We start from the raw sequence: 72089 nt of genomic DNA, 5'->3' as shown, positions 1-72089 counted from the left end.
TCTCTGAATTAACTGTTTCATTCTCTATCCTAATGTAGAATTCCACCATATTATGGTCACTCTTCCCCAAGGGGCCTCGCACAACGAGATTGCAAATTAATCCTCTTTCATTACACAACACCCTGTCTAAGATGACCTCCCCCCTAGTTGGTTCCTCGACATATTGGTCTAGAAAACCATCCCTATGCACTCCAGGAAATCCTCCTCCGCTGTATTGTTTCCAGTTTGGTTAGCCCAATCTATATGCATATTAAAGTCGCCCATGATAACTGCTGCACCTTTATTGCATGCACCCCTAATTTCCTGTTTGATGCCCTCCCCAACATCACTACTACTGTTTGGAGGTCTGTACACTAGCGATTTCTGCCCTTTGGTATTCCGTAGCTCCATCCATACCGATTCCACTTCATCCAAGCTAATGTCTTTCCTTACAATTGCATTAATTTCCTCTTTAACCAGCAACGCCACCCCACCTCCTTTTCCTTTCTGTCTATCCTTCCTAAATGTTGAATACCCTTGGATGTTGAGTTCCCAGCCTTGGTCCCCCTGGAGCCATGTCTCCATGATGCCAACCACATCGTATCCGTTAACTGCTATCTGCACAGTTAATTCGTCCATCTTATTCGGAATACTCCTCGCATTGAGACACAGAGCCTTCAGGCTTGCCTTTTTCACACACTTTGACCCTTTAGAATTTTGCTGCAAAGTGGCCCTTTTTGTTTTTTGCCTTGGGTTTCTCTGCCCTCCACTTTTACTCATCTCCTTTCTGTCTTTTGCTTCTGTTATGTTCGAAAATTTAAACATGTAAAATGAGGATGATGGGAGTTTGCAGTGGTGAGAATAATTTAACTGCCAGTGATAAAAAATAAAAGATTAGAGAGTGGTTAAAAAAACAAAATCACTACACAAAATCTTCATGGCTTGTTTTGCTCTATAAATTGGGCTTACATAAATTTTAAGGAAAAATGTCTGACATATCTGAAAACTGAACAATCTTGCCCTCTGCTGGACCAAGTTTATTCAGCATTATATACATTGAAAAGTACAAATGGTCGCAGTGACTAGTTACAAACACCACACCCTGAAATTCTCAAATCGAATTGGCTTGTGAAGTTGCTATGGATTTTAACTGGAGAGGTCAGTCCGTCACTGTCCAGAGTCACACAAGAAGTTTAACTATTTGAGTGAGATAACAGGTCTGCTGCTGTTTATGGAACAATAACTCAATATGAGCTTCTATCTTCAAGAGAGAAAGGGAGAAAATGAGTACAGAAAACTTGAAGGAAAAAGAAGGGGAGGGGAGATGAGGAGGAAAGAAAAAGGGGAAAGGAGGAAGAAAAAAGGATTGAGGGAGCGAGGAGGGGGATGGGAACAGGATAGGGGAGGAGGGTGAGGAAGGAGAGGGAGAGAAAGCGAGTGAGTGGGAGGGGAGATGGGGTGAAAAAGGGAGGGGAGGAGAAAGGGAAGGGAAAAAAGTGGGGGGGAGAAGGGGAGAGCAAGAGGGAGGATGGAGGGAGATATAGGAAGGGGATGAGGTTGGGGAGAGGAGAGGAGGAAGTGGGTGAGGGGAAGAGAGGGTGGGAAGATGAGGAACTGGAAAGAGAGGAGGGAGGGAAGATGAGGAATTGTTGAGAAAAGAGGGAGGGGAAGATGAGGAAGCAGAGGACAGGAAAGTAGGACAGGATGGTAGGTTCTAATGGACTAGGTGGGAGCTTAAGGGCTGGATTTTTGGCTTTTTGTGTTTTCGCCTGTTTCCAGGTGCAAATTGTGGTGGATCCAAAAATTTAGCAGTGGGTTAACGTTAGTTCCAGAGCGAGCAACTTTCACCAAATGAAAGTTCACGAGGAGCGTTAGCGTTAACTCTGGCGTTGCACCACACAGTTTGTGCGTACGGAGGTAGGGTCGCAGATTGTCAGTGCGAGCTGTGATACCAGCGAGACCATACTTGCCCACGTGAGGCTGGTGGCCTGCAGCAGTGACAGTGGAGTTCCAGAGAGTGTGGCGCGAACCCTTGCAGAATGTGGCAAATCAGAGGCACAAGCTCTGCTTCAGCTTGGGCAGGTGATGCAGTCCATGCCTGCCGCCATACTCTCTGCGTTCCCCAGTGTCACACCCAAACCCAAACCACCTGTGACTGGCGACGCCAATGAAGAGACTAGCCGGGCCTTCCATGCCAGGAGCTGTTTCAGTGCGTTCCCAGACGGCATCTCCATTGTCTCTCCCCCCAAAATAGCAGCGCTCTGGCAGTCTTGCTGCACGCCATCTTGTTGTCTCTTTGGGTGGGGGTAGCAGGTAAGGGAGGATGATAAGGGGAAGGAGGGCAAAAGCTGGTGGGAAAAAATAGTGGGGCAGGATATGATGTTGCTGCATTATGTTGTTGATACTAGATGCATCGTATGTTTAATGTTACAGTATTATGTTACAGATTGTTATGTTGTTGATAATGTTGAATGATCACATTGCATGATTGCAGTGAAGGTTACAAAGTTTACAATGTTACAATGTTTAATAAAAAAGTGTTCACTGTAACTATTCCTGTGTAGTGTCTCATTTTCAGAATAAGAGGGGGAATAATCAACATGCTGGGATAGAGTGGCCAGGCAACGTTCAAACATGCCGTTCACTCTTCAAGCAAAGCGTCCAATTATGGGCTGCCGACGTGACGCTTCTGCAGCGGCGAAATCTTCAAGATGCCTCCCCTGTGGTGGTGGTAGTGGTGGCATGGGTTCCTCGCCAGGCTCCTCTTCCTCCTCCTCCTCCTCCCTCCCTTTCTCCTGAGATGGTCCTGCAATCCCCATTGGCAATTCCTGTCCCCTCATGATGGCTAAGTTGTGTAGCATGCAGCACACTACAATGAACTCAGAGACCTGCTGAGGGGAGTATTGCAGGCAACCTCCAGAGTGGTCCAGGCATCGGAAGCACTGCTTGAGCACTCCAATTATCTTTTCGACGATGTTGCGTGTGGTTGCATGGCTCTTATTATAGCGATGTTCGGCTTCTGTCTCGAGGGTTCCAGAGGAGGGTCATGAGCCAGGTGGCAAGTCCGTAACCTTTGTCCCCAAGCATCCAGCTCTGGCCTTGTGATTGATGCTGCAACATGCGTGAGACACTGCTCTCACGCAAGATGAAAGCATCATGGATGCTCCTTGGATATTGGGCATTGACTGCCATGATGCAGTATGGTCGCAGACGATCTGTACGTTCATGGAGTGGAATCCCTTTCGGTTTGGAAAACCTCTGCATTCTGTAAAGGTGCTCACAGGGTGATGTGTGTACAGTCAAGGGCCTTGGGGAAGCCAGCAAATCGTCCAAAACTTACAGCCTTCTCATTTTGGGTCTCCCTGGTCATTGGGAAGTTTATGAAGTCCATCCTGCATGCGTAAGGTGCAGTAGTCACCTGGCGAATGCAGCAATGTGTAGCGTACTGCGAGATGGAACATATGTCCCCCACTGATGCCTGAAAGGAGCCGGAGGCATAGAAGGCAAGTGCCACAGTCACCTTCACCTCAACAAGCAGTGCAGTCCTGTTGCTGCTGGTAGGCTGTAGGTCTGCCTGTGACCACCTCTTTTCGGAAGCACAGCCTTCTAATGCACTGTGCCACAGAGAGCTGGAGGTATGAGAGATATTCTCTATAAACCTAATATTTCAGTGGCTGGGGATGGTTGATTGGCTTCAGATGTGATCTTAGAGATTATGGTAATTTTCTGTAAAGGGGCATGGGAGTGGCACCTGCCTTTCTGTTAGGAAGTATCATCAGAGTTCTCCGGCAAACCAGGGCATAACATTAGTGCTTGTAGCTTCCCTTTCATCACCAGCACCAAATCACAGCATTGGAAAGGAGCGTGATTTTTGCTAAGTGTATGTGTAGTTTTATGTTGCAAATTTGGCTCTGAACAAAATGTTAATTCTCAATTTTTAAAAACATGTTCCACAACACACAGTGGTGTGCGTTGTTTATGCCGGTTTCTGCAAGGCCGCAATCATTTTTTTAAGAAGACACGCGTTAATTAAGGATAGCTATCATGTAACACCCATTGTTTTCTATGCCATGTATCATGAGAACATTTACCATGAGAACTACTGCTACACTCTTTGGAATCTTGAGACCCCTCAGCATTTTTAACATATAATTATTAATATAGGTTTTGCTACAGTTTTAATAATTTTTTCACTAATATTTACAAGAATTAAGAAGACAAAGCAGTTACATTTCAAACAAAACTCTACGTATTAGTTACCACAGATTTCTCCGAGAACATGTGTCAGGAATAAGGGAAAAAAAACAATTCATCCACAAAAGCCCACCCCTCTGGTACACTAACTCTCAAATCAGAGCAGCTAATTGGATTTTGGATAATCCTAACTTGTTTGCCTCTATTAATTTTGTTGACAAATTATTCCAAACCTTTACCAAAGAATTGGTTTTATACTGATACCTGTCCTTTGTTTCTCAAAAGGTTCCATTTATGTCCCTGAACCTACATTTGATACATGTCCCGGAACAAATGGCATATTGAAGATGTTAATGAGGGAGAGGGGCAAACCATGACTTTTCAATATTCACTGGAGATAGAAAATTTGCAGAAGGATTGGAAGATGGAAAATGCTACACAACTGTTCAAATATAAATACTTAGAATGGCCTGGATAGACCCAAAATAGACCATATGGATTTTAAAATGTAGTCATTGATGGGATGTGGGCGTCACTGACAAGGCCAACATTTATTGCCCAGATGGCTGCAGTCAGTGTGGTGAAAGTACTCCGTGTTGTTAGGGAGTTCCAGAATTTTGACCCAGCGACGATGAAGGAACGGCAATATACTTCCATCAGGATGGTGTGTGACGGAGGGGAACATGGAGATGGAGGCGTTCCCATGTGCCTGCTGCTTTTGTCCTTTTAGATGGTAGAGGTCGCGGGTTTTGGAGCTGCTGTCGAAGAAGCCTTGGCGAGTTGCTGCAGTGCATCTTGTAGGGTACCAACTGCAGCCACGCTACATCGGTGATGGAGGAAGTGAATGTTTAAGGTGGTGGATGGGGTGCCAATCAAGCGGGCTGCTTTGTCCTGGATGGTGTCGAGCTTCTTGAGTGTTGTTGGAGCTGCACTCATCCAGGCAAGTGGAGAGCATTCCATCACACTCCCAAATTGTAGATGGTGGAAAGGCTTTGTGGAGTCAGGAGATGAGACACTTGTCGCAGAATACCCAGCCTCTGACCTGCTCTTGTTGCCTCAGTATTTATGTGGCTGGTCTAGTTAAGTTTCTGGTCAATGGTGACCCCCAGGATGTTGATGGCAGGGGATTCGACAGGTCATGGTTAACTAATCTAACAGAATCTTTGAGAACTGTTGGGGGAGAGAGGGAAGGCTTCTTTTCCCACGAGCGGGCCCACTGATATAGAGGGTCGACGCTCGCCCCAGCCCACGTAGCAATTCTCGAAGTTAGCAGACAGAGACGGATGGCAAAGTATAACGATCTTTATTACGAACGTCCGGGAACAACCCGCATCACAGCCGCCTGTGAGTGGGGATGCTCCCCGAACAGCACAATCATACAACTTTTATACATTTCAAAAACCCCTCTGTTCCCGGACAAGACCTCCCTAGATCTCTAATTGGACGACCTTATCAGCGCTACTTCCCTAATTGGACTACCTTATCAGTACTACTCCGGATTGACAGGTCATGAGCTCTGACTGACAGGCCATGATCTCGTGACCATCTTAGACCGTTCCCAGAATGTTATCATTACGTTGGGATTTGTTATACATTTCCTTTGGTGCCATGAAGTCTCTCTGGTCTCTTCTCACCGCCTTATCAGCGGTCTGTTTAGGTTCTCTCCTATTGACATTCCATGTTGGAATACTATCTGGTAATCCGACCCATAACAGTACCTTCTGGAGCCTTGGAGCTGGAATGTACAAGGCGTGAGAAGAGATACAAGGCGTGAGAAGAAAAGCCTTTACCTCCTTATGCAGGAACCAGCACTTTAACCCTTGTCCCGCTGGTACCCCTAATGCCAAATTTCTCTTACAATTTCCCCCCTTTTGGCCCTTGGCTATATGCCAAGCTGGCCATAATTCCCGACAACTATCTCCCTGTAGGCGAGTTCCAGATAGGTTCGTTCACCTGGGTGGCCATCTCCCAAGCTTCGGGACCCCCTGAAACCTTCCCACAGAGTTATATAAGGTAAGTCCTTCCAGTCGGACTGCTTAAATTTTCATCCCTTATGGCCTTAATCATAGTGCGTGCCCTGACGTGTAGTTTGGCCTGTTTTATTCTTGCACATGTTAATCCAATCATGACCAACAGAACAAGGCCCTGTATTACTACAAGTACGTGTGATATTATTCTTATCCATGAGTGAATTTGAATATTAAGTCCAATGTCCCACAGCTTTGAGTACCAGGGCTGATCAGCCAGCATTGCGTTCGTGTCTCTCTGTAAATTGTCTATTTCTTCCATCAGCCGGATATACTGTCGTCTTTGATTTTGGATTCCTTGCACCAGACGTAATTGTTCCTCATTTAATTCCGGTATCTGTTTGCCTTGCGGTTCCCATACCGCCTCTTCGTACCCTTCTTGGAGGGTATCCGTGATTGTTCCGTGGATGATTTCCGTTGCCTCGGGATGAATATGATATCCGTCTATGTCTATTTCACCCTTCGGTCTGAAGCAGAAGTTAGGACTAATGAGGACACAGGGGGTGACTCCTCCCCTGGTCTTAATGGTTAGGTTGGCTGCCCACGTGCTCACGCACCACTCTCCGTTCCCTTGCGGGGCAGCGATGGTCTCCAGGTCGTGTTCAAGAGGAGTGATACTCAGCATACATCCGTTTATCTAGTGGAATCCGCAATCATCATTCGTCATTCGTGGCATACCTCGACATAAAACCACTTGGTTATTTTTATAGCAGTCGGTTATGGCAATGCCTCTGGTACTATTGTTAACTTTAATCGCCCATCTGGCAGGCTGATGGTAACGCAACCGAGTTTGGTTTCTCACTTCACCGATATTATCAATCTGGTATAAGTGGTCTCCCTTTGTTATATCATACTGTGGTATGGACAACACAAATCCAATCATATTCACTCGCCCAGTAATACATCTGAATTTTGGCACCCATGCGTGGCTATTCTTTCGTACCTCGCATGTGTTATTCACCTTTTTATCTAGAGTCCAATTGTTAAGTATACTGTTTGGGATCCAATCTGGTATGTCCCCATTTTGGAGTTGCTCCAAGTTATGTTGTACCTCACTTAATATCCAGGCCCCATTCCCGGAGCAAACTATCTCAGCTTGTAATCGTTTACTTATAGCGTTTCCCATTGCATGGATCAAATTTATTGTCTTGGCATGTTTCTGCAAGCTATGGGCCACCTGTAACAGTTCCCCTTCCGCGCCATCTCCCAACCACGCTTGTAGGACTTGGTTATCCATGTCCCTCCCCAGCACACCCCTCAAGATTTGCGTCAAGGTATTGATCCTATCGTCTATTGCATACAGGTCTATGGTATTCACTGTTGCAAGTCCCACAGCGTAACCCGTGCCCAGCATTTCCAGTATATCCCTCTTCGTTCGACCTCGTTCTATCCCTTTTCTGGTATTGAATCTCATGGTTGTGGATTTCGGGCCTTCAAGGATTCTCTGAGTTAGATTCTGGTACAGACTTATAGTCTCATTCCCACAGAAGCTAGGAAGGATGATATCCGTGAGGTTTAGGACCACCGTAAGTAGCCGTTGCCGCACCCCAAAATGTATCTTCTTCTTAGATTTCCTTATTACTAATCCCCCTGTGACTCCCGTCTTTATGGACGGGCATGTGGGAGGGGGATGTGTGGTGGTACTATAAAGAGCTGTTGTTCCCAGAGTGGTTGTTGGAGCAACGGTGGTGGATGTATTCCGGACTCGAATGTCCCAACACCACTGATCTGTACCCACACACGGGGAGGCCGGGCATATTCTCCAACTGGTATCCCCTGGTTGAGGTCTCCCTGAGAATTGGGCAAAGACAGGCGTGCACCTTATTTGTGCCGCCTCCCTGTGAGTACAACTTCCCCGTTTCTTCTCTAGCACGAAGCATACTGCGGTCTCGTTTACTACTACTTTATGCCCTGGTTATTGGTCCACCCCCAATGTCGATTGTCATCCGGGTTGAATTGAGTTATGCCCGTTAGTCCAATGCTACAATTTAAATCTACTGTTGTACCGGCTACCACCACTAAGGCTCTCGAATCACAGTTAATAGTTTCAGATGTTCTATAGTATAGGCCTTGGGGTCTGTAGCTTCCTTCGTTGGATGATGTCCCGGCTCCAAGGAGGAATAGGATCCTGTAAAACACAACGTTTCCGGTGTTCACCGGTCGGTTAAGATCCAAATCGTTTCAACTGGGTCCAGTGCTTCCAGCTACCAATACCCCCCATATCTATGCAAGTGCATGTGTCGCTGATCATGATCACTTGGTGGGGACCGGTCCATTTTGGTGAGAGTCCGGGTCTCTCGGGATTCAACCTCACCATGACCTGGCTCCCTATGGTGGGTACCTGAACCCTTTGTTCCTTCGTATCCCTTTCTAAATCTTTAATGGCTTGTTGGTCCCTAGCTTGTGCTCGTAATCCACGCAGCTGTTTACATAGCTCCATGACGAACCTCCGTATCTTGTCCTTGTAGGGTCCCACGTCCTCACTCCCAGATACTAATACTTCTGGCAATCTCATAGCTCTGCCTGTCATTAGCTCAAAGGGGGTCAGTCCGGTGGTTCGGTTCGGGGTGGCTCTTAATTTCATTAGAATTCGTGGAAGTAACTCCACCCACCCCTTCCCGGTCTCCTCAATTGCCTTGGCTAATGCAGTTTTTAGGGTCCTATTCATCCGCTCTACTAATCCGGATAATTCCGGATGGTACGGGATATGGAATTTTTGTTTAATCCCTAGCAGGGCACAGGCTTGTTTCATGACTTTCCCCGTAAAATGTGTACCTTGATCTGAGTCCAACTGCAGTGGCATCCCCCACCTGGGTATTATTTCCTCAGCCAAGACTTTAGCCACTGTATCGGCGGTGCAATTCCTGGTAGCAAAGGCTTCTACCCACTTTGTAAATTGATCTATTACTACCAGGCAGTACAATTTTCCCCTCTGGCTGGGAAGTGGCCCGGTAAAATCTATTTGTAGGGCTTCCCAGGGTCCCTTTGGGCGAGGTTGGTGTCCCAGTCGGACCTTTATCCTTTGGGTTGTGTTTTGCGCATGTTATACACCTCCTACAATAGTTTTCTACGTCTCTCCCCATTTCTTCCCACCACCAACATCGTGACATGGAGTTTATCATGCCAGTCCTACCAGTGTGGGTGTACCCATGGTAGAGACCCAATAGATTCTGTCGGGGACATTCCGGGGCCACCACGTTGTCATCTCTCCTCCACACTCCATCCCCCCTCTTTCTTGCTCCGTTCTGTTCCCATCCTTTTATTTCTTGCGGGGTGGATTTTCCCTGTACCTTGAGTATGTTTATTTCTTCTGTTTGGGTGACACATGAGCCAATCGGGGTCCTGTCTGCCTCAGGTACCTGTCTGGCAGCTTCGGCTGCCCAGGCATTTCCCTGCTGGTGCCTGTCTGTGATTTTTGTGTGCGCTTTAATTTTTATTACTGCACATTCCTGAGGGAGGAGGGAAGCTTCTACCAATCCCTTGACTATCTCTTCATGCCTAATGGGTCCCCCTCCCGAAGTCACGTATCCCCGCCTCCTCCAAGCAGTTATGTAATCGTGCACCACTCCGAAGGCGTACCGGCTATCAGCGTATATGTTGACCCTTTTTCCTGCTGCTAGTTTCAATGCCTTGGGAAGGGCTACCAATTCCGCTACCCGAGCCGATAGATTTCCCTCTAGGGCACCCTTTCCCCTGTCTTGCCCATTGCTGTCCACGACTGCCCACCCTGTCCGGGGAGTTCCGTTTATGTATCGACGGGATCCATCTACATAAAGATCCATATCTGCCCTTTCGAGCGGGGTTTCCCTAATCTGGCTCCCTTCTTCCTCGCTCCCCGTGGGGTCACGCTGTGCTCCTTGCCTTCGGTGATTATCCAGCCTGCGGGATTATTCCCGCTATCCTTTATGATAGTCAAGGTGCCATTTGGGGGCAAAAGCATTGCTTCCCAATTGGCGCGTCGTGCGTCTGATATCGTCCTTAGTCTCCCAGTGTTAAGCAGTTCCACAAGGGTATGTGGTGTATGCAGGATAATCTGCCCGGTCATTATGATAGGCTTGCTAGCCCTCACAGCCCATGCCGCATAATCAAGGGCTGCGACACATCGAAATAGGCCCGCGGCTACCACTCCTTGTTTCGTGGAGTAGTATGCGATGGGTCTTTGTCTATCCCCGTGTTCCTGGGTTACCACTGCATTGTAGTAGGTCTCACTATTGTACATATACAGGTGGAAGGGCCTATTCTGATCCGGCAACCCCAAGGCGGGTGCGCTCATAAGGGCGTGTTTAAGCTGTGTGAATGCCGCCTCCTGGGGGCGGCCCCAGTCTACAGGCTCCTGGGAGGGTTTACCTCCTTTCACTCGATCCTGTATCGGCTGTGCCATTTCTGCATTTTCTGGGATAAAGTTCCGGCAATAATTAAATAGCCCCAATATCTGTCGAACCCCTCTCACTGTCCCTGGTCTAGGCATAGTTCTAATAGCCTCCTTCCTATCAGCGGGCATCTGCCTGTTCCCTTGGGATACTACGTATCCCAAGTACGTAACCTCCCTTCTTCCGACCTGGGCTTTCCTAGGGTTAGCCTTCAACCCCGAGCGCTGTAAGGCCCCTAGTAATGTAGTTAGGGCCACCAGATGTTGTGCCTCAGTACCTGAGGCGATAAGAATATCGTCCACGTACTGTAGTACAGTGCTTCCTTCCCCTACATCCAGGGGTTCCAAGATCCCTGACAATGCCCGGTGAAATATTCCCGGGCTATTGTAAAACCCCTGGGGCACCCTTGTCCACGTATATTGTCTCTCCTTTATAGTGAAGGCAAACTTCTTCTGTGACTCCTCCTCCAGAGATATGGCCCAGAACCTGTTTGCTATGTCAAGTACCGTGAAGATTTTATGTTCTGGGTTCAGGCCGTTGAACACAGTCGAAGGGCTCGCCACAATCGGGTATTCCCTTGGGGTGACTTTGTTCAGGGCGGTATAATCAACGGTGAACCTATAAGTCCCATCTGGTTTCTTCACAGGCCACACCGGTGAATTAGTGGTGGCTGTTACTGGCTTCACCACCCCTTGCGCTTCTAACTCTTGGACTATTTGGTGGACTGCTGCATCAGCCTCGGGTTTTAAGGGGTATTGTTTATGGGCCTTATGCTCCGGCCCGGGAACATTGACCGGGTTCATCCGGGCCAGCCCACAATCCTGTTTGTGTCATGCCCAGAGTGTCGGGTATAGTCGGCAGACACTGCCCCACACTCCCTTCGTTTCCCATTTGGGCTGTATTGGGACTATCCTTGCCACTCGCTTTTGCGGATGTCTCGGGCAATTGAACTTCTGTTCGGTTTGATGTTTCCCTCCCCATATAATCCGATTCTGCTGGGGGTCTATAAGTGCCCCTACCTCCCTCAAAGTGTCTATCCCTAGTATGGTGCCTTCTGGGTTAGGGCAGCACCAGAATTGGGCGGGTATCATTATGCCCTGTATCTCTAGAGATACTACTTCACTCAATGTTGCTTTTTTAAATACCCCCCTATACCCTGAATATTGACCGTGGTCTGGGTAAGGGGGAGGTCTAGGTTGGTTATGGATACCGACGCTCCAGTGTCTACTAGCATGTTGCACTGCCGGCCCCCTAACACCGCACTAATGAACATACGGGAATCTAGCGTTGGCCGTTCCAACCGTCCTTCGGGGGCCGGTAACCCCTAGCAGCCACCACTAGCCAGTTTGAGCAGGTTAAGGAGCTCTTCATTAGAGGGTGGCTCCGGCGGGGGCAATACCTTTTGCTGGAGGATCTCCACCAGTTCCTCACGGGTAATGGGCGTCCCAGTTTGTTTCCCGGTTTGCTGGGGGCCCTTCCCCGCCTCCCCCCCTTTCTGTGTTCGGCAGTTTCTTGCCATGTGTCCCGGTTTATTGCAATTATAGCACCTAAACATCCCCTTTCTGCCATCCTTTCGTGGGCATTCTTTGCTAGTGTGTCCGCCCTGATGGCACGTGTAACATGTCAAGGGGGTGGCGCGGAGGTCCGCATCCCCTTCCTTTCCTTCTGTTGCTAATGCTGTTGCCACCATCTTTGACACTTTCTCCTTCTGCTCAGCCTTTAGCTCCTCTACATTCTGTGCCCACACTAAGATCTCATCATAGTCATCCCCTATCTTAAATCCTAGTTTAATTACCTTTTGATGCGCCTCCCCCAGCCCATCCTTAAACATTTCTAGAAATGCCTCGTCATCCTTCTCGGGGTCATTTACACCGGAGTGGTCCTTGTACTCGAGCCATTTCCGCTCCCCATACTCGCCTGCAGTTTCGTTTGGCTTCTGGGTTATCTTTAATATTCTGCTCCAGTTAGTTCTTATAGGTCCCCAACATCCATCCATCCCGTGTTTTAGGTCTAGCAACCGCTGTGGCTTGGTCCGGTTCCCTATCGTAATCCAGCCACCATTTTGCACGTTTAGGGTAGCCCTCTGCCAATTTACACTACCGGTTTTGGCCTTTACCAAACTGTGTATGTCGCCTAAGGTTAAGTTATGCGCATCGAACATTTCCTCAACCTTTTGCCAGAAGTCTGTATTTCTGCTATTGGGTTTGGGTGTGGGTAGATCCTTTAATACTGTCTGTCTCTCATGCGGGGTGAGGGGAACTTCTTGTATAGTGACGTGAGCAGGTTGCTGTCCGTGTGCAGGGGTGGTAGTCGTGCGTACGGGAGCTGCCTGTGTGTATTCATTATATGCCGGGGGCTCTCTCTGTGTTCCACCATCTGGAGGCTTTCCTACTAGTATTTCCTCCAGGGAGGGGTACAGTGGAGCGGCTATCGGGGCTGCCTTTGGGTTGGATATTGCTGGTGCACATGGTAGGGGCTTACCGTTCTCCTTTACGCCCCTTTCTAAGGTTGCTATTTTCGTGTTTAATTTCTGAATCAGCTCAACATGGGTATCTATTTCCATTACTAGTTCCCGGTAGGTGAGGATAATTGCCTGGGCCATTCTAACCTTGTTTTTGGTTTGACTATCCCACCATTTTTTCTGCCTATCGGGGGCATCTGTGGGCTGCCACCCTCTCCGTTTCATCCCTCCCATTAAGGTTGCATATTTGTTACCTAGTAATTCTAATAGAGACCCTTCGGGTCCCTGGTTACCTTCTCCCCTTTTCCCTTGTTTAATGGCCTGGATCCCCATTCCCTCACCAGTTCCATTTGTTCCTTTACTTGTCGAGTTACCCATCTTCTTCGGGCTATGAGGGTCGTAGGTACTCCCTTAAATTCGTGTCAGGTATGCAGGACGCTATTTATATGTCTTCCCTTGCGCCATACACTCGTACCACTGCACGCTTTGGGTCAATATATCCCGTCACTGCTCAGGGACGTTGTCTCTATTCCCTCTCTTTCTTCCCAGCACCGTGCGCTCGTACCGCTTCGGGTCAATAGACCTCTCTCTCTCCCTCTATATCTTCCCTTGCGTCGTACCCTCGCACTGTCGTGCTACCTCCACGCGCGTTTTAGGATGAACCTTTTGACCCCCCTTTCACCCCTAGATCGTCCTTGTCCTCCGTCTCCGTCCTTCCGGGACTCACTACAGATGGTTCTTTTGTACGGATGTCCTTCCTTTGCGGTTTACAATGCCACAGCTCTAACTTGAAGGTGGTAAATTAAAACATACTCACCCCCCAACAGCTGGGTCATTGTTCCGTTCGGGAAGTCCGTACCCTGCTCGCAGCGCCAAATGTTGGGGGAAGAGAGGGAAGGCTTCTTTTCCCACGAGCGGGCCCACTGATATAGAGGGTCGACGCTCGCCCCAGCCCACGTAGCAATTCTCGAAGTTAGCAGACAGAGACGGATGGCAAAGTATAACGATCTTTATTACGAACGTCCGGGAACAACCCGCATCACAGCCACCTGTGAGTGGGGATGCTCCCCGAACAGCACAATCATACAACTTTTATACATTTCAAAAACCCCTCTGTTCCCGGACAAGACCTCCCTAGATCTCTAATTGAACTACCTTATCAGCGCTACTTCCCTAATTGGACTACCTTATCAGTACTACTCCGGATTGACAAGTCATGAGCTCTGACTGACAGGCCATGATCTCGTGACCATCTTAGACCGTTCCCAGAATGGTATCATTACGTTGGGATTTGTTATACATTTCCTTTGGTGCCATGAAGTCTCTCTGGTCTCTTCTCACCGCCTTATCAGCGGTCTGTTTAGGTTCTCTCCTATTGACATTCCATGTTGGAATACTATCTGGTATCCGAACCCATAACAGTACCTTCTGGAGCCTTGGAGCTGGAATGTACAAGGCGTGAGAAGAGATACAAGGCGTGAGAAGAAAAGCCTTTACCTCCTTATGCAGGAACCAGCACTTTAACCCTTATCCCGCTGGTACCCCTAATGCCAAATTTCTCTTACAAGAACCAAGTATAGACAGGGGTCGCAGTAGTTGTTGTTTGTACGGACTTCAAGAAAACACCAGAAAATTGCAGTATAAGAAATTGCTTGTGAAGATCAGGACCCCATTATATAACATTTAAAGGGGTGAAATTACTTAACAGCAGGTTGGAAAGCATAACAGTAAATAGATGTTTCTTAGCCTGATAGGTAGAACCAGGGGTCACAGTCTAAGGATAAGGTGTAAGCCATTTAGGACCAAGATGAGGAGAAACTTCTTCACCCAGAGAGTGGTGAACCTGTGGAATTTTCTACCACAGAAAGTTGTTGAGGCCAATTCACTAAATATATTCAAGAAGGAGTTAGATGAGGTCCTTACTACTAAGGGGATCAAGGGGTATGGCGAGAAAGCAGGAATGGGGTACTGAAGTTGCGTGTTCAGCCATGAACTCATTGAATGGTGGTGCAGGCTCGAAGGGCCGAATGGCCTACTCCTGCACCTATTTTCTATGTTTCTAGTGGCTACTGGAGTGGCCCAGGGATCCCTGCTGCGACTACTTTTGTTTCTAAAGGATGTCATGGCACTAGTTCAATGAACACCACTAAAAAGTTAAATTATTCATTTGTCTCATTAGGCATAAGTGGGATTTTGCTGTGTGCAAATTGCCAACTGCATTTGCTTACATAATCAAGTTAGTTCAAAATGTAATACTTTAGATTTAAAGTGGGATGTTCTGAAGATGTGATAAAACTTCCTTCAGTACGAGAGAAAATGCTAGAATTAATCAATGGGGGCATGGTAACAAGGCACTTAGAAAATCACAGTATGACTGGACAAGAGTCAACACAGATTTATGAAAGGGAAATCGTGTTTGACAAATCTGTTTTGTTGAGCTGTAATGACCAGGGTAGATAAGGAGGAAACAGTGGATGTAGTGTATTTGGATTTTCAAAAAGCATTCGATAAGGTGCCACACAAGAGGTTATTACACAAAATTAAGGCTCATTGAATTGAGGGTAAGGTATGAGCATGAATTGCAGATTTGTTAACGGACAGAAAACAGAGTAGGAATTAACAAGTTATTTTTGGGTTGGCCTAACTAGTGGGGTACTGCAAGGATCAGTGGCCTAAATGGATTGTAAATCTTTGGAATTTTCTATTCCAGAGAGCTGCTCAGTTGAGTATATTCTAGTCAGATCACTAGGTTTTGGATACTAAGGGAATCAAGGGATATGGGGATAATGGAGGTGAGGTAAAAGATCAGTCATGATCTTATTAGATGGCGTAGCAGGCTCAAAGAGCTGAATGGCCTACTTCTGCTCCTCATCATTTTGAACACTTCTATTAAATCCCTTCACAATTCAACAGAATACACAGCTCTAACTGCTGTTATCATGACTCAGGCTAGTGAAAAAGAAAGGAACACACTTTATCACCAATGTGAAAAAATACAATTTATTTTCAAAGGGTTTCCAATCATGACCTATAGCGTTTGAAAAACAGAAAACATTAAAAATGGTAGAGATTTCAATATTTGGAGGCAAAGCTATCAGAAACAGAACATGAATCGTGGAAACATTTCTGAATGCAACATGCTTAAATCCTTTGTAAAAACTGGATTAAAAAAGAGAAAATGGTGCAGCTTGCATGGGTTAAGCAATTATTTAATATGAACCAACTTTGCAAAGCATTAAAAAAAATTCCTTAGTGATAAATCTGAAGATTTCAACATTTCCACTGATATGAAGCCACAAAGATCAAAAGCAACCTTTCAGACATCTATTCATACTCTACATGTGTTAGTTATATTTGCAAACATCTATGTTGTATTATTATTATTAATAAGCAATGCATTAAATTATAGGCATTTAGAAACATTCTTTCTCCACTTGCTAGAATTGTGTAAAATATACATCTTATCAAACGAACATTTAAGTTAGAAACGAACATTTAAGTTAGAAAAGCAGTCATGTGTCATTCCTATATTTGGTACATTACTCGGCTATGCATTACTAGTGGCAATTCTTGCAGACTACTGGCACCGTCAGAAATACCTGCGATCCACGCAAGAAAATTAAATTGAGACATCACAACGCTTTTTGGACAAGTGATTTCTGGAAAACAGCACATTTTAAAAGTGGTCACTAGCTTATTCTTGCAGTAGATCAATTCTTGTTGACGAGAGGTCATAAACAAGATCACTGATTTATGGTTTTCACAGAAAAATTAACAGAACCCCAGAATATGATCTTGAAAACACAGAAAAATACTGGAAAACTCCCTAATACCATGCAATAAAAAAAGAATTGGACTTAATCATTCAGTTTTTCCAAACATTACTATATTTTTTCTGTAAATTTCTGCCTCTCCAATATCCAAAACCTCATGTGGAATTTTCTGGATGAAATGTTAATCATGGAAATAAGTCATCCTACGTATTTTCCATCATTAATTAGCAATGCCGAGTGTCACAAATGCTGCTGCAATTGATTCCAAAGTGGGAAAGTTACATTTTGTCTCGACTGTCATTGCAAACCCCCTATGCTTTGGTAAGCCCATCACCCGATGTCAGGATTCCCGCCAGATCAGAAAATTCAGGCCAGTCAAACAATGATAATTTGTACATTTGGAGTCATTCTTACCATCTGTTGATGGAGATAGTTGAGTTTTGGAGAATTTACATTTTTGTTTTTAATAACGTGTTTGATATTGCAAGGAAATACAAACTTTAAAAAAGCTGGGTCATCATATCATACTTATGCTACACAAAAAACCTGGCTGCAACAGCACAGCTGAAAGCACAGAGTGAGAGAAACAAAAGCAGGGAGTCGGAAACAGTGGCCAATGATTCTGTTGAGAAACTAAATTCTTCAGGAAGCATCACTCAGGAAGTTAATGACAGGATTACTTGCTCAACTTGTTATGGAATATATATTGATATTCCAGATACAGCCATGGTAAGAAATTCTTAAGAAGAAAATGAAAAGCTCATAACTCATGAGAGCACTGCAGCCATGAATATTGTGCGCTCACAAATAATGAAAATGTGCATAGAGCAAGAATTCTCTGTAGTAAATCAAGTGTGTCAGATGACAATAAAACCAGCCAATGCCCAAATAATGTAGGACATTATATCTGGAACAGCACATTAGTTTATACCAAAGCATAAAAGAGTGATAATTCTCAATTATTGCAATTGGGAGTGAATTACAAAACCTCTCAAAAATTGAAGTAAAGTTTGTGCTCCAGTTGTACTGGTGAGTTTTCTTTTATTTTCTGGAGAACAAGATTCAACATTGTTGATATTTTAACTGTAAAAGATGACCAGAATCCAAAGATTACAAGGCAATTAGTTCTGTACTTTTATTTGTTGGTAATTATTTTTGAAATGTCGCAAGTCAAAATGAATATGGTTCACAAAATTAAAACAATCACTTTGAACAGGGACTAAAATATTTAACGGGAAAGAAAAATAATAATGGTTCAAATCTCCATTTTTCTTAATTGGTGCTGTTGCTAAATCCTGAATCGGTGCATGAATTAAACTGCTTACATACTAATCACATACATAAAATCTTCCACTTCTTAATGAAAAAAGGGCTACTGCTGGTATCAATTTGAGAGAAAAGTTTGCTTTTCAATGTACTGTAACATTAAATATAAAAAGATGCAGTATTCTTCGATAGTACAAGACCAATGTGTTCTACATTTCACATTACTATGGTAATTAGTGAAATTTTAAAATAAATCTTGGTCTTGTCTTTTTAAATCATTCCGAGCCTTTGCATCGTCCTCCATCGGTCTTTAATCGTGACACTAGTGCGGTCACAAAATGGGTAATGTTTCAGGATCTTCTGCCAATTACCTGCTCCAAACTTTTGTACACCCTGTTTAATCCATTCGCTTTCTTCAATTGTCCATTTCTAGAATACAATTTTTAAATTAGAAACATTCTGGTGACTGAATATAATATAAATTGGTAAGTACTGTCTTTAAGGCTGGGACCACAGACCCGAAAGATTGTTTCTCATCAGTCAATCGCATCACACTCCAGCAACATCAAGACTTAATGGAAAAGATCTACAATGTACATGATTACAGACTACTTCAAAAGATAATGATTTCACAGTGGCTATGCATTATTAATGATCATTAATTACTTTTGCTAACACATTTGACAGTCAATTGAATCTAGTATTTCTAAAAGTGATAGATTTTATCAAAATAAAGCAAACCTTGCTCAGGTAGCCAATCTTCAGGAGTAAACCTAGGCACAGTGTGTTGGCAGGTTATTTGACTGAGGGATACATCACCAGCCGAATGTTGTCCTCACCAGACATCCACAGGCACACACTTAGCACCAGAGGGTTGTTGGATAGCAATCAGGAGTTATAACTCTGACTGATTTTCTCCTCCTTGGGCACGGAGGACAATTGTACTGCCACTCTGGCTGGATCAACTAACTCAGCAAAGACCGGAAATCAAACCCAAGGCTTTCTGATCTATAAGGCTCATTTACACAATGTCTTCATCACTGAACTATCAAGGGTGCAATATATTCACTTTAAACTAAGCATTTATAACCCTGTTCCGAAAATTATAAATTTCAGTTTAGAATAATGAAAATTCAATTATATCGGTAGATTTATATAATTTTGTGCCATTGGCCCTGAATTTGCGGTCGGAGACTTCCCGTGGGGAAATGCCTCCGATCCGCAAATAAAATGCCTGTGTATCTGGTGGTCCGAAGACTCGTGGTCTTGGGCCTCTCCGGGTACTCGCGGGTAGAGGCCCACATATCCCAGGGACGCAGGCGGTTAAACCAATAAAAGGGAATCCCCATTCATGTTTATTAGGATTCCATTTATGTATGGAAACTCCATAAGCATGAATGGGATTACCCCCCAAAAAACATTTACACATCAAATAAATAAATAAATAAATAAATAATTACACACTTAAAATGAATTCAAATGCCATTTAATTAAATATTTAAAACAAAAATTAGATTTTTTGAACAATAAACTTGCATGTTTTAAAAGGGCTAAATATAAACTTACCTTCCTTGTACAGGTTTTTTAATGTATAAATGATTGATAAAAAATTATTTTTATGTTTTGTAAAACTCTTACGCTGGTAAAAGCAGGCCTTACGTAAGAATTTCATGGGCATTCGCTGGGCAATTGCGGATGCCCTTTTCCCGGGGATGCATTGGATCTGTCAAGGAAAAGCTTGCGTGGCCCTAACAGGCACGTGCGCACCTGTAGGGGTCGCACATTACGGCCCATCGTGCTGAGTAACTGAACAGAACCCAACACAAAAGAAGTCCTGTAATTAGTAAGGTGTTCGACCCCTCTTAAATTGAATGGCACTCTTGAATCTGATCAAAAATTGCAGTGAATCAAGAAGTTGTGTACAAAAGGAATCAAACACATCTAATACTTCTTTCTGTCTAAAAAAACCTACTGAAATTGAAATCTTAAATATAAGAAAGCAAATAAAAAGAAAATAAACACCAGCACATGGATATTCTGACTTCACTGCTTGTTAGGGTGTGGATACATGTCACATTTGAAGATTTGATTATTTACTCACAGAAAGGATTTGGAAAAGAGTTACTTTTAAAACTGGGTTTTTAAAAGCTGGGTTTTTAAAAAGCAATGTGGAATTTCTTTTTTTTAAATAAAAGAGCACCCAGAAACAAAGTGGCCAATATGCTAAACAGAAGTTGTTTCCCCCAAGAGATTAAAAAATAAACGATTTGTTTGTTTTTCCGGGTAATCAGAAAAAACTTCTCATCCACTGTTGAAAAACACTTCAATCTTTGCCTGTCTATGAAGTGGGAGTTAAGAAAAGACACACAGAGACACTAAAAAAGTAGTCAGGTAATAAGGTTCTGTGAGAAGGTTAAAAAGATAGGAGACTGCAGAGGACAGGTTCTGCCCTGGGTTCTAAAACAGAATACAGAGCAATTATTTAAGTTAAGCAAGATGAAGTGGAAGGGCATATAGCATGTTCATTATTTTTATATTATGGTAAGATTTACTGATTGAATCTAATCGTAACTTTTACTCTATATGTTCAGCTTAAATCAAACCAAATTTCTTGTTGTGTTAATTCAGTTCGCCTTTGGTAAGAATTGAAAAAAATCCCCAAGAAGAATGCTGACATTTAGTTCAGGTCATGAGGGTGTACAATTAGACCTGCCAAGTCCCACTATTGTACAAGGAAAGGGCAATGTGGGGCAACTTCCATAAAGTGAGACTCAAGACTTCTTATGGGAGTGATAGACGTCACTGAACTACAGAATGTATTTACGGCAGACACAAATGTGTAATAGTATGCATCAACAATTACTATACAATTAATTTCTAATTCCGGCAAAAGGAAGGCAGAGGTCAGGAGAGGAGGCGAGAAACCATGCATAATGACAGTGACTATATTTCACAAGTAGTTAATTGGCTGTGAAGCATTTTGGGGTGTCTGGAGGTATGATAAGGTGATATATAAATGCAATTTCTTTCTTTATATACCATTTATTGCTGTGCTGTAACGTGTTCATCTGCATCTGAGGCCAATAATTAAATGCAATCTATGTAGGTACAATATTACAGCTGTCAAGTATTAAACCTATTATCTGTCACAGCTACTGCAGGTTGCTCTGAAGGGGGAGAAACTTAAATTTCACCAACAGCCATCTCATTCTGCTAATAGTATATCTCGTCATCATCAAAAAACAACAGTTATAGAGCGCTGTTAACGTAGAAAACAGTCCAATGAATTTCACAGAGGTATAATCAGACAAAAATCAACATGGAACAGAATGGAGATATTAGGAGGGGTAACTAAACGCTTGATCAAAGAGGTAGGTTCTAAGAAGGGTCTTAAAGGAGGGGAGACAGAGAGGGGTGGGGAAGGAATTCCAGAGCTTAGGGCCTAGATGGCTGATGGTAAGGCCACCAATGGTGGAGCGATGGAATTTCAGCATGTGCAAGAGGCCAGAGTGGAAGGAACACAGAATTATGGGAGGGTTGTAGGGCTGGAGAAGGTTACAGAGATAGGGAATTGCAAAGTCATGAAGGGATTGAAACACAAAGATGAGAATTTTAAATTGGAGGCATTGGGGACCAGGAGCCCATGTAGGTCAGCAAGTACAGGGGTGATAGGTGAGTGGCACTTGGTGCAGGATAGGATATGAGGAGCAGAACTGAAGTTTATGGAAGGTGGATGATAGGAGGCTTGCCAGGAGAGCATTGGAATAGTTGAGTCAGAAGGCGAGAAAGGCTTGGATGAAAGTTTTGGCAGAAAATGGGCTGAGGTAAGATCAGAAGTGCTTTGTTATGGAGGTGGAAGTAAGCAGTCTTGGTGATGGAGACAATATGGAATTGGAAACTCAGCACGGGTTTGAATAGGTCGCTGAGGTTACCAACAGTCGGGTTCAACTGGAAACAGTGGCTGGAGAAGGGATGGAATCACTGGCAAGGGTATGGAGATTGTGGCAGGGGCCCAAGACAAAGGCTTCAGTCTCTCCAATGTTTACAGCTTAAAAATCGCGGCTCCTCCAAAACTAGATGTCCGACAAGTAGTCTGATACCCAGAGGCAGCAGGAGGGGCCGAGAGAGGCAGTGGAGAGACAATGAACAAAAGGACGGCATTTAATACAAGTTTCAAGTTAAGCAATTTACCTGCCGTTTACTTGACCATGAAAAAGTACTCTCTGTTGGGGAAGTTCTTCCATTCCCTGTGAAAGAAATCAACAATAATTAACCTATAAATTAGATGGATAAATCAATTGCCATAACAAGTGCTGCAATTAATACATTGGGTCATAATTTGCTATAAGAGTGAATCTTCTACCAAATTTCCCATATCATCAACATCCTAAGGGTCAGCATTACCAAACGCTAACTGGATCAACTATATCAACACCATGGCTACAAGAACAGGGCAGAGACTGGTTACTCTGCAAATAGTGGCTCACGTTCTGGCCCCTCAATGCCTCTCCACTACCTACAAGGCTCAGGCCAGGAGTCTCATGGGGATACTCACCACTTGCCTTGATGAGTGCAGCCACAACACTCAAAAATCTTGACACCATCCAGGACAAAAGGGTCCGCTTGATCGGTATCTGCCACTAAACCCAATATACACTCCCTCCACCTCGGGCTTACTAGGGTGGCAATGTCTACTATCTACAGAGAGCACTGCAGCAACCCCCAAACTTACTTCAATAGCACTTCCCAGCCCCGCAACCTATTACACCAAGAAGGACCAGAGCAGCAGTGGGTGGAACACCGCCACCTGAAAAGTTCTCTAAGTCACACACCATCTTGACTTGGACATAAAATTGCTGTTCCTTTATCATCACAGGGTCATAATCCTGGAATTCCCAACTTAACACCATTACCACAAGATCTCCAGCAGTTCAAAGAGAAGACCCAGCACACCTTATGGGTAACTAGGGATCAGCAAAAAAAAATGCAGCCTTGCCAGCATTGATCACATCCAGAGATCAAAATTTGTACATTGCTATTTTACTCACGGATGGAAATGTCTTGAGGTACATCAAAAAGAAATTCTTCATCGCTCCACTCTTCCTTGTCCTCAATCACTCCAGGATGATTCAAGAAATTCTTCCTAATTGGTAATTTAAAATAATTAGACACTAACCATCACAAGTAACAGTACTGCTGTCTATTGGAAAATAGCATGGAAAGCTGGATCTTTCCACCATGCAGCTATTTTAATCACTATATTTGTCAGACCCGATACCCGTTTTGTCACATTCCCAAAGAAGAGTTATGTTACCAATGTATAATTGTAATTTATTGCTTTTGCTAAAGTGAGACCAATACCATAAATGGCTAATGAAACTTAAAGCAGTCTTGCTACAGCTATTGTGACACTTAAGTGTGTTCCTTTTCATCTCAGCCTCCAATTGTGAGTAGTGCGATAAGTCCTTTTGTAGAGCAAAGTCACAGACAGAACATTCCTGTTAACACAAATCTTTTGCTAGTATTGTAGCAGAAGAACGTACATGGGAATTATACAAGTAAAATATATTCTACTGAATGGTTTATATCCAAAAGTTACTGTCAGATGGTTTCCCCACATACACTGGATGAGAAAAAATACAAGTGGCATTATCTGTAGCTAAACAAAAATTAGTCCAATTTTTTGTTGAAAAAGATATACGAGTATGAGATACCTCACAGCAAGGTTGAAGCAGCAACCACTATTCAGATTCAGATGACATTAGTAAAATATCACTCTTAAGAACATAAGAAATAGGAGCAGCAGTAGGCTATTTGGCCCCTCGAGCCTGCTCCGCCATTTAATAAGATCATGGCTGATCTGATCATGGACTCAGCTCCACTTTCCTGCCCGCTCCCCATAACCCTTTATTCCCTTATCGCTCAAAAATCTGTCCATCTCCACCTTAAATATATTCAATGACCCAGCCTCCACAGTTCTCTAGGGCAGAGAATTCCATAGATTTACAACCCTCAGAGAAGAAATTTCTCCTCATCTCAGTTTTAAATGGGCAGCCCCTTATTCTGAGACAATGTCCCCTTGTTTTAGTTTTCCCTATGAGTGGAAATATTCTCTCTGCGTCCACCTTGTCGAGCCCCCTCATTATCTTGTATGTTTCGGTAAGATCACCTCTCATTCTTCTGAACTCTAATGAGCATAGGCCCAACCTACTCAACCGCTCTTCATAAGTCTCCGGAATCAACCTCGTGAACCTTCTCTGAACAGCCTCCAATGCAGGTATATCCTTCCTTAAATAAGGAGACCAAAACTGTATGCAGCATGAAGTATGGCCTCACCAATATCCTGTATAACTGTAGCAGGACTTCTCTGCTTTTATACTCTATCCCCTTTGCAATAAAGGCTAACATTCCATTTGCCTTCCTGATTACTTCCTGTACCTGCATACTAACTTTTTGTGTTTCATGCACAAGGACCCCCAGGTCCCTCTGTAGTGCAGCACTTTGCAATTTTTCTCCATTTAAATTATAATTTGCTTTTCTGTTTTTTCTGCCAAAGTGGAGCACCTCACATTTTCCCACATTATACTCCATCTGCTAATTTTTTGCCCACTCACCTGAAATGATCTGTTGAATTACTATTTGTAATGCAAATCTGGTGTCTCCTACAGTAGCTGAGCTTGGGCCATTACACAAAACTTTTCAGACAATTGAGAATGTTTCTATTCTAATTTGTAACATTTTATAGAAAATGTGTGGTTCCCAGGGTAATGTTGCCCTAGCTGGCCAGAAGCAAGAAGTAGTCAAGGGGAGAGAAAAATATAACCAGCTGGCATTCCCACTCCTAGATGTTACCTAGTGGCCACTATGGTGAAGTTTGTGCGTGTGGATACACAGGGGTGGGGCGGGGCAAAACAAAGAGAAAAATAATCATCTATAATTCTCTCCAGTCAAATAACCTAGAAACTCTTTCAGTCTAGGTTAGAATGGTCATTCAAGACTAGGTACCAGAGGCCTGATGTTCCTCTATAGAAATCAATTCCAGCAAAATTAGTGCCTTCAGGAGAGAAATAAGGGGACCATCAAAAAAAAATTAGAATTCAATTTGTACATCAGGATGGCTACTGTAGTTTTTCCCCAATCAAGTACATTTCTCAATTTAGAGACTATATAGTTTTAACGATTCTTACCTCTCGACTTGTTGCAAGGTGGTTTTCTTCTGCGAGATTTCTTTTAAAGGGCCATCTTTATTATGTGACTGTAGGGGGTTCACTCCGTCATGTTGAACTTCCAGTCTACTCCCAGACTTGGCTGTGGTATCAAGATGTTCTACTTCATCCTGACTGTCTGGATCTATAATAAACCGAGAAACGGCCTGTATGCATTTTACACCTGGCTTATCAAGGGTTGCCTCAGTCCTCTGCTTCTTGCATCTTGCCATCTGTTGTGCTTTGCTGTTTTCACACATTTCAAAATTCAATAAATCTATCTTCTTAAAGGATGTCATTGGATCCACTGTTGATTTATGGAGGATGCAGAATGCGGTTTGCAGTGCTACAAGACTGTTGGGAAGGCCAGGCTGTGATTCCACTCTAGAACGAATGCAAATTTGTCATTATAGGATTATGTCTCTCTGGATTTTAGCAATTCAACATGAACAGTGTGTTTTTTCCCTCTACACAACTTGTGAATATTTTGAAACATTTGTAGGAAAGTATTTGTTTGTCAATCTAGCCCTACAGACCACTGATTTAGAAATTCATGGCACAACAGAGTGATTAGGATATGGTTGCACATATAATTCCCCACACACAGTTCTCAATTTCAGTGAGCTTGTCAGGAAGGAAGAAATATCAAGAAGAATAACTAGTCTGTTCAGAACATAGACTTCTCTAAATAAACATATTGTAGGATTTCTTATTCTTACCATTAAAAGGAACCCAATGCTAGAAACACAACCCAAGCTTCCCATAGCTCAGGTTGGTAAATGCACTATCTGGTTTGGTGCCGAGTCATACAGTATAGAAGGTTGAAATTTGGTCTGTGCCAAGTTAGTTGTTCTTAGCCGAGGTGATTAGTAGACGTTCTAATTTTACACAGCTACTGTAGCCTAGGAATGGATGGGGGAAGGAGAAAAAAAAAATCAGCCAAGGATTTCAGCTCCTGAACTCTATCCAGTGGTCCTTACTGGGAAGTACTCATGTGTGGATGTCAGATGAGGACATGACTTGGCTAAAATGATCCTCTCCAGTCAAATAACCTGCCAACATTGAACATCTAGGCTCAAACATGAAGAATGAGAGCAAGTTGGAGGGGGTGGCGGCGGGGGGGGGGGAAAATCGAGCTGTTTTTCTTAAATTGAACTAATGGCATTTTCTCATAATTCAATTATAAGCAAGCAACTTATTAACAGTATAACTGAAGTAAATGTCTTCCTTCCCAGGAATTGCTTTGCACAATGCATATAGGCTTTAAAGGATAGATTAGACTTTAATTCTGAACATAATGGTGAACAAGACTGGCCTGGGGTATATGTCCTTCTCATTTTCTCCCTCTACAATCTCTGCAATCATAGCAGAGCGGTGATCATAAATGGATTCTATGGGGATTCAGGGGCACAAATCCATATCTTTATCATTCTGTGGCACAGCCCACCTTATAATTTGATTTTTCAATACCAATATACATTACAGCAGTGCCACAACTGCTTGGGAGAGCCAGGCTGATTGAAGTTCTGCCTCCACAGAAATTCGAAGCCTGAAAAATAGTACTTGTTGATAAAACGTACTACTTTTTCATAAAACAGTACATGATGCAAAATGAACACCTCATGGAAAAAGTAAGAATAGAGCAGACACAGACAATTAAGAAAAAATGTAGTTTAAACAGCATGCGTGTTTTGAGTTCTGTCCAATTAAAAACATTTCAGGCTGGACATTTCTAATCAGGAACCATTAACATGAACTTCAGGCTGCTTGTCAGGGGTGCAGTTAGGGTGTTGCAAAGGCCTAACCCTTTCCAAGTTGCAAATTAAAATCGTCAGGTCTAACTTTTCATCCATTCCTCATAATGGCATCGTGATCTGTTTAATTATTTCTATCATTACTTCTACAATTTGCAGAGATTAAACGATCACTGTAGGTAAATTAAAAAAGGTCAGGACTGAGAAAAGAGCAATCTGCCTATCGCTCTAATACCTTAAATCTCCTAAACAATGTTGCATATTATAAATTCATAAGAAATGCCCTCTCACAAGCCCCATAATACATCCTGCAAAAGGAATGGGTTGATGCCCAGATAGACAAAAAGAGCACACCACCATCAGCTCCCAGCTGCACAGGATGAACCTAACTTAAAAACACCAATAAAAAAAGTGAGGCAGCCATTGTAGCATTTCTCCCTCTCCCAATCCTGAAGCGTTAAATTACAGCATAAAACATGTATAATTATTCCATTAATATGCCTTCCTTCCAAGGTCACGTTGAGAATACATACCATTATATCTGAGGAAGTTAACAGGTGACCTCATAGATGTTTATGTTTACAAAGGGTTATGGTAAGGTAAGTATGGACTGTTTTCCCTAGTTGCTAACGTGGTAAGAGGTCATTGTAATGTATGCACCTGTGAGTATGCACACAGATTTGTACAGCTGAGTCTACGGCCACACTAGTCTGAAAACACCCGATCTCGTCTGATCTCGGAAACTAAGCAGAATCAGGCCTGGTTAGTACTTGGATGGGAGAATGCCCGGGAATACCAGGTGCCGTAGGCTACGGCCACTCTACTCTGAAAATGCCCGAGCTCGTCCGATCTCAGAAATTAAGCAGAGTCAGGCCTGGTTAGTACTTGGATGGTAGACCGCCTGGGAATGCAAGGTGCAGTAGGCTTTCTCAATCGAGTGCACTCTACGCGGGAGTCCTCCCGCTATTTATCGGGGACTTGGCCTGGAGGGTGGTGCACGGAGCAGTCCCGTGCAATAAATTTTTAAGCCGGTTCACGGGCTCCCAGGCCACCTGTAATTTTGCGGTCTGGAACCATGTTTTTATGGCGTGTGCGAGGTTGCAGCCCGTTCCATTATTTAAAGGGGCTGCTCCTCAATTTCTGGTTGCACTTCAGTCCCACACTCCTGATCTTTGGGCACCCTGTACGGAGGGGAGCGGGTAGATCCGAGGGCCTCCTCGTAGGACTGCTCCTGGGCACGGCCAAGGGCGCCATCAGCCGGTCCAGGCAGCGGGCGGTCGTTCAGCCTGACTGCCTGCCTCTCTTCCGTGCCTACATCTGGGCCAGAAGTGGGCACCGGAGGGACTGGAGTGCATCATCACCCCCGGCAACCAAATTTTAATTTGATTTTATGTTTTAAAGTTTAATTTGGTTTAATTGCCGGGTTTTTAGTGTCCCCCTCCCCTTTTATAGGGGGCACTTGTAAATTATGGTTTTAGAGCCCAAAAAAACACACAAAAGAAAATATTAAAAAAAAACACAAAAAAAAGGGCCTTGCGAAATGTTTGGAGTATCCCCCACATCGGGGGTCACTTGACCTAATGTTTATTTGTCTCCTCTAAGAGTTTTAGAGCTGAGTTGGGAGTGTCTTAGCCAGTCACGTGATGTTCACAAGATTCAATAAAACCCCAGCCAGTTGGGTTCAGGGAATCCACGATGAGGCAGATGGTTGTGAGCCGAGTGTGATTGTTAAACCTTTGCTAATAAGCCAACTAGTTCTTAATAGCAATGTGTTGCTATGAATTCTTAAGCAAAGAACCCATGAAGCAAATACATTACAGGCATAAATTTTAAATAATCACAGAAAGAATTAAAGGAAAAGCTGAAAACAATTCTTGGGAGGGTGATTAAAATGCAGAGTTTTCTGCCACAAACCGTGGTTGAAGCAGAGACCGTAAATTATTTTACAAGGGAATTAAATCATTACTTGTGAAAGAGGAAATACCATTTGCTGGAACACTCTATACTAAATGTGAAGAACAGTTTTTTGTAAAAAAATTTTTTTAATTGATGTTTTTCTCACCACCTCCACGTTTCCTTTCAAGTCAAACACTAACCTGACTTTGACCATTCCTTCATCATTAGGTGGCTAGCCTGGAATTCCCTACCCAACACCAATGTCATCATCATCATAGGCAGTCCCTCGTATCAAGGGGTGAGTTCACTAATGTGGGAGCGCCATCACCACAAGCACAAGAACATAAAAGCAGGGGTAGGCCACTTGGCCCCTCGAGCCCTTTCCACCATTTAATAAGATCATGGCTGATCTGATTCTGGACTCAGCTCCACTTCCCTGCCCGCTCCCCATAACCCTTTATTCCCTTATCACTCAAAAATCTGTTTATCTCCGTCTTAAATATATTCAATGACCCAGCCTCTACAGCTCTTTGGGGCAGAGAATTCCATAGATTTACAACCCTCAGAAGAAATTCCTCCGCATCTCAGTTTTAAATGGGCGGCCCCTTATTCTGAGACTATGGCCCCAAGTTTCCACACACGGCAAAACAGGCGCGCCTCCGAGCTGGGCGCCCGTTTTTGCGCCGAAAATGGCGCCTGAAAAAAAACGCGCTATTCTCGAGCGCTTTGCAGCTCGATGGCTGCTTGGCGCGGCGCACAGGGGGCGGAGCCTACCACTCGCGCCGATTTTGTAAGTAGGAGGGGGCGGGTACAATTTAAATGATTTTTTTTCGTGCCGGCAACCTTGCGCGTGCGTGTTGGAGCGTTCGCGCACGCGCAGTCTGAAGGAAACATTGGCACTCGGCCATTTTAAAAAGTGCTGCAGAAAAAGTGAAAATTTGTTTATTGAACCCTTGCAAAGGCTTGCATTTTAATTTTCTTGATATTTCTGTGTGTGAGGGTGAGGGAGTGCATTCTGTAATTAAAGATAGACTGTGATAAACGGGACACATGCACTTGTTTGAGACTATTCAAATTCTTTGTAGTTGTTTAATTTTTAACATTTTTTAATAAAACCACATTGCCCTTCCATGATCAGCACTGAGGCTTCTTGCAGCTTTCTCCCCCTGCCGTCCGTCGGGCCCGACGGCAAACGGCTGCCTCAAGTAACGAGGCTTCCTGCAGCCTTCTCCCTCCCTCCCCCTGCCATCGGTCGGTCCTGACGGCAAACCGCTGCCTGAAAGGCCTGCCTGAAGCACTTTCACACAGGTAGGAACATGGTTTATTTAATCTTTTCTTTGCTTATAAATTTTTATTCAGGTTGGATTTATTTGTATAATATTTGTCTAAGTATAACTAAGGATTTATTGTAGAATTTAATGACTTCCCTTCCCCCCCCCCCGCCCCCCCACCTCGTTCCCGACGCCTAATTTGTAACCCGCGCCTGATTTTTTAATGTGTAGACAAGGTTTTTTCAAGCCTACAAAAATCTTCACTTGCTCCATTCTAAGTTAGTTTGGAGTACGTTTTCACTGTGGAAACTTTCAAATCAGGCGTCAGTGGTTGGAAAAAAATTCTGTTCAAAAGTGAAACTGTTCTACCTGACGAGAACTGCAGAAAACTTAAATGTGGAGAATTGCGATTTCTAAGATACTCCGTTCTCCACCAGTTGCTCCTAAAAATCAGGAGCAAATCATGTGGAAACTTGGGGCCCATGTCCCCTAGTTTTAGTTTCCCATATGAGTGGAAATATCCTCTCTGCATCCACCTTGTCGAGGCCCCTCATTATCTTATATGTTTCGATAAGATCACCTCTCATTCTTCTGAACTCCAATGAGTATAGGCCCAACCTATCTTCGTAAGTCAATCCCCTCATCTCCAGAATCAACCTAATGAACCTTCACTGAACAGCCTCCAATGCAAGTATATCATTCCTTAAATACGGAGACCAAAACTGTACGCAGGACTCTAGGTGTGGCCTACCCAATACCATGTACAGTTGTAGCAGGACTTCTCTGCTTTTATATTCTATCCCCCTTGCAATAAAGGCCAACATTCATAGAAACATAGAAAATAGGTGCAGGAGTAGGCCATTCGGCCCTTCGAGCTTGCACCACCATTCAATAAGATCATGGCTGATCATTCACCTCAGTACCCGTTTCCTGCTTTCTCTCCATACCCCTTGATCCCTTTAGCCATAAGGGCCACATCTAACTCCCTCTTGAATATATCTAATGAACTGGCATCAACAACTCTTGATTACTTGCTGTACCTGTGTACCAACTTTTTGTGTTCCATGCACAAGGACCCCAGGTCCCTCTGTACTGCAGCACTTTGCAATTGTTCTCCATTTGCTTTTCTATTTTTTCTGCCAAAGTGGAGAACCTCACATTTTCTCACATTATACTCCATCTGCCAAATTTTTGCCCACTCACTCACCTTGTCTATATCCCTTTGCAGATGTTTTGTGTCCTCACAATTTCCTTTTCCACCCATCTTTGTATCATCAGAAAACTTGGTTACATTACACTCGGTCCCTTCATCCAAGTCATTAATATAGATTGTAAATAGTTGAGGACCCAGCACCGATCCGTGTGGCACCTCACTAGTCACTGTTTGCCAACCGAAAAATTACCTATTTATCCCAACTCTCTGTGAGTTATTCAATCCTTTATCCATGCTAATATATTACTTCCAACCCCGTGAACTTTAATTTGTGCAGTAACCTTTTATGTGGCATCTTATCGAATGCCTTCTGGAAATCCAAATACTCCACATCTACTGGTTCCCCCTTATCCACCCTGCTCGTTACATCTTCAAAGAACTCCAGCAAATTTGTCAAACATGATTTCCCTTTCATAAAACTATGCTGACTCTGCTTGATTGAATCATGCTTTTCCAATGTCCCACTACTGCTTCCTTAATAATGGACTCCAGCATTTTCCCAACGACAGATGTTAGACTAACTGGTCTATAGTTTTCTGATTTTTGTCTGCCTCCCTTTTAAAAAAAATAGGGGTGTTACAGTTGCGATTTTCCAATCCGCTGGGACCGCCCCAGAATCCAGGGAATTTTGGTAGATTACAACCAATGCACCCACTATCTCTCCAGCCACCTCTCTCAAGACCCTAGGATGTAAGCCGAGTATTACTTTCATTAGTGTCTCTCCCTCCCTATATAGCCCCTTGATTATCCACTATTGGGATGTTTTTAAATGTCTCCCACCATGAAGACCAATACAGAATATTTGTTCAACGTCTCTGCCATTTCCCTGTTCATTATTATTAATTCCCCAGTCTCATCCTCCAGGGGACCACCATTTACTTAAGCCACTCTTTTCCTTTTTATGTACCTGTAGAAACTCTTACTATTTTTATATTTCGTGCTAGTTTACTTTCATAATCTTCCTTCTCTATCATTTTTTTGTCATTCTTTACTGGCTTTTAAAAGTTTCCCAATCCTCTGACCTCCCACTGGTCTTGGCAACATTGTATGGCCTTGCTTTCAATTTGATACCATCCCTTATTTCCTTAGTTAGCCACGGATGGTTATCCCGTCTCTTACAGCCTTTCCTTCTTATTGGGATATATTTTTGTTGCGAGTTATGAAATATCTCCTTAAATGTCTGCCACTGCTCATCAAACATCCCACTCTGTAATCTATTTTCCCAGTCCACTTTAGCCAACTCTGCCCTCATACCTTTGTAGTCTCCTTTATTTAAGCTTAGGACATTGGTTTGAGAACCAACTTTCTTACCCTCCAACTAAATTTGAAATTCGACCATGTTATGGTCACTCATTCCTAGAGGATCCTTTACTACAAGATCATTTATTAATCCTGTCTCAATTACACAGTACCAGATCTAAGATACCCTGTTCCCTGGTTGGTTCCGCAAAGTACCGGTCAAGGAAACTATCCCTGATACACTATGAACTCTTCCTCAAGGCTACCATGGCCAATTTGCTTTGTCCAATCAATATAAAGGTTAAAATTGCCCATGATTATTGCCGTTCCTTTATTACAAGCCTCCATTATTTCTTGTTTTGTACTCCGTCCAACAGTGTAGTTACTGTTCGGGGGCCGAAAAGACTACAACCATCAGCGACTTTTTCCCCTTATTATTCCTTATCTCCACCCAAACTGATTCAACATCTTGATTTTCTGAGCCAATATAGTTTCTCACTAACGCATTGATCTCAAACTTGATTAACAGTGCTACCCTACCTCCTTTTCCTTTCTGTCTGTCCTTCCGAATTGTCAAATACCCCATAATATTTAGTTCCCAGTCCTGGTCACCTTGCAACCACGTCTCTGTAATGGCTATCAGATCATATCCATTTGCATCTATTTGTGCCGTCAACTCATCTATTTTGTTACGAATGATGCATTCAGATAAAGAGCTTTTAAATTTGATTTTTTACCATTTTTTCCTGCTTTGACCCCACTTTCTGATTCACCTTTATGTTTACACATTCTGTCCCTTCCTGGCATGCTCTGGTTTTCATTTCCCCCAGTGCTACCCTGATCTATTGCCTTCTCCTTATTCTTTGACTTTTTAAATTTTCGCTCACCTGAATCCTCCCCCCTACTAATTAGTTTTAAGCCCTCTCTACAGACCTAGTTATTTGATTCGCCAGGACCCTAGTCCCAGCACGGTCTAAGTGGAGCCCGTGCGAACGGAACAGCTCCCTCTTACCCCAGTACTGATGTCAGTGTCCCACAAACCAAAATCCACTTCTCCCACACCAGTCTTTGAGCCACATGTCTAACTCTATGATCTTATTTACCCTATGCAAATTTGCTCGTGTCGCGTGGCCCACAACAACTGGATCTTCCCCCTCCCACTCCAAGTTCCTCTCCAGCCCTGAGGAGATGTCCTTAACACTGGCACCGGGCAGGCAACACAGCCTTCGGGACTCACCATCTCGGCTGCAGAGAACAGTATCTATCCCCTACCACTACAACATTTCTTTTTACTCCCCCCACTTGAATGGCCCCCTGTATCACGGTGCTGTGGTCAATTTGCTCATCCTCCCTGCAGTCCCTGCTCTCATCCACACAGGGAGTAAGAGCCTCGAACCTGTTGGATAAGAGCAAGGGCTGAAGCTCCTCTATCACTCCATCCTAAGTGCCTATACCTTCCTCTGTAGCGGTTCAAAGAGAAGGCACCTTGTCCTTCCACCACCACCTTCTCAAGGCATCTAGTGATGGACTATAAATGCAGCTTTGCCAGTTTCACCCACATCCAGAGAACAAAAAAAGGCCAAGTTAAAAACGTTGATGGGGTTACGATTATTTTGTATTGATATTAGTGAATTTTAAAAGACAAGCAATTGTGCTTTGAAACTGCAATGCAGGTCAGTTAAAACGACCACTACATCCAATATTAATTCTATTTTACATATCCTAAGATAGATAACTATATTTCTTGAATTGTAATTCCAATGCATTTGATTGCAGGAGAAGTAAAACACCGGCAGCACCAGAGGGCAAAGTTAATTTTCACTTTAAGATTATTGTTGGAAAACAGAAAAGTGAGCAAGTTCCAATTTTTCTTTACTAACGTGTCAAAACTTCCAATTTACTCCAGATCATTTCCTTAAATGAGTCTTTGGGACAGGTTGGAGTATAAAAAAAATATTTACACATTTAGCAATTTTGAAATATAGCTTAAGTTGATTAAAAAGTTCCAACCACCTTTTAGAACAGATGCAACATTTGTCCATTGGATTAGATGAGCCTTTATTCCGATCGGACGCCTGCCTGTTCTGATGCCCCTCTTGATTACAGTCCAATCTCAGTTCCTCATGTTGCACTTCTGCTACAGCTCCTGAAGTGGAGTTTTTTGCACTCTGAGAGCAAAACACACATTACCAATATTTATTCTTCTTAGTCTTTGTGTGTGAAATCTCACTCTAGCAATCTATTCAACTTGTGCAACACTGTTCTGTAATCTGTACTTGGTAAACACAGGTACCAGTCAGTCCAAGAAGGGCAAATGTATGCACATTTTACAGTTCTTTCAGAAAAAGATTCCCTGCCCTTTTCTACCAAAAGAAATATGCTTTTGTTAAGTTACTGCACAAGAGGCTTCTCGAAAGATCAAAGCCTCTGATATTAGTGGTAATATATTGAGCTGGATTGAGAACCAGCTGTCAGAACGTAGGCAAAAAGTAGTTATCGATGGGTTTGAATCGGTTTGAAGACCGGTCACCAGCGGTGTCCTGCTGGGATCGGTGTTGGAACCGTTGCTCTTTACTATCTGTATTAATGATCTGGATGCAAGTGTTGGGGGCAAGATCTGCAAATTTGCAGATGATATCATCATAGGCAGTCCCTCAGAGTCGAGGATGACTTGCTTCCACTCTAAAAGTGAGTTCTCAGGTGACTGAGGAATCCATCTACAGTCTCTGTCGCAGGTGGGACAAACAGTAGTTGAAGGAAAGGGTGGGTGGGGAGCCTGGGTTGACGCACATTCCTTCCGCTGTCTATGCTTGGCTTCTGCTTGTTCTCGGCAATGGGGCTCAAGGTGCTCAGCGCCCGCCCGAATGCTCTTCCTCCATTTTGGGCGGCCGTAGGCCAGGGATTCCCAGGAGTCAGTGGGAATGTTGCACTTTATTAAGCAGGCTTTGAGGGTGTCCTTGAAACGTTTCCTCTGCACACCTGGGGCTCACTTGTTGTGTCGAAGCTCTGCATAGAGCGCTTGCTTTTGGAGTCTCATGCCAGGCATGCGGACGATGTGGCCTGCCCAAAGGAGCTGATCAAGCGCGGTCAATGCTTCGATGCTGGCTTGAGCGAGAACACGGACGTTGGTGCGTCTATCCTGCCAATGGATTTGCAGGATACCAAGATCTGTGCGAGTGTTAGGACTGCAGACGATGCTTGTCTGTTTCAGGCAGATCGTAATGTGAGAGATTGGGCTCGTGATTGGCAAATTATGTATAACTTGGATATGCAGAATTATGCACGTGGGCAGGGCAAATGCTCAACATTCATACATCCTTCAGGGAAAAGCATGAAAGGCGGCGATAGAAAGAGATTTGGGTATTCAAGTGCATACATCTCTAAAGGTACATAAGCAATGCGGAAGTGATAGCTAGAGAAAATAGGATATTGGGGTGCATCCATAGGACAATTGAGTACAAGATAAGGCATACCATTTTGTCCTTGTACAAGACCGTGGTCAGGTCTCACTTGGAATACAGTTTTGGTCTCCTCGCATGATGGGTGATATTGAGGCTTTGAAAAGGGTGCAGAGGAGGGCCATTAAATGAATTCCCAATTTCAAGTATCTTAGTTATCAAGATAGGCTAAAAGAGTTGGGACTCTCGCAGACTTACGGGGGATCTGATTGAGGTTTAAAAGATAATGAAGGGAATACAGATAATGAAGAGAATACATTGTATTCCAGTTGAGTGTTTGTTCCAATTTAATAAGTTAGGGAAGACCATGGGTCACAAATGCCACAGGGCAGCGGCAGCAAATGGAAGCAGCAGCAGATCGTCGGGGGCCAGCTGGTGCAGAGGCCTAAGGTAAAACAAAGAAGTAAAAAGAAATCGAAGTGTGACGTCACAGCCAAGCGGGTAAGTGATTGGCTGGTGGATTGGTGAGTATTTAATCTTTTTATTTTTATTTCCTTATCAATAAGAAACCTTTGACATTGTTGCCAAATTAAGTTAATTTCAGGGTTAAGTCATGGCAGGAGAGCCCAGACCAGTGTCATGCTCCTCTTGTGCTATGTGGAAAGTCAGTGACACTCCGGCATTGCGGCACTGGAGCTGCACACGGATTCACTCTGGAGCATCCACGATGCTGAGGATGTCATGAATAGCACGTTTAGTGAGTTGGTCACACCGCAGGTAAAGGTTACTCAGGCAGATAGGGAATGGGTGCCCATCAGGCAGAGCAGTGGAAGGAAGGTAGTGCAGGGGTCCCCGACGGTCATCTCCCTCCAAAACAGATGCACCGTTTTGGGTACTGTTGAGGGAGATGACTCATCAGGGAAAGGCAGCAGCAGCCAAGTTCATGGCACCGTGGATGGCTCTGCTGCACAGGAGGGCAGGAAAAAGAGTGGGAGAGCTATAGTGGTAGGGGATTCTATTGTAAAGGGAATAGATAGGCGTTTCTGCGGCTGCAATCGAGACTCCAGGATGGTATGTTGCCTCCCTAGTGCAAGGGTCAGGGATGTCTCTGAGCAGCTGCAGCGCATTTTGGAGGGGGTGAACAGCCAGTTGTCGTGGTGCATATAGGTACCAACGATATAGGTAAAAAACGGGATGAGGTCCTACAAGCTGAATTTAGGAAGCTAGGAGTTAAATTAATAAGTAGGACCGCAAAGGTAGTAATCTCAGGATTGCTACCAGTGCCACGTGCTAATCAGAGTAGAAATAGGATAGTTAAGATGAATACATGGCTTGAGGAATGGTGCAAGAGGGAGGGTTTCAAATTCCTGGGACATTGGAACCGGTTCTGGGGGAGATGGGACCAGTACAAACTGGACGGTCTGCACCTGGGCAGGATCGGAACTAATGTCCTGGGGGAGTGTTTGCTAGTGCTGTTGGGGAGGGTTTAAACTAATATGGCAGGGGGATGGGAATCTATGCAAGGAGACAGATGGAAGTAAAAAGGGGGCAGAAGCAAAAGGTAGAAAGGAGATAAAGAAAGGTGGAGAGTCGAGAAATCAAAGGCAAAATTCAAAAAGGGCCACATTACATCATAATTCTAAAAGGACAAAGAGTGTTAAAAACGCAAGCCTGAAGGCTCTATGTCTCAATGCAAGGAGCAGTCACAGTAAGGTGGATGAATTAACTGCACAGATAGCTGTTAAGAGATATGATGTAATTGGGATTACAGAGACATGGCTCCAGGGTGACCAAGGCTGGGAACTCAACATCCAGGGGTATTCAATATTCAGGAAGGATAGACAGAAAGGAAAAGGAGGTGGGGTAGCGTTGCTGGTTAAAGAGGAGATTAACGCAATAGTAAAGGATATTAGCTCGGATGATATGGAATCTGTATGGGTAGAGCTGCAGAACACCAAAGGGCAGAAAACGCTAGTGGGAGTTGTGTACAGACCACCAAACAGTGGTAGTGAGGTTGGGGATGGCATCAAACAGGAAATTAGGAATGCGTGCAATAAAGGTACAGCAGTTATCATTGGTGACTTTAATCTACATATAAATTGGGCTACCAAACTGGTAGCAATACTGTGGAGGAGGATTTCCTGGTGTGTATAAGGGATGGTTTTCTAGACCAATATGTCGAGGAACCAACTAGAGAGCAGGCCATCCTAGACTGGGTATTGTGCAATGAGAGAGGATTAATTGGCAATCTTGTCTTACGAGGCCCTTTGGGGAAGAGTGACCATAACATGGTGGAATTCTTCAGTAAGATGGAGACTAGGGTCCTGAACTTAAAGAAAGGTAACTTCGATGGTATGAGACGTCAATTGTCTAGGATAGACTGGCAAATGATACTAAAAGGGTTGACTGTGGATAGGCAATGGCAGACATTTAAAGATCACATGGATGAACTTCAACAATTGTACATCCCTGTCTGGCGTAAAAATAAAACAGGGAAGGTGGCTCAACCGTGGCTAACAAGGGAAATTAGGGATAGTGTTAAATCCAAAGAGGCATATAAATTGGCCAGAAAAAGCAACAAACCTGAGGTCTGGGAGAAATTTAGAATTCAGCAGAGGAGGACAAAGGGTTTAATTAGGAGGGGGAAAATAGAGTAGGAGAGTAAGCTTGCAGGGAACATAAAAACTGACTGCAAAAGCTTATATAGGTATGTGAAGAGAAACCGATTAGTGAAGACAAATGTAGGTCTTGCAGTCAGAATCAGGTGAATTTATAATGGGGAACAAAGAAATGCCAGACCAACTGAACAAATACTTTGGTTCTGTCTTCACTAAGGAAGACACAAATAACCTTCCGGAAATACGAGGGGACCGAGGGTCTAGCGAGAAGGAGGAACTGAAGGAAATCCTTATTAGTCAGGAAATTGTGTTAGGGAAATTGATGGGATTGAAGGCTGATAAATCCCCAGGGCCTGATAGTCTGCATCCCAGAGTACCTAAGGAAGTGGCCCTCGAAATAGTAGATGCATTGGCGGTCATTTTCCAACATCCTATAGAATTTGGATCGGTTCCTATGAATTGGAGGGTAGCTAATGTAACCCCACTTTTTAAAAAAGGAGGGAGAGAGAAAACAGGGAATTACAGAACGGTTAGCCTGACATCGGTAGTGGGGAAAATGTTGGAATCAATTATTAAAGACGTAATAGCAGCGCATTTGGAAAGCAGTGACAGGATCGGTCCTAGTCAGCATGGATTTAGGAAAGGGAAATCATGCTTGACAAATCTTCTAGAATGTTTTTGAGGATGTAACGAGCAGAGTGGATAAGGGAGAACCAGTGGATGTGGTGTATTTGGACTTTCAAAAGGTTTTGACAAGGTCCCACACAAGAGATTAAAGTGCAAAATTAAAGCACATGGTATTGGGGGTAATGTACTGACGTGGAGAGTTAACTGGTTGGCAAACAGGAAGCAAAGAGTAGGAATAAACGGGGTCCTTTTCTGAATGACAGGCAGTGACTAGTGGGGTACCGCAAGGTTCAGTGCTGGGCCCCCAGCTATTTACAATATACATTAATGATTTGAACGAAGGAATTGAATGTAATATCTCCAAGTTTGCAGATGACACTAAGCTGGGTGGCAGTGTGAACTGTGAGGAGGATGCTAAGAGGCTGCAGGGTGACTTGGACAGGTTAGGCGAGTGAGCAAATGCATGGCAGATGCAATATAATGCAGATAAATGTGAGGTTATCCACTTTGGTGGCAAAAACAGGGAGGCAGAATATTATCTGACAGATTAGGAAAAGGGGAGGTGCAATGAGACCTGGGTGTCATGGTACATCAGTCATTGAAAGTTGGCATGCAGGTACAGTAGGCAGTGAAGAAGGCAAATGGCATGTTGGCCTTCATAGCAAGAGTTTTTGAGTATAGGAGCAGGGAGGTCTTACTGCAGTTGTACAGGGCCTTGGTGAGGCCACACCTTGAATATTGTGTTCAGTTTTGGTCTCCTAATCTGAGGAAGGACATTCTTGCTATTGAGGGAGTGCAGCGAAGGTTCACCAGGCTGATTCCCGGGATGACAGGACTGACATATGAAGAAAGATTGGATCGACTAGGCTTATATTCACTGGAATTTAGAAGAATGAGAGAGGATCTCATAGAAACATAAAATTCTGATGGGATTGGACAGGTTAGATGCAGGATAAATGTTCCCGATGTTGGGGAAGTCCAGAACCAGGGGTCACAGTCTAAGGATAAGGGGTAAGCCATTTCGGACCGAGATGAGGAGAAACTTCTTCATTCAGAGAATTGTGAACCTGTGGAATTCTCTACCACAGAAAGTTGTTGAGGCCAGTTCGTTTGATATATTCAAAAGGGAGTTAGATGTGGCCCTTACGGTTAAAGGGATCAAAGGGTATGGAGAGAAAGCAGGAATGGGGTGTTGAAGTTGCATGATCAGCCATGATCACATTGAATGGTGGTGCAACCTCGAAGGGCCAAATGGCCTGCTCCTGCACCTATTTTCTATGTTTCTATGTAAGTTATGCAAGGCCAGATCTAGGTTAGATGTCAGGAGGTGGTTCTTTTCATAGAGAATAGTGGAATAGGCTGCCGTCTCATGCGGTAGATGCTGATTTGCTGAATTCCTTCAAGCGAAAGCTGGACCTGTTTCTGGCTGGGGCGGAGATCACCTCTGACAGAAGATAGGTACTGCAGGGAATTCAGGGTCAGAGTGATCTCCTGGACTAGTTGAGACGGAGAGGATTTCCCAGATTTCCCCACCCACCCAAGTTGGGGCCTAGGCTTTTTTATCCATTTTTTTCGCCTCTCCCAGGAGATCACATGGTTTTGGGTGGGGTGGAGATTGTACATTGTGATACACAAGGTATCGCAATTATGTGGAACATGCTTGACAGACCAAAGGGTCTTTACCTGTCCATCGTTGCTCGTATGTTAGAACTAAGAAATTTACTTTTCCCATTTTACAACTACTAATAATAATATTTTTTTTGTGCTCCTTGCATAAAGAAAACTAACAAAATGCTTGACAAGGCAGAAAAAGATGGATGTCTAATAGAAATGACAGGAAAAAAAATTGGGTGGAGATAACCCAAGCAACAATAGCTTGAAAGCAATTAGATTGGGGAACATGGGGAATTTGAATCAAAAAGCATGATTCATTTGAATCTAAATATGCACTTGCTACAAATTTGAAAGCAAACTCAAGTCCATGAGCAAAGTAGAAGAAATAATGTAATTATTTTACATTAGTCCTCTTCCATTTTATTTTTTCTAAATTAAAAAAATCAAAAGACCCCATGAGGAAGCATTACATTAATCAACTTTAATTGGAAAGTTGCGTGGCATGAAGAGACTTCGAGTTGAGGGCGGGTCTATGAACGAACAAAACAATAAATAAACATTGTGAATGGACACAATTGCAGAACAAGTACACTTGAAATACTTTAGACTATACGATAAAGGAAATGAATCACAATACATACGAGAAGAAGATATGGTTCAGAGTTGTCAATTAAGCTTTCTGCAAAAAACAGCATTTTCCTTTTCAAGTCGCCATATGAAAAGAGATGCAGATCAGGGTGCGATGAATTCTTCTCTTTAATAATTGCTGAAAGCAATTTCTGAAACAACCAAACAGGATGAAAGTGTGAAATTATAATGATAAAAGCACAATACAACTGCTGCAGCTGCATTTGTTTGTTTACTATCCATGTTGAACATTTTAGTATTTATCATTTATACTGTTACAGTTTGGACTTTCTCCCAGTATTTTCAACTCAAGCCCCCACCAAAAAGGCAGTTGCCATAAATGGACGGAGTCTCCGACAAACTACCAATTACCCTTTAACTACAGTATATTACATCAGAGTCCAACTTCTCCTGTCTATTCTGCAAAGCGGTAAATACACATCATCAGACCAAAGCATCCAGGCTAGAAAGATAACACACAGAAGCAATAAGACACAAGTTACTGATAGTACAATGCTTTTATCAGTTCCAGAACTCTACCAATGCTGGCCTCTAAAGCTGCACAGAACATAAATTCCAATGCACCAGAACTCTGCCACCCTGCGCACACATAGAACCTCTTTTATCCAGCATCCTCGGGACCTGGCCCGTGCCGGATAAGAGGATTTGCCGGATTACAAGAGGTCAGCATTTCGGACCCAGCTTCGGTCGGCCCAGAGAGAGGAGGAGCTGCGGCAAGAGGCTGGGCAACTTCTATGGCTCCTTCGCATTGCCCGACTACTTCTGCCCACAGCGCGCCGCTGGACTACACCTGGGTGGTGGACACGCAGGACAGCTGGAACATCGTGCTACAGCGCAGCCTGCAGCTGGGTGCGTGTGTACGACAGGGCGGCCCAGGAGTGCGGCAGGCTGCTGCAGACTCTCTCCTTCCGCAATAACCGGCGACCCATCACCCTCCGACAAGAAGAACTGCTTCTCCTGCCAGCCGGGGAACTTCCACTGCGGCACCAAGATCTGCATCTTCGAGCAGTGGCGGTGCGACGGGCAGGAGGATTGCCAGGACGAAGCTGGGCCCGAAATGCGGCTGGCCTCAGGACGCAGCACGGCGACCTGGCCTCAGAGGGAGCACCGGAGGCGGCGGGGAGAGGAGGAGCGGCCAGCCCCAGGACAAAGCGCGGGTCGCGACCCACCGCCAGGAATGCTGCCGGATGAGGGAGGTAGCCGGATTAAAGATTTAAAAAAAGCAACCAATATCCATCACCAACTACTCCTTTAGATTCCATAGATGAAGAATTATCCTTATGTGTACTGATATACACTGAAATTATACAAATACTGGCCCACCACCATAATATTAAGAAAATGAAGTTGGAACCAGTATGGCTGCCGATTCTGTCGGTACCATCCCATAAAGGACATATATTCATTATTCTTCTCATTCTATTAAAAATACCCAGTTTCTAGTTGCAAAAATATCTTGATGCAATTATTAAATCTAACCACATGATGATTTATTTTCAAAACATTGTAATACTCTGAAATTGTACCATGTATATTTATTTTTTATTTCACAATAAATGAAAAATAACATTTCATTTACTATTTAAACAAAACTACGGTGCTCATGGTCACATCACTCCTTCCTAGCTACAAGACCATATACATTCATGCCCCTCATTAAGATTGTAATATTAAGTAAATGAATTCGACAACTGCAAAGTATAGATCAATAATATGAAAAAATGTCTGCCGCAGCATCTAAATGTCTGATTTTAGTAGTCCACATTAAGCAGTTACACACATACCTGGTCAATACTGTTCTTTTTGAGATGTCGTTGCAAGATCTTAGAAGCTTCTTGAAAACAGTTATTCTTAATAGATTCAACCACAGCCTTTAGAAAGAGAGGACCAACATGTTATTTATACTCAAGATTTGTAGGCACAAAAATAATTTACTAACTTTGAAAAAGCTGTCACAATTAGTATCACCTCATCTAACTTGCAATCAAATCATTATGAGTCACAATCCCAAGTCAGCTGGTCATCCTAGTTACTGAGGTGTGATTTAAGAAATTCATTGGCTATCCCTGGAGGCTCTATTTTAGGGGCAAGATGTGGAGAACTGGCTGATTCAGTACCAATGCCACTAATTTCTTTGTGGATCCTCCAAATTCTGAGTCAGAAAAAAAATAGATAAAAGGCTGAACTTCCAACCTGGTTCTGTTCACACATTTTCCCTATGAATCTTGGCAACGGTTTTAAAATTGACACGGTTGAGATGAGTATAAGATGAGGCTCGCTAATAAGCACATTGTTTTCTTCTGGTTTTGTACCAAATTTGTTAAAATGTAGAGAATAAGCCATGTATATGCACAAAATGTAACCGAAACAGTTCCTTAATACAAATCTATTTGGAAACCAATATGGCATTATATTAAGGCAACTATTATCATGACAAAGTGTCTTGACTTTTGAGACCGACATACTTTTGAACAGCTGTTGCTGCACCCTCCAGCCCAGTTTATTTGTGCAAGTGTTTCTACCGCTGTTTCAAAACAATTATACTCTTCATAGCAACAATCAATCCTTAAAAATAGTTAAACAAATATTTAAAAATAATCAAATACATTTTTATTGACATCACAATGCAATGTTTAAGAATCTGTCTTTCAACAAGTCCTGACCAGCAAACACACTACCATGTCATTTAAATGCAATCATAGAATGCATTCAAAGTGAACAAATCACACCTCTGCCAGCCACCAGCGCCATTATTTTTGAGTCTAAGTGGCAGCGGAGTGAAAATTGGCATAAATGCAGGAAAATCGCAATCGCTGTTGATTTTAATGGGGGTGGAGCTGTGTTAATTACCTTCTAACTTTTCAGCAGGGTAATGATGGATCGGCACAAAAGACCCAGGTAAATATGGTGGGGGAGATGGAAGGCTCCTGGAGGATTATAGGGTTGAAGGTGGTTACCGACCGAGGAAGGCCATAAAAGGATTTGAACACAAGGATGGGAACTTCAAATGGGGGGTAATGGAGGATGGGAACAAATGTAAGTCAGAGACGGGAGATCACGACTTGGTGCGGGATATGATATGGGGAGCAGAGTTTGAGATAAGCTGAACTTTATGTAGGGAGGAAGGTAGAACAAAAACATCTCAAAGTCTTCAAAATTCTCTGTAACAACACTTAATTTGGACCAGCATCGTAATTAGTTCCTATGTGAAACTGGTTATTCAAATGGTTTCTCCTGGATACAGTTTGTCAACAGCCTGGTGAATCAGAGGTCCACTCAAGAGCCTAGATGTGTGCCACTGTTTAGATGCACTGAGATAAAGGAGTATCAAGGTGGCGTTTTTCACAATTTAATATAACTGTAGCTCAAACTAAGGTTAAAGAGAACTAGGCTGCTTTCCAAGAACCCCAGTTCCAGCCAGCTACCTCTGAGGACAAGGAAAAGCATTGTCAGAACTGACAAAAGGTCATTGACCTGAAACTCTGTTTCTCTCTCCAAAGATGTTGCCCGACTTGCTGAGTATATCCAGCATTTTCTGTTTTTATTTCAGATTTCCAGCATCTGCAATATTTTGCTTTTGTATTGTTGTAGCTGTAATAAGTCCCTAGGGCAACGCCACCTGTAGCATAGATGTTAGAACATATAAAAATTGTAGTATTAAATGTGTGTAAAATGTATAAAGATGGCTGCTCGTGGTTTAGCAAAGACCCAAGGGATGTCAGCCAGCAGAAAAGAGACTGCATTCTTAGTTACGGATAACGGCTGTGTTCTCATGCAGAAACACACTACAGCTCTGCAGATGTTCCCCAAACGAGACGTCCTGGTCCATGATAGTCCTGTTACAGAGTCGTATTGTTCTGTGATAAGGAGACTACCCAAAGACAGCACACAAGGACAGTAAGATAAGGGGGTGGCCTGGACCATGTCACAAGATCATCATGAGTAACTCTTAGCAACACATCTCTTAGCAACACATGAGGCAATCACGCAGTCACCTAATGTTTAGAGAGTACTTCTATTGGTCTATTTGAATCTATATGGAATCCATAATCAATATGATTGGATAGTGTCCGGCCGAAATGGGCTGATGTAACTGTAGTAAAACATATAAAAATCCATGAAACTCATTGTTCGGCGGAGAGAGGTACCTGGACCCACCAGTTGCTTCATCTCCCCGCCGGTGTAATAAACCGTTTTGACGTTTGGAACCGACCCAGAGTGACGAGTGATTTTTGGAGGGTACATTCACGCTAACAATGGTGTCACAAACAGGATATTGCAGAGGCCGTTGGGACACGCCTGGAGAATCCGGGTGAGTACTGGCAATAGAATCCGGGGGGTAAGGGACCAGTAGTGTCCAGAGGCCGATGCAATATCCAACCTGTAAGAAGGGTCGGACCAACCGGCAAAACGGTGGTAGGTAGTCGTTAAGGAGGCATAGAGCACCGCGGGAATTGCTTAAACGTGTTTTAAGAATTGCGCGAGTTTGTGTAATAGCAGATTTGTAACCTGACAGGAGCTAGAAAACGGCCTACTACAAGTCACGCCGGTACATGCGGACCACTGAGTGTAAGGTGTTCCATTGCAAGTCACGCTGGTGTAGGCGGACCTCTGAGAGTGGATCTTTAGCAAGCTACCCAAACAATATCTGAGTTAGAAACAGCCTCCTACAAGTCACGCTGATGCAGGCGGATCGCTGAGAGCGAGGTGTTCCACTGCAAGTCACGCTGATGCAGGCGGACCGCTGAGAGTGAGGTGGTCTACTGCAAGTCACGCTGATGCAGGCGGATCGCTGAGAGCGAGGTGTTCCACTGCAAGTCACGCTGATGCAGGCGGATCGCTGAGAGCGAGGTGTTCCACTGCAAGTCACGCTGATGCAGGCGGATCGCTGAGAGCGAGGTGTTCCACTGCAAGTCACGCTGATGCAGGCGGACCGCTGAGAGTGAGGTGGTCTACTGCAAGTCACGCTGGTGCAGGCGGATCGCTGAGAGTTAGACCTCTAACTATCCCCAATACTAAATATGGCCAATATAACAACTGAACTAGAGTGGGGACCCAATGGGTCCCTTACCCGCCACCTGGCGGAGAAACAAAAGAAAGTAATAGGAAAGGCCTGGGTTCTAATTCTTCGAGCTCGTGTAAAATTAACAGAGAAAGTAAATCTATCATGTATTAATTTATTTAAAAAATCTTAAGTGATGTATGGATCCAAAAAAAAATAGGCCGGCCAAATAAGCTTTGTTGAATAAAGAGAGACTTTTGTGAATGTCTGTCTTTGAGTGAGAGTGCTTGTGTGATTTTTTTTTTGACTGCGGAATGAATTTTTCATGTGTCTGAAAGCCTGTTTGGAAAAGTGGTGAAGCTGTCTGTTTGTTTTAGCTCCAGCTACTCTTTCAGACAGAGTGAAAGTTTTTTTTTAACCCTTTGTAGTGTTGTCCTGTATTTAAGTTAGAAACGCAGGTGTGGATTTAATTCGGATGATAAGTTACAGAGCTAGGAAATGCCCAAAGGATATAGGTTTGTTGAGCAAAAGATAAAAAATACATGGTCCCGGTGGTTTAAAAAAAACGTTTTTATTTAACATGCTCACTTACTTGTCGAAAGAAAACCCACAATCATCGATTACATTGGGTTGAAAGACATAAATTTAGTCTGGGAATGAGATAAAGAATGCCTTTAAAAAAAAAGCCTGCATGGGTCTCGCGAGATTGCGGGCTGGTGAAGTACGCTCACGCTTCTAGCTCAGTAAAGAGTTTTAAATAAAAGACTGGCATTACAAAATTTGAATTGGGATTTTGAGATATTAAGAGAAGGCACAGCAAAATACGGAGATAAATTCAAACTAAAAAAAATAAATTAAATCTGATGTTAAAACGGCAAGCTTTAGCAGTTTAGAAAAAAGGACATTGTAACAGCCTTGAAACTGGAACATTTGAGATACCAAAAAGCAGCTCTCAAAGCCTACTTGCTAGACTCCATTCTAGTTATGGAAAAGACGAAAAAAAAATAAAGACGCAACCTTGAAAGAAAACAAATTGAACGAATTTGAAAGAAAAAGTGTCTTCGATTGTCTGATGATTTTAAATTAACAAATTTACGGAGATGCGAGCCCTCTGTGTAAAATGCAAAACCTAATTTGAAGAAAGGAGATAAAAAAAAGACGTCACGAACTAAGATAATGATTTTAAATTACGAGTAAGTTTCACTGCAGTTTGGAAAAATTTCCAAAATAGATGTTGTTTATCAAGAAAAGTCCCAAACAGTCTAAACAAGCAGGAGGGTTTTGAAAATAACGAGGAGAAAAGATCTCAGCATAAAGAAAAAAAAAACAGGAATTAAACCAGACACAGAAGTTTAGTGCAGAGAAATAAAACACAAGATTTGCCCAGTGAACGGGACCGTAAAAAAGAAAAACAAAATTAAAATGTGTGGTCTCGTTTTAAATCAATTAAAAAAAAATTTTTTGGCAAGTACTTGAATTTGAAGTTAAGAAAAAATTGGAGTTTAATCTAAAAATTTTCAGATGATTACGCGAAGTCATGTAATGACATCAGGCCTTCTTATAAACCTGTAAAGGAGTTAACCCTTTCCATTGACAGCTGTTTTATTAATTTGGATTTCTTAATAGAATAAAGAAGACTCACCTGACAGATAGTCAGGATAAAAAATTAAACAGAACTGGCCTATGTAATAATACTTGCCTGATATAATAAAGAAATAGATACTCAAACAAAACAAATTCAAGAGTTAAAAGCTAAGATAAATAAGCTGGAAGAGCTTTTTAAAAACGGGACCAGATGGATAGTGCAGTGCGTAGCCATAGCACCATCACCTATGGCAATAGAGCCAATGTACCCCACGGTGGGCAAGTGGAGTCCACAAACCCAACCTAACCCTTACCTCCCATTTCACAGAGTGACCTCGACATGCATGGATAAAAGATGAGTAGACCAGAACCTAACACCTGGTGACGACCAGGATCCGTTTAAAATTTGCAGATAAAACACCCACCGAGACGGAATCACAGTGGCCACTTCAGCTCTGCAGCATATTACTAGGGATCTCGACACTCATACAAGCATCAGATAACCCGGATGGACTACGGGGGATGCAGCAAATGCGGGAAAGACACACTTTCCCAAACTATGGGATCTTGTTTAATTTAACTGATGAAATATGTATTCCAGCAGCCAAGGACTGGAGCAAGGACAGAACTTATTTTAACGCATAATGTTAAGCATGGAATCGTGCCTGTTCTGGTCAATATTTCAGGCATACAAATGCCGGAGTATTGTACAGAACAGGAAAGGGTGGTGTATAGTTTATTAAGTAAGGTTGTAATGCAGCAGGCTGCCGATGCCATGGGTGCCAGTAGGTTCCGAAAACAAGAGCAGGTACATAGGCATAAGAGGGGAACAATCAATGACACTGCTACCGGCTTTAATACCGGGACCTCCATAGTAAACTCACTGGATATACAAGGGCTGAATGAAAAGGTGGAACAACTTAAAGAGGTGATGAGGGAATTGTTAGAGTGGGCAGAGCAGAATCAGAAAGATCAAGCCGACTTAGGAAGGGAAGGCTTAGAGATAGTTAGATGGAATTTCAATAATCGAGACACATGCCAAAACAAATCGCCTAATTGACAAAGAAAAGGAAGATGCCGGAAAGCTCCGACAAGGGCAACTCTGTCATGCTTATGGTTTGTGGATGGTGGGGCAGATATGACACAACCTCAATCAGATCCAAAGAGGGGAGCTACCAGACTGGATAGACAGCTTACATCTGGCTCAGCTGAAGGGAACACTGGATAACTGCACTCTGAAGGGACTTACCAGAGTATACCCAGCGATCCCAAACTGCCAAATGGGCACAGCTGCGGGAGTGGGGATTGTCTTGATGATCCCTATAGTCACACGAGACTCGGGTCCATTTCCCCTTTATCAACTGGAGAATATCGGGGTCGTACGCGACAATGCCTCCCTCCATTACTACTTAACCGCAGACTCTGCTATCCGTAGAGGTAATACGCTATACGGCGTCTCCCTGACAGGGTGCAAACAGAGGGACGAGATCACAGTGTGCCTCCACCCGGTGGGACAGGGAGAGTTAGATGAGTGTGGTTTTAATCAAACCGATGGATGCGTTTTGGAAATAGTAACTGCCCCTACACATTTTGCTCGGGCCGGGTACGGAGGCAAAGGGAGATACTGTGTCTCCACCACGGAACACTCATATCAGTATAACAGCTTGCAATGCCAGATCCCGCAACCAAACTTCTGTTTTACACCCTTACGACCCGTTACTATAGGGTAAGCCCACATTATCCAAGTTAGACGGCGAGGTACCGAAATCATTGACGCCACCGATCAGCTCCATGATCACCTGCAGGGCTATGACGAGCCAGAACAGGCCCCTATTCCCCATTTGGCAGAAGTACTAAGGGAACTAAGACTCAGTCGGACAGTCTGTTAAACTCTACCACCAATTACGGACAAAGATTTAAATACTTTGAAAGACACAGATACAGAGCTGTAGGATGAGAGTTGGTGGAGGAGGGTTTGGAACTGGGGGATGAATGTAAACATCCACCCCTGGATTCGAATTATATCACACATACTGGTCGGAGTACAGCTAGTTTGAGCCTTGACATGGAGTGTCATGGCTTGCCGGTCTTGCAGACATTATGCTCAACAACGGAGGTTTAGCACCAAAGCTCAGATAAGCAAGAAAGTCGGTGTGACTGACGAAAGGGGCGATTCGAACTATATTAATTTGATCGAAGCAAATGGGACTCCTGAAATCGTGTGACTGGCCAGCACGTTGAAGCAGGGAATACCAGGTGATACAAATCCATAAATCATATAACATTAAATTCGTGTCGATTTCAGGGGGCTAGGACTAGCCCCTTTACCGAAAGGGGGGAGTGTTATAGAGAAAGATTTTCCCCTAGGGCAACGGCACCTGTAGCATAGATGTTAGAACATATAAAAATTGTAGTATTAAATGTGTGTAAAATGTATAAAGATGGCTGCTCATGGTTTAGCAAAGACCCAAGGGATGTCAGCCAGCAGAAAAGAGACTGCATTCTTAGTTACTGATAATGGCTGTGTTCTCACGCAGAAACACACTACAGCTCTGCAGATGTTCCTCAGACGAGACGTCCTGGTCCATGATCGAACAATATGACTCTGTTACAGGACGAAGATAAGGAGACTACTCAAAGACAGCACACAAGGACAGTAAGATAAGGGGGTGGCCTGGACCATGTCACAAGATCATCATGAGTATCTCTTAACAACGCATCTCTTAGCAACACATGAGGCAATCACGTAGTCACCTAATGTTTAGAGAGTACTTCTATTGGTCTATTTGAATCTATACGTAATCCATAATCAATGTGATTGGATAGTGTCCGGCCGAAATGGGATGATGTAACTGTAGTAAACTATTGTAAAACATATAAAAATCCATGAAACTCATTGTTCGGCGGAGAGAGGTACCTGGACCCACCAGTTGTTTCATCTCCCCGCCGGCATAATTAACCGTTTTGACATTTAAAACCGACCCAGAATGACGAGTGATTTTTGGAGGGTACATTCGCGCTAACAGGACTTATTGATAGAAGAAACAATCAATCAATTCTGATTCCTTCTCAAAGCTAAGTAAACAGCAATGCATTATTACCTTTGTAGATTTGACAATTAACACTCAATTAAGTCAAGACACGGGTCATTTATCTGCACTCAAAGTAATATGTAAGAAAGTACATCCTAGATATCCACCCAGTTTATTTCCAACTAAGTAGTAAACTGATCTAAGTGGCCACCAGCTACTTGATTACCAAAATTCTATAAAATATATATGGAAAAAAGCATATTTCTGAAGAAAAATAAAACAGGTTTGAGATCAGTTACAGAGGTTATAATCTGAATTTACCATGTCAACCACAGAAGAACCAGAGCACAAATGATTTCACAATATATTGTGGACAGGTTATACTGCTTTCCTGAGGATTGGTAGTCCAAACAAATAAAACTGGTCCCCATTTTTATATTCTTATTGCATTTCCTTTACAAAAATAAAATAATTTGTATTTATATAGCGCCTTTCACATCCTCAGGATTTTCCAAAGCAATTCACAGCTAATTAAGTACTTTTGAAGCCTGGCGGCTGTCGGAATGTTGACAATCACTGCTTATTAATTGCACTCAGCAAGTACCATAACCAGCAATGAGACAAATGACCAGATAACTTTCTGGTGATATTTGCTGAGATAAAATTTTGGCCAGGACACCAGAAGAACTCCCCTGCTCTTTGAGTAGTGTCACAGGATCTTCCTGTGCACCTGAAAGAATAGGCAGAGTCACAGTTTAACATCTCATCCAAAAGACGGTACCTCTGACAGTGCACCATTCCCTCACTTTGTATAGGAACTATCAACATTGATTATGAGCTTAAGTCTTTAGAATAGGGCTTGAACCTACAATTTCATGACTTCACTGGCGAGTCTGCTATCATTGAGTGAAGGCTCACATGTTTACAGATTATGGTTTCTGACAGTAATGGATAATACTTTTTAAAAACAAAATTGACAAATGTAATTACAGAATCTTATTCCTTAATTAAATTTGCAAGAAGCGAGAGAGAAAAATTAGAACATTTAGATTTCGGCAGTCAACAAAATGAAGTGAACTAAGACAGAGAAACAGACAAAGGATACTCAATTATCAAATGTTATATTATACCTTTTATTATACCAAAATACCCTAACAGTTTAATCTTAAGTTCCCTATTTTATGTGTACATAAGACATATAGAGGGAAAACTGAATAGTGATATTAAAATCATGCATAGACAAAAACACAGACTACTTCATTATCATATCTAGAGATGTGCAGTTGTGAACTACCCTGGAAATGATGATAATTTTCATCATAAAGGGCAAGGTCAGAAGGTAACAAGTGCTCCTGCTACCGATGTTTCAAAAATGTTGACTTCTTAATTTATTTTTAAAATCCAAACGGTGAACTAACCTGCACCACCACAGCTCCTCTGATCTCTTGGAACAAATCCTCACCGAGTGAGAACTCTGCTTTCATCTGGCCCAGAATTGTCAAAACAGATTCTACTGGCACGGCATCACTCTCTGAAAATGAAAAAGTTATGCATTTAAATGCATATTGACCACATACAATTATGTATAAAAAGTCAACGATACTTGTAAACCGTTTTAAATGTTTTGATTATAACATCAAAGTCTGAGGAAAGAAATACCATGAATGAGCCTAAATAGTGAGTGCTTTGTCTACAGCAATAGCATTTACTTACCAAATTTGGATAGAAATTGTAGTGTGAGAAGTTTCTTTCCAATCTCCTCTGTGTCGATATATGGTCGGTTTAAGACAGCTGTAATTGGGAGGGGAAAGAGAAGGAAAACGCATTTCAGAGTCAAATAAAAGTCAGATTCATAATTAGCTTTTTAAGACCAGGAATATTCACTTGAACATGCATACTAAAAGATCCAGGACCTTTCGAAATAAGTGTAATGCTTTAACCTCCACGGTTACAGATTCTACAATGCGTACTGTATTTTATCATTAAAAATCATTGGGGTAGAAGGATGTCGAGGAGAAAGTACCCGAGTCAGAAGGTTGCAAGTTCAAGTCCCACTCCAGGGGCTTGAGCACAAAAATCTAGGCTGACACTCCAATGCAGTGCTGAGGGAGCACTGCATTGTTGGAGGTGTCGTCTTATGGATGAGACGTCAAACCAAGGCCCCATCTGCTCTCTCACGTGGTCGTAAAAGATACCATGGCACTATTTCGAAGAAGAGCAGGGGAGTTATCCCCTGGTGTTCTGGCCAATATTTATCCCTCAATCAACATAACAAAAACAGATTATCTGGCCGTTATCACATTGCTGTTTGTGGGAGCTTGCATGTGCACAAATTGGCTGCTGCATTTCCTACATTGCAACAGTGACTACACTCCAAAAGTACTTTATTGGCTGTAAAGCGCTTTGAGACGCTGGGTGGATGTGAAAGGCGCTATATAAATCCAACTCTTTCTTTCTTTTACCTATTGTTCAATGCATTCTCCAATTCTAAATGGAAAAAAAAACGCACACCATTATGTTTGACATTTTAACGGTGTCAATTTGATTGCAAGCATGGAAATCTCAGATCCCCCATATTGAAAGGCCTGCTGGTTCAGTGCCTTTAGTGATGAGGAAATTCCCTATGTGGCTTCAGTTACCAAGAAAAAAAACTTGCATTGGTTCACCTTCCTCTTTTTATTGGGAAATTCTTGTGTCTGTCATTCAGGGCTGGCTTTCATAAGTCTGCTAGTTTTGCATCAGAAGATTTGTAGGTGCTTTTGATTTATATGTTCTCTACCTCTTCTGATTTATTTTGAACCAATCACCAAAATGTTACAGGGAAGCATTGCACAAAGTAAGCAAACTTTGAAGTGTGTGCTATGCAAAAGACATTGTATAATTAATGATAAAATACAGTACGCATTGTAGAATCTGTAACCGTGGAGGTTAAAGCATTACACTTATTTCGAAAGGTACCAGGACTTTTGTTTACCTTGTGAAGAATGTAAAAGAAAAATAAAGACTTGCATTTATATTGCACTTTTTACAACCACTGGACGTCCCACAGTGCTTTACTGCCAATTAAGTATTTTTTGGAGTGTAGTCACTGTTGCAATGTAGGAATTGTGGCAGCCAATTTGCACAACAAAATCCCACAAAAGCAATGTGATAATGACCAGATGTTTAGTGATGTTGATTGAGGGATAAATATTAGCTCAGACACCGGTGATAACTCCCCTGCTTTAGCGCCATGCGATTTTTTAAGTCCATTTAAGAGGCCTCAGTTTAACGTCTCTTCTGAAAGTACCTCATTACTGCAATGTGTGTTAGGCTCTGGGGTGGGACTTGAACCCACAACCTTCTGACTCAAAGGCAATGGTGCTACCAACTGAGCCACAGCTGACACACAATGTACCTTTTGTGAAGATCGTCAACTTATAATTAACTGGGGTTCTTGACTATATTTAGTATTGTCAGCAGCTTGGGTATCCTCTACTCCCAAATATTTTATGTAAAATGTTCAATGTTCTTATTCTGAAGTATAGCCCACCCAAGTACCATAAACATTTTATTACCGATATCTCTTCAATACTTTCCTTCCTCTGCCTCTGCACCAAACGACTTCTCATCGTCGATGATTTCAACCTTCATCTCAATTCACCATGCTCTCTCTCCTTCGAGTTAACTAGCCTCCTATCCTCCCTTAATCTCTCCCTCCATGTAAACTCCCTAACCCAGACACACAGCCGCCCCTCGACCTTGCCATCTATCGTGGCCTCGCTTCTCCCATCATGTCAATTACAGATAAGGCCATCTCTGACCACTTCTTCCTATCGCTCTCCACCCACGTCCCCCTTCCGCCCCTCCAACCCAACCTCCTGTGTCTGTCCCTGGAAAAAACTCTTTGCCAACTCTCTTACAACTGCACTTAACTCTGTTCTCCGACTTCCTTTTCTGGCTCCCATGTTGACTGACATTGTTAACAGTTCTTTTTCCTCAGGTACTATCCCCCTCTCCCTCAAATCTGCCATATTCACTTCTCTCTTCAAAAGACCCCCGACCCTCCATCCTTGTAAACTACCACCCCATCTCCAACCTCCCTTACCTCTCCAAAGTCCTTGAACATGTTGTCGCCTCCCAAATCTGTTCCATCTTTCCCATGATTCCATGTTTGAATCCCTCCAATCAGGTTTCCGCGCCTGCCACAATACCGAAACGGCTCTCATCAAAGTTACAAATGACATCCTTTGTGACTGTGACAAAGGCAAACTATCCCTCGTCGTCCTTCTTGACTTGTCTGCAGCCTTCGACATGGCTGACCACTCTATCCTTCTCCAATGCCATTCCACCGTTGTCCAACTGGGTGGGACTGCACTCGCCTGGTTCCATTCTTATCTATCTAATCATAGCCAGAGAATCACCTACAACGACTTCTCTTCCCGCCCTGCATCGTTACCTCTGGTGTCCAGGGATCTATCCTTGGCCCCTCCTATTTCTCATCTACACGTTGCCCCTTGGTGACATCATTCGAAAACACAGCGTCAGTTTCCACTTGTACGCTGATGATCCGGCTCTACCTCACTACCACTTCTCTCGACCCCTCCACGGACTGCTTTTCCGACATCCAGTTCTGGATGAGCAGAAATTTTCTCCCAATTGAATATTGGGAAGATCGTAGCCATTGTTTTCGGTCCTCGCCACGAACCCCATTCCTCTCCCATACTGCTGTCCGAGACTGAACCAGACTGCTCACATTTGACCCTGAAATGAGCTTTCGACCACATATCCTTAGCATAACTAAGACCGCCTATTTCCGCTTCCTTTACATCGCCCATCTCCACCCTTGCCACAGCTCATCTGCTGCTGAAGCCCTCATCCACACCTTTTGTTACCTCGAGACTTAACAATTCCAACGCACTCCTGCTTAGCCTCCCACATTCTACCCTACATAAACTAGAGATGATCCAAACCTCGGCTGCTCGTGTCCTAACTCGCACCAAGACCCGCTCACCCATCATCATCATAAGCAGTCCTTCGAAATGGAGGAAAACTTGCTTCCACTCTAAAAATGAGTTCTTAGGTAACCAAACAGTCCAATACGGGAATTACAGTCCCTGTCACAGGTGGGACAGTCATTGAAGGAAAGGATGGGTGGGGAGTCTGGTTTGCCGCACGCTCCTTCCATTGCCTGCGCTTGCTTTCTGCATGCTCTTGGCGACGAGACTCAAGGTGCTCAGCGTCCTCCCGGATGCTCTTCTTCCACTAAGGGCGGTTTTGGGCCAGGGACTCCCAAGTGTTGGTGGGATGATGCATTTTATCAAGAAGGCTTTGAGGGTGTCCTTGAAACATTTCCTCTGCCCATCTGGGGCTCACTTGTCATGTAGGAGTTCCGAGTAGAGCACTTGCTTTGGGAGCCTTGTCAGGAATGCGAACAATGTGGCCCACCCAACAGAGCTGGTCGAGTGTGATCAGTGCTTCAATGCTGGGGATGTTGGCCTGAGCAAGGACACTAATGTTGGTGCGTCATTGCGCCCAGGGGATTTGCAGGATCTTGCGGAGACATCGTTGGTGGTATTTCTCCAGCGAATTGAGGTCCATGTCTCTGAGCCATACAGGAGGGCGGGTATCACTACAGCCCTGTAGACCACGAGCTTGGTGGTAGATTTGAGGGCATGATCTTCGAACACTCTCTTCCTCAGGCGGCCGAAGGCTGCGCTGGCGCACTGGAGGCGGTGTTGAACCTCGTCATCGATGTCTGCCCTTGCTGATAACAGGCTCCCGAGGTATGGAAAATGGTCCACATGGTCCAGGGCCGTGACGGTGATCTTGATGACTGGGGGGCAGTGCTGTGTGGCGGGGTCAGGTTGGTGGAGGACCTTTGTCTTACAGATGTGTAGTGTAAGGCCCTGTGCTCACTGACCTACACTGGCTTCCTGTTAAGAAACACCTCAATTTCAAAATTCTGATCCTTATTTTCAAATCACTCCATGGCCTCGTCTCTCCCTACTCTCCTCCAGCCCCACAACCAATCACCTCCAGCTGCACAACCACACCCACTCTACCACCACCACTGAGATGTCTGCGCTGCTCTAATTCTGCCCCCTTAAGCATCCCTGATCTTAAATCGTTCAACCATTGGTGGCCATGTCTTCTGTTGCCATGGCCCCAAGCTCTGGAACTCCCTACCTAAATCTCTCTATCTTCCTTCAAGACGCTCCTTAAAACATACCTCTTTGACCACGCTTTTGGTCACCTGTGCTAATTTCTACTTGTGCGGCTTGATGTCGAATTTTTAATCTCATAATACTCCTGTGAAGCGCCGGACGTTTCACTACGTTAAAGGCACTATAGAAATACAGAGGGCATAAATACATAGGGCCAAAGGTCAGAAAACGTTAGTGGGAGTTGTGTACAGACCACCAAGCAGTAGTAGTGAGGTTGGGGATGACATCAAACAGGAAATTAGATTTGCGTGCAATAAAGGTACAGCCATTATCATGGGTGACTTTAATCTACATATAGATTGGGCTAACCAAACTGGTAGCAATACTGTGGAGGAGGATTTCCTGGAGTGTATAAGGGATGGTTTTCTAGACCAATATGTCGAGAAACCAACTAGAGAGCAGGCCATCCTAGACTGGGTCTTGTGTAATGAGAGAGGATTAATTAGCAATCTTGGCTTGCGAGGCCCCTTGGGGAAGAGTGACCATAATATGGTAGAATTCTTCATTAAGATGGAGAGTGACACAGTTAATTCAGAGTCTAGGGTCCTGAACTTAAAGAAAGGTAACTTTGATGGTATGAGACATGAATTGGCTAGGATAGACTGGCGAATGATACTTAAAGGGTTGACGTTAGATAGGCAATGGCAGACATTTAAAGATCACATGGATGAACTACAACAATTGTACATCCCTGTCTGGCATAAAAATAAAACGGGGAAGGTGGCTCAACCATGACTAACAAGGGAAATTAGGGATAGTGTTAAATCCAAGGAAGAGGCATATAAATTGGCCAGAAAAAGCAGCAAACCTGAGGACTAGGAGAAATTTAGAATTCAGCAGAGGAGGGCTAAGGGTTTAATTAGGAGGGAGAAAATAGAGTATGAGAGTAAGCTTGCAGGGAACATAAAAACTGACTGCAAAAGCTTCTATAGATATGTGAAGAGAAAAAGATTAGTGAAGATTAATGTAGGTCCCTTGCAGTCAGAATCAGGTGAATTCATAATGGGGAACAAGGAAATGGCAGACCAATTGAACAAATATTTTGGTTCCGTCTTCACTACGGAAGACACGAGGGTGTAGCGAGAAGGAGGAACTGAGGGAAATTCTTAATCGTCAGGAAATGCTGTTCGGGAAATTGGCCTGATAGTCTGCATCCCAGAGTTCTTAAGGAAGTGGCCCTAGAAATAGTTGATGCATTGGTGGTCATTTTCCAACATTCCATGGACTCTGATTCAGTTCCTATGGATTGGAGGGTAGCTAATGTAACCCCACTTTTTAAAAAAGGAGGGAGAAAACAGGGAATTATAGACCGGTTAGCCTGACATCGGTAGTGGGGAAAATGCTGCAATCAATTATTAAAGATGTAATAGCAGTGCATTTGGAAAGCAGTGACAGGATCGATCCAAGTCAGCATGGATTTATGAAAGAGAAATCATGCTTGACAAATCTTATATAATTTTTTGAGGATGTAACTAGTAGAGTGGATAAGGGAGAACCAGTAGATGTGGTGTAGTTGGACATTCAAAAGGCTTTTGACAAGGTCCACACAAGAGATTAGTGTGCAAAATTAAAGCACATGGGATTGGGGTAATGTATTGACATGGATAGAGAACTGGTTGGCAGATAGGAAGCAAAGAGTGGGAATAAAAGGGTCCTTTTCAGAATGGCAGGCAGTGACTAGTGGGGTGCCGCAGGGCTCAGTGCTGGGACCCCCGCTATTTACAATATATATTAATGATTTAGATGAAGGAATTGAATGTAGTATCTCCAGGTTTGCAGATGACACTAAGCTGGGTGACAGTATGAGCTGTGAGGAGGATGCTAAGAGGCTGCAGGGTGACTTGGACAGGTTAGGTGAGTGGGCAAATGCATGGCAGATGCAGTATAATGTGGATAAGTGTGAGGTTATCCACTTTGGTGGCAAAAACAGGAAGGCAGATTATCTGAATGGTGACAGATTAGTAAAAGGGGAGGTGCAACGAGACCTGGGTGTCATGGTACATCAGTCATTGAAAGTAGGCATGCAGGTACAGCAGGCAGTTAAGAAAGCAAATGGCATGTTGGCCTTCATAGCGAGAGGATGTGAGTATAGGAGCAGAGAGGTCTTGCTGCAGTTGTACAGAGCACACCTTGAGTATTGTGTACAGTTTTGGTCTCCTAATCTGAGGAAGGACATTTTTGCTATTGAGGGAGTGCAGCGAAGGTTCACCAGACTGATTCCCGGGATGGCAGGACTGGCATATGAAGAAAGACTGGATCGACTAGGCTTATATTCACTGGAATTTAGAAGAATGAGATGGGATCTCATAGAAGCATATCAAATTCTGACAGGATTGGACAGGTTAGCTGCAGGAAGAATGTTTCAGATGTTGGGGAAGTCCAGAATCAGGGGTCTGTCTAAGGATAAGGGGTAAACCATCCCGGACCGAGATGAGGAGAAACTTTTTCACCCAGAGAATTGTGAACCTGTGGAATTCTCTACCACAGAAAGTTGTTGAGTCCAGTCCGTTGGATATATTCAAAAGGGAATTAGATGTGGCCCTTACAGCTAAAGGGATCAGCAGGTATGGAGAGAAGGCCGGAGTGGGGTCCTGAAGTTGCATGATCATATTGAATGGTGGTGCAGGCTCGAAGGGCCGAATGGCCTGCTCCTGCACCTATTTTCTATGTTTCTATCATAGGCAGTCCCTCGAAATCAAGACAGACTTGCTTCCACTCCAAAAGTGAGTTCTTAGGTGACCGAACAGTCCAATATGGGAATTACAGTCTCAGCCACAGTCGTTAGAGTAAAGATTGAAGATCTCCTCAATCGAGATTCTGCCTTGACGCGAGTGTTCTTGATTCCATCCCGCAGCATGCTACCCGCCACCACCTCAGTGAGACCCCAACACTGCACAAGGTAGAAAAAGCCATAAGACAGTTTAAAAACAACAAGGCTACGGGTGCGGACAGAATCCCTGCTGAGGCATTGAAGTATGACGGAGAGACACTGCTGCCGCGAATACACAACCTCATCTCTCTCATCTGGAGGGAAGAGAGCATGCCGGGGGATCTCAGAGATGCAGTAATCATGACCATCTTTAAAAAAAAGGGACAAGTCTGACTGCGGCAACTACAGAGGAATCTCCCTGCTATCAGCAACTGGGAAAGTCGTCGCTAGAGTCCTCCTCAACCGTCTTCTTCCTGTGGCCGAGGAGCTCCTCCCGGAGTCACAGTGCGGATTTCGTCCCCTACGGGGCACAACAGACATGATTTTTGCAGAGCAACAGCTACAGCAAAAATGCAGGGAACAGCGCCAGTCGTTATACATGGCCTTCTTCGGCCTTTGACACTGTCAACTGCGCGGGTCTATGGAGCGTCCTCCTCCATTTCGGATGCCCCCAAAAGTTCGTCACCATACTCCCTCCGCCTGCTCCACGATGACATGCAAGCCGTGATCCTTACCAACGGATCTATCACAGATCGAATCAACGACTGGACCGGAATCAAACAGGGCTGCGTCATCGCCCCAACCCTCTTCTCAATCTTTCTCGCCGCCATGCTCCACCTCACAGTCAACAAGCTCCCCACTGGAGTGGGAACTAAACTACAGAACCAGTGGGAACCTGTTCAACCTGCGCCGTCTCCAGGCCAGATCCAAGACCACCCCAACCTCTGTCGTCGAGCTACAGTACGCGGACGACGCCTGAGTCTGCGCACATACAGAGGCTGCACTCCAGGACATAGTCGACGTATTTACTGAGGCGTACGAAAGCATGGGCCTTATGCTAAACATTGGTAAGACAAAGGTCCTCCACCAGCCAGTCCTCACCGCACAGCACTGCCCCCCCCGCAGTCATCATGATCCATGGCGCGACCCCGGACACCGTGGACCACTTCCCCTATCTCGGGAGCCTCCTATCAACAAGAGCAGGCATCGACGACACAATCTACTACCGCCTCCAGTGCAGCCTTCGGCCGCCTGAGGAAGAGAGCGTTTGAAGACCAGGCCCTCAAAACTGCCACCAATCTACAGGACTGTAGTTATACCTGTCCTCCTATATGGCTGAGAGACATGAACCATGTACAGTAGACACCTCAAGTTGTTGGAGAAATATCACCAACGACGTCTCCGCAAAATCCTACACATCCCCTGAGAGGACAGGCGCACCAACATCAGCGTCTTCATTCAGGTTAACATCCCCAGCATTGAAGCACTGACCACACTCGATCAGCTCCGCTGGGCAGGCCACATAGTCCACATGCCAGATACAAGACTCCCAAAGCAAGAGCTCTACTCGGAGCTCCCTCACGGCAAACGCGGCAATGGTGGGCAGCGGAAACACCCTCAAAGCCTCCCTGATAAAATGCGACATCCCCACTGACACCCGAGAGTCCCTGGCCCAAGACCGCCCTAAATGGAGGAAGTGCAATCGAGAGGGCGTTGAGCACCTCGAGTCTCAACGCCGAGAGCATGCAGAAATCAAGCGCAAACAGCAGAAAGAGCGTGCGGCAAACCAGTCCCACCCACCCCTTCCCTCAACGACGATCTGTCCCACCTGTGACAGAGTCTGTGGCTCTCGTATTGGACTGTTCAGCCACCAAAGATTCCGAGGGACTGCCTATGATGATGATGATGATGATGACGGAGTAAAGGGTGGGTGGGGAGTCTGGTTTGCCGCATTCAACTTCCGCTGTTTTTTTGCATGCTCTCGGCAACGAGACTCAAGGTGCTCAGCACCCTCCCGGATGTTCTTCCTCCACTTAGGGCGGTGTTGGGCCAGGACCCGGTGGGGATATTACACTTTATCAAGGCGGTTTTGGGGCTCACTTGCCATGTAGGAGTTCCAAGTAGAGCACTTGCTTCGGGAGTCTTGTGTCGGGCATGCGAAGAATGTGTCCCGCCCAACGGAGCTGGTTGAGTGCGGTCAGTACTTCGATGCTGGGGACGTTGGCGTCATCGAGAACACCGACGTTGGTGCGTCTGTCGTCCTAAGGGAGTTGCAGGATCTTGCGGAGACACTATTGGTGGCATATCTCCAGCGATTTGAGGTATCTACTGTATACGCTATATAAATACAAGTTGCTGTTGTTGACATTCATGGGAAAACGCAGGTCTATCGGTATTGGTTGAACCATGTATCCTTTTCCTTGCTGGGCCTTGCAAATATGCTTGGTTTTATCTAAAAAATAATTAACTTGTTAACTTGTCCCTCATCTTTAATCCAGTATCGACAACCCGATCGCTCTTCTCACCCGTTATCACATTCAGGACGGCGCAGAACTCCTCGTACTCCCCGGCTCCGAACGCTTTGAGCGCGCAATAAAAGTTAAACTCCAACGTCCAACGGTTCACCACGTGTTCGGGTTCCGGGCGATCGTCTGCATCCTCACGGGAGCGTGCTCCCTTCCTGCACATCAGCCTTAATCCCACCGCAGTTTGCGGCAAGCCCCCACTTAACCCCCCGAGCTGTTGCTCCGAACCGCCGCTCAACCCCAAACACCCTGCCATTTCTCACAAACAATGCACCGGAACTGACGCTTCCCCCTACCAGGACTACAGCCTCACTGTCCAGAATGCTTTGGGGCGAAGAGCGGGCCACTTGTGCCGCCATGTTGTGAGGGTAGGAAATGGCAAACATCAGACCTGCGACTTTTGATGAGAACAATCTACCAGCTCCATTCCATTTCTAAAGAAGCATCTACATTTTAAATAGACACATTTATATTATTGCTTAATATACTGGTATAGTGTATGGCAAACAGAAATGAACACGTTATGAAAACCAAAGCTTCTGGGGGCATAAAGGGGTGGGCAATAAATGCTGGTTTTGACAGCAACGCCCACGTCCTATAAAAAAACAGCCTTTAGGGATCCGTATTCATTTAAGTTCTAACATTTTCTTTAAATTGATCCAAGGCCAAGGCTTTTTTACAAAAATACACATAATAGGTGTTTTTTCATATAAGATTGATGACTTGCAGTAAAAGTGAAACACGTCTACAGTATTACATATTAATGAGAAATTTGTTCTGTTGAGCCCTTTCTATTGTCTTTGTAAAGGGCAAATACACACACTGTAGTTCAGATGCATGCTTCAAAGGGTGAATTTCCTCAGTTTATATTTATAGATAAATTGGTCCAATTAATACCTCAAACAATGTCACTACAAGAGATAGTTGTCATCTATAATGGTTGTCCCTTTGGGGAGTTTCCTGCTCGAAAAGACAGCATTGTATCAAAGTAGCTGTCATGTATGTACATTCTGTTTGTAGCCACCAAATGGCATCATTGTTGGGGGCCACTGAGCAGCACATACATGGTGCTGCTCAGGTATAAAAGGCCAGGCATTTTGAGAGTCAGGCACTTTTGGCCTAAATAAAGAAGAGCAAGATTGTACCTTGCTTACTTAAATAGTACTCAGTTTGAACCTTTATTGCATACTTAACATTTGGCGATGAGAATACAAGTACCTTTATTTGCAAAATGAGCACGATTGGATTTTTAGAGCGATTCGTCGAGGGAGAAGATTGGGCAGACTTTGTGAGCCGTCGTGGCCAACAAAATGAAAGGGGTTGACGATGCAGTTCGGCGCCAGGCTGTGTTCCTCACTGTGTGCGGTTCAAAGATCTACGGTCTGATAAAGAATCCACTCATGCCTAGTGATCCAACAGAGAAAACGTACGAGGAGTTGTGTACATTGGTACGGGAGCACCTCAAGCCAGACGACAGCATCATCATCTCGAGATACAGGTTTTATACACACGTTCGATCGGAGGGCCAGAGCGCGGCGGAATTCGTTGCCGATCTGAGACATCTAGCAGGACCGTGCAAGTGTGGGACAGTGTTGGCAGACATGCTGCGGGACTTCTTTGTTATCGGTATCAACCACGAGGTGATCCTGTGCTCAAACTTCTGGCGGTGGAGAGTTGGATTTAAAAAGGGCCATCCAGATCGCTCAATCATGTATGACAACGGACAGGAGTCTAAAGCAAATAGCGGTGAAAAACCGAATCTGGGCAAGTACTGTAAATGCGATTGATTCAGCGTTCGGCAGAGCGGCACATGGCAGGGCCTATCCGGCTGCGTTCGCGAAACCTGTGGCTGCCCAAAGTCCGCCAGCGGGAATGTATCCGACTTCTCCATGTTGGCGTTGTGAGGGAAATCATCGGCACCAGCAGTGCTGATTTAAGCAATATAGTTGCAAAGGCTGTCTGAGAGTGGGGCATCTCCAGCGCAAGTGTCTGCAGATGAGCAAGAGAGCTGCGACACACCACGTGGAGGATGAGAGTCATACTAGCGCGGATCCGGATATGCAATCCGAGATGCCAGAGGAGGAAGTGAATGGACTGAACTCCTTCATAACCAAGAGTAAACCAATGTGAAGTTTAACGGGATACCGGTATCGATGGAACTGGACACGGGGACGAGTCAATCGATCATGAACAAGACGGCATTTAATAAGCTGTGTGATACTAACACTGTGAGGCCCAGGTTGAGCCCTGTTAACAGCAAGCTGCGCACGTACACCAAAGAACTGATAAAGGTGATTGGCAGTGCACAAATGAATGTGTCATATAACGATGCGGTTCACGAGTTACCGCTGTGGATTGTTCCAGGCAATGGCCCAACGCTGCTCGGCAGGAGCTGGTTGGAGAAAATCAGATATGACCAGAATGACATAAAGACATTGTCATAGGAGGAAGATACATGTGCCCAAGTATTGAGCAAGTTCCCCTTGCTGTACAAACCGGGTATCGGCAACTTCACGGGAGCAGATCCGGTTCAAGGTTCAAGGTGCAGATCCACATGGATTCAGATGCAAGACTTGTCCATCATAAAGCTCGGGCAGTGCTGTATATGATGAGGGAGAAGGTTGAAATTCAACTGGATAGATTCCAGCGTGAAGGGATCATATCACCGGTCGAATTTAATGAATGAGCCAGCTCCATTGTTCCTGTGCTGAAAACTGATGGCACAGTTCCCTTCAGAATCTGTGGAGACTACAAGGCTACGATCAACAGGGCAGGGTTTCGAAACAAGATCAGTACCCGTTACCGAAAGCTAATGACTTGTTTGCGACGCTAGCCAGAGGGAAGTCGTTCACAAAACTGGACTTGACGTCAGCCTATATGACACAGGAGTTGGTTGAGACATCGAAGAGACTTATGTGCATTAACACGCACAAAGGATAGTTTATATACCCCAGGTGCCCTTTCGGAATTCACTCGGCTGCAGCAATATTCCAGAGTAATATGGAAAGTCTACTGAAGTCCGTTCCCAGAACCACCATGTTCCAAGATGACATCCTGATCACCGGTTGTGACTCCAAGGAACATCTGAACAAACTGGAAGAGGTTCTACTGCGTTTGGACAGAGTGGTACTCAGACTGAAACGCTCAAAGTGAGTCTTCTTAGCACCGGAGGTCGAATTCCTCAGGAGGAAAATCGCCGCTGATGCATCAGACCTACTGACGTGAAAACCAAGGCCATCAAGAATGCACCCAAGCTGCAGAATGTGATGGAGTTGTGTTCGTTCCTGGGTCTACTCAACTACTTTGGTAACTTCCTACCTAAATTGAGCACCTTACGAGAACTACTGCACATGCTATTGAGAAAAGGTGACAACTGGGTGTGGGGCACATCACAAGACAGAGCTTTCAAGAAAGCCACCAATCTGCTTTGTTCGAACAAGCTGCTGGTACATTATGACCCATGTAAACATTTAGTTTTGGCCTGTGACGCATCATCATATGGAATTGGTTGCATACTCCAACAAGCCAATGAGTCGGGGAAACTTCAACCTGTCGTGTATGCATCCAACAGTTTGTCTAAAGCAGAAAGCGCCTACAGCATGGTAGAAAAAGAAGCTTTAGCGTGTGTGTACGGTGTTAAAAAGATGCATCAATGCCTGTTCGGTCTGAGGTTCGAATTAGAGACTGATCACAAGCCGCTCATTTCATTGTTTTCCGAGAGCAAAGGTATCAATACCAATGCTTCATCCCGCATCCAAAGGTGGCCGCTGATATTATCTGTCTATGATTATGTCATTCGCCACAGATCTGGCACAGAGAATTGTGCCGATGCTTTGAGCTGGTTGCCGTTGCTCACACCGGAGGTGGAAACGCTACAACTGGCGGACCTAATGTTAATCATGGATGCTTTTGAGAGTGAAGGAACCCCTGTCACGGCTCAACAAGTTAAGACCTGGACCAGCCAGGGCCCGATTTTATCAGTGGTAAAGGGTTGCATCCTCAAAGGGGATTGGTCTGCCATACCTAAGCAAATGTGTGAGGATGCCAAACCATACATTCGTCGCAAGGACGAACTATCTATTCAAGCAGATTGCATATGGTGGGGCAATTGCATTGTAATGCCCAAGAAAGGGAGAGCGAAGTTCATGCGTGAGTTATACAGCACACATCCTGGTATAGTGATAATGAAGGGCATCGCCAGGTCCCATGTATGGTGGTCAGGAATTGATTCTGAGCTGGAAGCATGCGTGCGTCAGTGCAACACTTGCATGCAGCTCAGCAAAGCACCAGCAGAATCGCCGCTGAGTCTTTGGTCGTGGCCATCCAAACCTTGGTCCAGGATCCATGTAGATTTTGTAGGTCCCTTCCTGGGTAAGATTTTTTTAGTGGTGGTGGATACTTATTCGAAGTGGATAGAATGCATAATTATGTCATCCAACACGTCCACGGCAACCATAGAGAACCTCAATGTCATGTTCACGACACATGGTCTGCCCGACATAGTGGTGAGCGACAATGGGTCGTGCTTCACCAGTCAGGAGTTTCAGGAGTTTGTGAAACTCGATGGCAAAAAACATATAAGGTCAGCACCGTTCAAGCCTGCGTCCAATGGGCAAGCTGAACGTGCAGTACAAATTATCAAGCAAAGCATGAGGAGAGCAACCCAAGCGTCACTGCAGACCCGCTTGTCCTGCATACTGCTGAGTTACAGGACAAGACCCCACACACTCACACGGGTTTTGCCTGTTGAACTCATGATGAAAAGAGGTCTTAAGACCAAGCTATCTCTGGTACACCCGGATTTAAATAATCATGTTGAATACAGAAGACAAAGTCAACAAGGGTACCATGATCGCGCAACTGTGTCACGCAAGATTTATGTTAATGATCCTGTATATGTGTTGAACTATGATAAGGGTCCCAAATGGATCGCTGGTACGGTCATGGCCAAGGAGGGCAACAGTGTATTCATTATTAAGTTCAAGAATGGGCAAACTTGCAGGAAACACATGGATCAGACAAAGCTGAGGCACACAGACGAGCCAGAACAGTCGGACGAAGAAACCGTCGATGACCAACCAACCTATCAGCAGTCTTCAGAGGATTCAAGGGTCATCAGTGAACCCGGAATTTCCATCACGGACCTGTTCATTAAAAATGAACTTGCAATTCCTGACATGGCCACTGCCACCCCAACAAGTCAGTCATCCAGCCATCAGCCACAACAGACCCCGCACACTCACTCAAGGCTGGAATCGAGCTGAGACGGTCATAGAAACATAGAAGCATAGAAAATAGGTGAAGGAGTAGGCCATTCGGCCCTTCGAGCCTGCACCGCCATTCAATGAGTTCATGGCTGAACATGCAACTTCAGTACCCCATTCCTGCTTTCTCGCCATACCCCTTGATCCCCCGAGTAGTAAGGACTACATCTAACTCCTTTTTGAATATATTTAGTGAATTGGCCTCAACAACTTTCTGTGGTAGAGAATTCCACAGGTTTACCACTCTCTGGGTGAAGAAGTTTCTCCTCATCTCGGTCCTAAATGGCTTACCCCTTATCCTTAGACTGTGACCCCTGGTTCTGGACTTCCCCAACATTGGGAACATTCTTCCTGCATCTAACCTGTCTAAACCCGTCAGAATTTTAAATGTTTCTATGAGATCCCCCCTCATTCTTCTGAACTCCAATGAATACAGTTGATCCAGTCTCTCTTGATATGTCAGTCCCGCCATCCTGGGAATCAGTCTGGTGAACCTTCGCTGCACTCCCTCAATAGCAAGAATGTCCTTCCTCAAGTTAAGAGACCAAAACTGTACACAATACTCCAGGTGTGGCCTCACCAAGGCCCTGTACAACTGTAGTAACACCTCCCTGTCCCTGTACTCAAATCCCCTCGCTATGAAGGCCAACATGCCATTTGCTTTCTTAATCGCCTGCTGTACCTGCATGCCAACCTTCAATGTACCATGACACCCAGGTCTTATTGCACCTCCCCTGTTCCTAATCTGTCACCATTCAGATAATAGTCTGTCTCTCTGTTTTTACCATCAAAGTGGATAGCCTCACATTTATCCACATTATACTTCATCTGCCATGCATTTGCCCACTCACCTAACCTATCCAAGTCACTCTGCAGCCTCATAGCATCCTCCTCACAGCTCACACTGCCACCCAACTTAGTGTCATCCGCAAATTTGGAGATACTACATTTAATCTCCTCATCTAAATCAGTAATGTACATTGTAAACAGCTGGGGCCCCAGCACAGAACCTTGCGGTACCCCACTAGTCACTGCCTGCCATTCTGAAAAGTACCCATTTACTCCTACTCTTTGCTTCCTGTCTGCCAACCAGTTCTCAATTCACGTCAGCACACTACCCCCAATCCCATGTACTTTAACTTTGCACATTAATCTCTTGTGTGGGACCTTGTCGAAGGCCTTCTGAAAGTCCAAATACAACTCATCTCGGTCAACCCGGGAGCACAAAGCACCGGACCGTCTCAATCTGTGAAAAACTGTGATAAGATCTCGGAGGCGGGTATTGTCATGTATGTACATTCCATTTGTAGCCACCTGATGGCGTCATTGTTGGAGGCCACTGAGCAGCATGCACATGGTGCTGCTCAGGTATAAAAGGTCAGCCATTTTGAGAGTCAGGCACTTTGGGTCTAAATAAAGCAGAGCCCAGGTTGTACCTTGCTTAGTTAAACAGTACTCAGTTTGAACCTTTATTGCATACATAACAATAGCACTGATATATGAAAGGTTTCTTTTGAGGTAAAGACCTTGAGATCGCTTGTTATCTTCAATTTACTGATATCTACCATATATTCAGGCCACTGCAGTGACCCAGAACTCCATAAATGGCAAGGTGTGTGTTGTGTATGGAGAAAGAGTCAGACTGAACACCGTGAGCTCAAAGTAAAGTGTGACCTTAGTCTTTTATTGCAGCGTGCCTCTCCAACCTGTGAAGCCTTCTTAAATACCTGTGCTCCCAAGGGACTATGGAATCCTTTGGGACTCTGGGGAATGAGCCCTCTGGTGGCTGTACAGAGTAAATACAAGTCCATATTTATAACATTTCCCCCGCCAAAGTCAATAGTGTAACTATTTACAATGTGAGTTGATCTGGGGCCTTTCTTGCCCTGGTTGATCGTCTTGGTGTGAAAGCTGGTATTGTTGAATCATTTGTTGGGCCCTCGCTGGGCTGCCGTGCAGCTGGCCTTGCTGGGCTGCCTGGTGTGTTGGGCCCTGCAGTGTTGCTGTGGATGATGGGTTCTGCTTCGTGGTCAACCGTGGTGTCGGTTGCCACTAGTGTGTGTATTGGGGGATCAAAAAAGGTAGGGTCCAAGATGGGTTGCTCAGGGTAGTCTGTGAATCTGAGTTTGATGTGGTCCAAGTGTTTCCGGTGAATGAGTCCATTTGAAAGTTTGACCCGAAACACCCTGCTCCCCTCTTTGGCCACAATGGTGCCGGGAAGCCACTTGGGACCTTGTCCATAATTTAATATAAATACAGGATCATTGACTTCAATCTCGCGTGACACATTTGCGCTATCATGGTATGCACTTTGTTGAAGCCGCCTGCTCTCTACCTGTTCATGTAGATCAGGGTGAACTAACGAGAGCCTTGTCTTAAGTGCTCTTTTCATGAGCAGTTCAGCAGGTGGGATCCCAGTGAGTGATTGTGGTCTCGTGTGGTAGCTAAGCAGGACTCGGGACAGGAAGTCTGCGGCGAGCCTTCAGTTACCCTCTTCAAGCCTTGCTTGATAGTTTGCACTGCTCTCTCTGACTGACCATTGGACGCTGATTTAAACGGGGCAGATGTGACATGTTTGATCCCGTTGCGGTTCATGTATTCTTTGAGCTCAGCACTGATAAAACATGACCCGTTGTCGCTCAACAGGACATCGGGTAAGCCATGTGTGGCAAACATGGCCCGCAGGCTTTCAGTGGTGGCAGCGGACATGCGAGCCGACATTATCTCACATTCAATCCATTTGGAGTATGCGTCTATAACCACCAGGAACATTTTACCCAAGAACGGGCCTGCATAGTTGACGTGTATCCTGGACAACGGTTTGGAGGGCCAAGACCATAAACTTAGCAGCGTCTCCCTGGGTGCATTGCTTAACTGCGAGCATGTATTACATCTGTGAACACAGGACTCTAAGTCCGCAGCGATACCAGGCCACCACACGTGGGATCTGGCTATCACTTTCATCATTACGATGCCTGGGTGGGTACTCTGGAGGTCATTGATGAAGGTGTCTCTGCTCTTCTTGGGGACCACTACTCGATTGCCCCACAGAAAGCAGTTTGCCTGTATAGACATTTCATCTTTGCAACACTGGAACGGCATTATCTCTTCCTGCATTTCCACTGGGACACTTGACCAGCTCCCATGAAGCACAAAGCTTTTGACTGGAGATAATAAGGGGTCCTGGCTTGTCCAGGTTTTGATCTGCCAGGCAGTGACGGGTGATTGCTCACTCTCAAATGCTTCCATAACCATGGCTAGATCTGCGGGCTGCACCATTTCCACCCCTGTGGTGGGCAATGGCAGCCTACTGAGAGCATCGGTGCAGTTTTCTGTGCCTGGCCTGTGGCGGATGGCGTAGTTGTATGCAGACAACGTGAGCGCCCATCTCTGAATGTGGGCCGATGCATTGGTATTTATCCCTTTACTCTCGAAAAACAGGGATATAAGTGGCTTATGGTCAGTTTCTAATTCGAATTTTAGCCCAAACAGGTATTGATGCATTTTCTTTACCCCACAGACACAAGCTAACACTTCTTTTTCAATCTCTCTCAGCCTTAGACAGACTCCTGGATACATAAGCAACTGGTTGCAGTTTCCCAAAATCATTAGCTTACATAAGAACATAAGAATTAGGAACAGGAGTAGGCCATCTAGCCCCTCGAGCCTGCTCCGCCATTCAACAAGATCATGGCTGATCTGGCCGTGGACTCAGTTCCACTTACCCGCCCGCTCCCCGTAACCCTTAATTCCCTTATTGGTTAAAAATCTATCTATCTGTGATTTGAATACATTCAATGAGCTAGCCTCAACTGCTTCCTTGGGCAGATTCACAACCCTCTGGGAGAAGAAATTCCTTCTCAACTCGGTTTTAAATCGGCTCCCCCGTATTTTGAGGCTGTGCCCCCTAGTTCTAGTCTCCCCGACCAGTGGAAACAACCTCTCTGCATCTATCTTGTCTATCCCTTTCATTATTTTAAATGTTTCTATACGATCACCCCTCATCCTGCTGAACTCCAACGAGTAAACACCCAGTCTACTCAATCTATCATCATAAGGTAACCCCCTCATCTCTGAAATCAGCCTAGTGAATCGTCTCTGTACCCCCTAGTATATCCTTCCTTAAGTAAGGTGACCAAAACTGCACGCAGTACTCCAGGTGCGGCCTCACCAATACCCTGTACAGTTGCAGTAGGACCTCCCTGCTTTTGTA

General features: G+C 44.3%; 1 protein-coding gene and 1 pseudogene across 1 annotated transcript; one reads left to right on the top strand and one right to left on the bottom strand.

The window, feature by feature from the left end:
- Positions 1-16050: 16050 nt before the first annotated feature.
- terfa (telomeric repeat binding factor a) lies at positions 16051-62874 on the bottom strand. Its single transcript, XM_070897001.1, has 11 exons — positions 62613-62874; positions 52885-52962; positions 52590-52702; positions 43338-43424; positions 41547-41684; positions 34662-34816; positions 25258-25659; positions 23119-23213; positions 22262-22317; positions 18442-18499; positions 16051-16690 (listed from the first exon to the last, which is right to left on the bottom strand). Exons 1-11 carry the CDS (start codon positions 62866-62868, stop codon positions 16557-16559), a joined length of 1572 nt encoding a protein of 523 aa, XP_070753102.1. The 5' UTR covers positions 62869-62874; the 3' UTR covers positions 16051-16556.
- On the top strand, positions 27722-27840 carry LOC139279210 (5S ribosomal RNA; annotated as a pseudogene).
- Positions 62875-72089: the final 9215 nt, after the last annotated feature.

Source organism: Pristiophorus japonicus, chromosome 13 (genome assembly GCF_044704955.1).
Source record: "Pristiophorus japonicus isolate sPriJap1 chromosome 13, sPriJap1.hap1, whole genome shotgun sequence".
NCBI classification, from domain to species: domain Eukaryota; kingdom Metazoa; phylum Chordata; class Chondrichthyes; family Pristiophoridae; genus Pristiophorus; species Pristiophorus japonicus.
This window is presented reverse-complemented; position numbering and strand designations above follow the sequence as displayed.

Coding starts and splice junctions, on each gene's coding strand:
- terfa (XM_070897001.1), bottom strand. CDS start 62,868: ATGGCAGGGTGTTTGGGGTTGAGCGGCGGTTCGGAGCAACAGCTCGGG. Junction 43,425..52,589: donor GAGGAGCTGTGGTGGTGCAG/GTTAGTTCACCG, acceptor CTCTTTCTAAAG/GCTGTGGTTGAATCTATTAA. Junction 34,817..41,546: donor CTGAACCATATCTTCTTCTC/GTATGTATTGTG, acceptor TTTTGCTCTCAG/AGTGCAAAAAACTCCACTTC.